This window comes from Pelophylax lessonae (genome assembly GCF_965119305.1).
Source record: "Pelophylax lessonae genome assembly, chromosome: 2".
NCBI lineage: Eukaryota > Metazoa > Chordata > Amphibia > Anura > Ranidae > Pelophylax > Pelophylax lessonae.
Window position 1 is genome coordinate 187967171 of NC_138769.1, and position 72089 is coordinate 188039259.

A 72089-nucleotide genomic window follows, 5' to 3' on the forward strand; every position below is an offset into this window, starting at 1 on the left:
TCGTGAGTACTGAGGATTGCCCCTGGGGGTCTGCCTATAGTCAGAGGGGACCACTCCGGAAGAGGTTCTAGGATCCAGTGTCAGCTAGCTGAGGAAAGGGGGTACCTAGGTTGAGGACCCTGAAGTTACCGAAGGGGTACAGAGTCGGTGAACCCCGAAGATTTCAAGGTTGAGGGGGGCACCTGCAGTTTGGGCCCTGGATTGTACAGAGTGTCAGTTGAGAGTTGCAGTCATACAGGAACCTACCACAAACTACCTCAAGCCAGTGCAAGGCTGGGGGGAAGTAGCCAGTGACTTGAAGAAGGAAGTACACGAGTACAAGCCCTCAGGTTTTTTTCAGCAGCAATACTTATAAGGATAGAGTATATGAGACTGTAATATTATCTAAAACATTCTTCTTTATTATCAATATAAAAGGTAAAAAAAATATATAATAAAATATCCCCGGAGGGGAAAGAGAGGTATATTATGAGCTCTGGTTACAGAAAAATGACATGAGTTACAAAAGTAACAATCGCACAAAATATCATCACATTGAGATGCAGGAACCCCGACGTGTTTCGACCTACATGGTAAGGTCTTCCTCAGGGGGTCTGTAAAGTCTGGAGAGAACATATTTAACAATTATAGTACATACATATAAAATCTGTATAATATCACATAGGTATATATAAACATGTGAAAATAGCTTTACCAGATTGGCGATGTCAAACAGGGACCAGAAATGATATTTATGGCTGAGAAGTCCTCTTGAAACATGTAGATATAGGTTCCCCCGCCAGGGGCAGCAGGGAAAATGCACGGGAGTCACATCTATAGCCCACCAAGATGGGGCAAGGACACCTGCCTGGAAAACCATAGCATACAATTTGTTGAAGAAAGAGACACTGTGTCCATATTTTGGCTGCAGGGGGAGAGGGAAAGAAAAAGAAACCACCCAAGACCAGCCACGTGACCTAAAGAGAAAGAAAAAAGGAGGAAAGAGAAAAGGAAGAAAGAGAAGCAAGGAAACGGGGAAACACCTAGAGGTGGAAAAAGAAAGGAAAGGGGGGGGGGAAGAAGGGGAGAAAGGAACACCGGGAGGGGAAAATAAGGGGGGGGAGAGGGAGAAGGGGAAGGGGGGAAAAAGTTGCAGCCATACAGGAACCTACCACAAACTACCTCAAGCCAGTGCAAGGCTGGGGGGAAGTAGCCAGTGACTTTGCAGTACCGCAGTGTCAGTAGTTCTATAATCCACAGTCCTGGATCTTCTGGACTCAGCACTTCTATCAAGTTACAGTGTGTTCTGAGAGTCAGTGAGCGTTGGCTAGAGTCGGCTGGCATCAAGGCAGCGCTAACAGACATTTTTCCTGGATAAAGTCCCAAGTGTATTTAGTTGAGCCTAAGGAGTATCCCACTCATTCCCTTCTCCCATCCCCTTATCTACAATAAAACCACAAAACAAAGATGCCGGAGTTGTCAATGTCTCAGTTCTCACACCCAGGGTCGCAGCTCACTTGGGCTGGAGAGATAACCGGTAACAATGGCAGACCCACATCAGGCCACAGGCGTGGAAACCTTGCTACATATTGTTTATTTTATTCTATTCTTTCTGTTCTTTTGTTTGCTATTTCATTCGAATTCAAATTTATTCTAACTGAAATTCAAATTTTAGAAGATGGTTATATTCTTTCTAGTCTTTTCTATTCCCTTATTTTCTATTTTATTTTATTTTTCTTTTATTTTTTATTCTACTTTGTTCTGTTTTGCTCTATTCTTTTCAAATTAACTATTCAAATTCAAATCAAAGTCATAACTATTTCAAATTTGTTTCAAATTTTGTCTGAAATTTTATTTTGGTATTTTGGATTTGTTTAAATTCATTATTATCGTAATTTGGAAATTTAGATATATCCAAATAAGAAAAAAGTTGTCATTATTTTGATTTGGAACGAAAAAACCCGCACATGTCTATTCACATTCATTATTAATAAAAAGCATAAAAAGAGGCTTAGGCCTTCATTTCTATGACCCCTTTAGAGAGATTATCCTTTACTTCCTGTCCCTGTTGTACCTGTAAAAGAAATATAGGTAGTCAGGAAGGAACAGACTTCAATTAAAATATTTTGAATAGTTCTAATCCTTACCCATCCCTGCTAAAAATGTATTTATTTATTTATTTTTTTCATTTTTTGTATGTGTCCCTATTGGAGAGATTTTAATCACTCTTGTCTTCCCAGAATATGATGGGAAATCTTGCAAATAGAGACAGAGGCAGCAATATAAACTTGGCAGAAGCAGTAACCTCTTACCATTCCTTACAAAATGAAATAAAAAGTTCTGTCTGAAATTGGGCTGTAGATGAAAAATAAACATAATAATATACACAATAAAAAACACAATCTGATTGCCTATGCACGGAAAGCAAAAGGCTTGAAGAAATTCAATCTTGTGGTATACATTTTGTTATAAGGAAGCAGAATGATTGCATTTTTTAATTTTGCTCGCTCTGTAGTTAGTTAGGTTGCTGAGCTTTTACAATAACCCTAATACTCAGGAGCAATGCTAGTTATAATTGACAGGCAAAAAGGTGAAAGTGATGGATAACAATGATCCTTGACCCGAAAACGATACACTAGCTAGGAAGTATAGTTAATTACTAATACCAAAACTTTAACAAATCACACTGGGGATAATTATTGATGACTGTACATTAAAAAAATATATGATTGATGAAAACTTTACAGCTGGTCTGGAATTAAATATTATATGTAGGTTGTTACTATGCAAATTAGCTAAAAGTTTTTTTGGTATTCACCATGCTTTTCACCAATTTTACAAAATAAGTGGGCTTTGGTTTTTCAGGGGTAATATGTTGACACTTACATCTCTTTTGTAGTTTTTGAATTCTTAGTATATGTTGATAGGGCCTTATTTTAGGTTTTGGGTGTTCAAAGCAGAGCATTTACTTGTTATCAGTTTGATCTATTAAAAGGAATACTGCACTGTTAAGCCCCGTACACAGGGTCAGAATATCATACAAAAAATACAGCTTTCAAAGCGATTGCACGATAATCTGATCATTAGTACACAGCTGTTGTTTGCAATTTTCCAAAGGGACAAACACGGGACAGGAAGGGACAAATGTTTCTCGTACGATACCAGATCGTACGATTTTTGTTTAATCGGTAGAGCTACAACACATTACATCACTGCCATGTTTTTATTCTCTTGTATTCTCTCATAAGAGAATTTTCTTTCTTTAGTAACCTATTCATTTTTGATATGGAGATTAGCATCCAAAAAAAAAAAAAAAAAAAAGGACCATCAAAGTGCATATAAAGATAGAGAAAATAGCATTTGCATGTTAAAGTCCAAATGTATTGGTGAAAAAGTCCACTTAAAACATCCAAGTATTGTTTATCCAAATCATTGTGGAAAGCAGCCACGAATATATCCATATGTAAGTCACCAAGATGTGATTATCCACCACCAAAGGAGGGTAAATGCGCTTACCAGAGACCGTTGACTCAGATACCAGTAGTACTGAGTCAAATGAGCTTATATGGACATATATCTCCAGTGGGATGATCCATGGGGCAGCTCCTGGAGTCTCACACCTTATCGCTATGGTGTGAGACTCCTGGAGCTGCTCCATGGATCATTCATCAGGAGATATATGTCTATATCAGGTCATTTGATTCATTACCACTCTAGAGCACTCTGCTGCATTCATCTTTACCTCTATCTGTTCCTGCTGCTGAAAAAATCCCCACAGCACAATGCTGCCACCATCATGCTTCACTGTAGGGATGGTATTGGCCAGGTGATGAGCAGTACCTGGTTTCCTCCAGACTTTATGCTTGCCATTCAGGCCAAACAGTTCAATCTTTTTTTCATCAGACCAGATAATTTTGTTTCTCATGGTCTGAGAGTCCTTCAGGTGCCTTTTGGCAAACTCCAGGCAGGCTGTCGTGCCTTTTAAGAGTGACTTCCGTATAGCCACTCTACCATAAAGGCTTGATTGGTGGAGTGCTGCAGAGATGGTTGTTCTTTTTTTTCCGAAACGTTCTGGTAGTTACAAACATCTTCCATTTACGGATGATGGAGGCCACTGCGCTCATTTGGACCCTCAATGCTCCAGAAATATTTCTGTACCCTTCCCCATATCTGTGCCTTGATACAATCCTGTCTCGGGGGTCTACAGACAATTCCTTGGACTTCATGGCTTGATTTTTGCTCTGATATCACTGTTAGCTATGGGAAATTATATAGACTGGTGTATGCCTTTCCAAATCATGTCCAGTCAACTGAATTGACCACAGGTGGACTCCAATCAACTTGTAGAAACATCTCAATGATGATCATTAGGAACAGGATGCACCTAAGCTCAATTTTAAGTGCCATGGCAAAGGCTGTGAATACTTTTGTATGTGATTTTTTTTCGGTTTTTACTTGTAATAAATTTGCAAAGATTTCAAACAAACTTCTTTCACGTTGTCATGGGGTACTGTTTTGGAACACCATTTTTCATTGGTACATGTTTCCCATTGCAGTGCCCAGCTTTCCATTTAATTTTTTGACAGGAGCTTAACTATAAGCTCCAATAATTGCCAGAATGAACAAGATTCACCCCAGAAGACTTAATTGGCCTATTGCAGTCTATGGGGGGGTGGGGTTTGGCATCCCACATGGTTGGAGCAGAGGCGACGATTGGCGGCCTTCTGGGTGTCATCGGAGTGCAGAGCAATGCGCCCCGACACTCCCCACTTCTACACTTCTAGTCCTGTGATTGGTCCAGACTCCAGCCTGGACCAATCATTCAGGACTCCCGTCTGACGTTGTCGTGGAGGCGGTGCGTGCATCAGTCACTCTGACTCACCTTCCCGGTTCCCGCCCGCCGTCAGAGCGAGGAGGAGCAGCGTGGTCTGCGGTGAGACGTCTTGAGTCAGCCAGGAGCAGTTAAGTGAAGCTGCTGCCTCGTTTGTGTCTCCTCTGCCGCCGGCCACCACTGAGCTCAGGTGTTTCATTGTCACCCTTCTCCTCCTCCTCCTCCTGCAGAGAGATGATCAGACAGCACGTGTCAGGTGAGGACAATGATCCTACCCAGTCTGTCCCCTGGCAGCCCTGTATAGGAGGAGGGGGGAGGATAGAAATCACGGAGGGCTCTGCTCTCTACATAACCATCAGCTGATCTCACCAAGTGATCTCCAGGGCAGGGCAGTGTCTGGGGGGGATGGGGGGGTCTTACCTATGGCTATGTAGCGTCGGTTCACCCCTGTCTTGGCCTCGATCTTATCCAGCAGGTCGGTACACAGTAGACTTAGCACAGCCCTCACTCTGCTCAGCTCCTACAGGCTCCATACAGCAGGCTCTACAAGGGGGGGGGGGGGGTTGTATATCACTCTCTTATCTACTCATTAGGACCAGCTCTGGACTTGGAGAACGGGGGATATAACACTCACTTGGGGGTATATAGGAAAATCAGTGACATGGGGGGCAATATTCAGGGGTGCAAAGTGCAGGGAACACAATCAAATCACAATGTCCTGTAATGTATTGCAGGCAGAGCAATTACAACTGAGAAGCTGCTGCAGGAGATTGCACTTTACCAGTGGCGGCCCGTGCATAGGGGGCACCAGGGCGCCGCCCCCCTACCCCTAAAAAAAAAGAAAGAAAAAAAAACCAAAACGAACAAATAAAGTTGTACAAAAAAAAAATTGGGTTCGCCGGCCTCACCTGAAGGAACTGGTGGCTAGGGGGGGGGGGGGGTGGGGTTACGTCCCAGAAGAGGCGCCGATTGGCTGCCTTCTGGGGGGTGGGGGGGTATCCTGGGCGCAAGTCTTTGCAATTGGACACCCCCACTTTCTGATATCCTGGCTGTGATTGGTCCAGTCTACAGCCTGGACCAATCATCATCCAGGATATCGCTGACGTCGCAATGGGGGCGGTGCCGGTGCGTGCGTCAGTCACTCTACGTCACCGCCGCTCAGAGAAAAGGAGAGGCCGCCCGCCGGTTCCCGCTCCGAGACGAGGGAGAAGGACCCGCCGCAGAAGAGGAGGAAGAAGCTGAGCCGCGCCGCCGCCAGGTAAGTTTGAAGGGAGCAGGCCGCCCGCCGGTTCCCGCCGCCGAGACGAGGGAGAAGGACCCGCCGCAGAAGAGGAAGAAGCTGAGCCGCCCCGCCGCCAGGTAAGTTTGAAGGGAGCACGCACGCTGGTCTCTGCATCGATTGGGGTACAATGCTGGCACTCTGCAATCATTGGGGGACAATGCTGGCACTCTGCAATCATTGGGGGACAATGCTGGCACTCTGCAATCATTGGAGTACAATGCTGTTGCTCTGCAATCATTGGGGTACAATGCTGGCACTCTGCAATCATTGGGGGACAATGCTGGCGCTCTGCAATCATTGGGGTACAATGCTGGCGCTCTGCAATCATTGGGGTACAATGCTGGCGCTCTGCAATCATTGGGGTACAATGCTGGCACTCTGCAACCATTGGGGGACAATGCTGTGGCGCTCTGCAATCATTGGGGGACAATGCTGTGGCGCTCTGCAACCATTGGGGGACAATGCTGTGGGCACTCTTCAATCATTGGGGGACAATGCTGTGGCGCTCTGCAATCATTGGGGGACAATGCTGTGGCGCCCTGCAATCATTGGGGACAATGCTGTGGCGCTCTGCAATTATTGGGGGACAATGCTGTGGCGCTCTGCAATCATTGGGGGACAATGCTGTGGTGCTCTGCAATCATTGGGGGACAATGCTGTGGCGCTCTGCAATCATTGGGGTACAATGCTGTGGCGCTCTGCAGTGATTGGGGACAATGCTGTGGCGCTCTGCAGTGATTGGGGACAATGCTGTGGCGCTCTGCAGTGATTGGGGACAATGCTGTGGCTCTCTGCATTGAAAAGGGCTCGCACGCTGAACTCTGCATTGATGGGGGCACGGAACAGTTGCATTGAAGGGGGCACGCACGCTGAACTCTGCACAGTGTTTATTGCATTGAAGGGGGCACAGCACAGTTGCATTGAAGGGGGCACAGCACAGTTGCATTGAAGGGGGCATGCACGCTGAACTCTGCATTGTGGGGGCACAGCACAGTGTTCATTGCCTTGAAGGGGGCACAGCACAGTTGCATTGAAGGGGGCATGCATGCTGAACTCTGCATTGTTGGGGCACAGCACAGAGTTCATTGCATTGAAGGGGGCACAGTGTTTATTGCATTGAAGGGGGCACAGCACAGTGTTTATTGCATTGAAGGGGGCACAGCACAGTGTTTATTGCATTGAAGGGGGCACAGCACAGTGTTCATTGCATTGTGGGGGCACAGCACAGTGTTCATTGCATTGAAGGGGGCACAGCACAGTGTTTATTGCATTGAAGGGGGCACAGCACATTGTTCATTGCATTGAAGGGGGCACAGCACAGTTGCATTGAAGGGGGCATGCACGCTGAACTCTGCATTGTGGGGGCACAGCACAGTGTTTATTGCATTGAAGGGGGCATAGCACAGTGTTCATTGCATTGAAGGGGGCACAGCACAATGTTCATTGCATTGAAGGGGGCACGCACGCTGAACTCTGCATTGAAGGGGGCATGTACACTGGTCTCTGCATTGAAAGGGGGCATGTACGCTGGTCACTGCATTGAAAGGGGGCATATACCATCTCCTGTACCATATCTGTGACATGCCTATACCATATCTGTGCCATGCCTATACCATCACCTGTGCCATGCCTGTACCATCACCTATGCCATGCCTATACCATCACCTGTGCCATGCCTGTACCATGACTTCAAAGTCACGCAATTTTTTACTGCGTTTTTTGACGCGAAGCAATACCTATTACATTTTTCTTTTTGCGCCCCCCCAAAAATTTTGAACACCAGCCGCCACTGCACTTTACATGTCTGATCTGTGTGCTCTCTTCATTATACATGTCTGATCTCTGTGCTCTCTCCTCATTATACATGTCTGATCTGTGTGTTCTCTCCTCATTATACATGTCTGATCTGTGTGCTCTCTCATTATACATGTCTGATCTGTGTGCTCTCTCCTCATTATACATGTCTGATCTGTGTGCTCTCTTCATTGCATCGAAGGGGGCACAATGATCTCTGCATTGAAGGGGGCACGCTGGTCTCTGCATTGAAAGGGGGCACACTGTTCACTCTGCATTGAAAGGGGGCACGCTGGTCACTGCATTGAAAGAGGGCACACTGGTCTCTGCATTGAAAGGGGGCACGCTGGTCACTGCATTAAAGGGGGCACACTATACCTTGATTACTGAAGGCCCCTTTCACACTTTTGTGGCCTCAAAGTCACGCAATTTTTTACAGTGTTGTTTGCCGCAAAGCAATGCCTATTAAATTTTTCTGTTTGTGCCCCCCCCTCCCCCCAAAAAAAAAATTTTGAGCACCAGCCGCCACTGCTACAGGTACAGATAATGGTATTGGCAGGTATGTAGAGTTGTCAACTCAATCAGAATGATTACAGCATTGGAGTCCCTGCTAAGTATACTGACTGTACAGTAGTGATGTAGGGGTCTTTGAAACCACAGAGTGCAGTGGGGAACACATCTGGACGTGTGTGAGATATACAGTAAAAGATTCCTCTGCCTCAACAGGTCCTCAAGAAAATGTAGATTAGAACATGTAACTGTTCTATCATTTATAGGCAGACCTTAAAAACAAACTTTTTGTGACTTTAAATATTAGATTTATCATTGTTTGAATCATACAATACAAACATTTTTGTACTTTTTATAGTTTACTGTTTGTTCATCTAGGCCACAAAGATAGTAGGATAACTATAACATTGACTTGACTGTTATTCAACACAAAAAGAAGCATCTCATTTACAATTTTTCCAGATTTTTATATCTAAACATTCTTTAATAGAAAATGTATGTAGTGTATTTTTAGTCTTTTTGCAAAGATAAACTTTTTTTAGCAACATGAAATGCTTAACATGAAATTCACATTGTATGGATTGTAAACATTTACCACCCCCCCCCCCCCCACTCCACCCCAACTCCACAGCTCCGGGCCAAACATAAAACATTTGGATTTGGTCATCGACTGATTAGTTACAATAGCAAATTTGTATTCTAATATGTTCTTTAAATGAAAGAAAACATAAACAGTCTGCTATGCAGATGGTTTCCAGTAAAAAGATCCTATAAAATATGTACAAAATGTCCATATGACATAGATTTCAATAGAATAGATTTCAAAGTAACATTTGCAGAGACATGGGGAAACTCCAATAAAGATGAACTACAGCCATTATTTTTTCTAATTTTGGACAGAGTGGTATAGGATTTAAGGCGATTCCTCCTCTCTTCCTATCCCAAAGACACAACAGGAAAGGAGAGAAAATCCCCCTAAAGTGAAGGAAAATCCTAAATTTGGCAACTGCGACTCTCTCCTCTACTTTATGTTTCCATTTATTTACTGTCTGTTTAGAGCAGATGCAGATAAGCAGTTAATGAGGGTACATGGATATTGAAGGAGTAAACTTTAAGGACAAACTTCATTTTTTTTACCATTCAGTTTATTTTGACCCTAGTGTTTTATTCACACTCTGCACCCCTGTGCTGCCCTCCACTTCCTCCTTGGTCAGTCGCTGTACAGCAACTATCTTGCTGAATAGCTCCCATCAAGGGGAAACATGAAGTTGGGCTTTAAAGTGATTGTAAAAGAAAATGTTTTATTTAAAAGAAAATAACAAACGTGTAATACTTACCTGCTCTGTGCATCGGTTTTGCACAGATCAGCCCCGATCCTCCGTCTCTCGCCTCCCCCTTGCCAAGTGCCCCCCATAGCAACCCGCTTGCTGTGGGGGGCACTCATGCATGCTCGCTCCTGAGCCAGCTCTCTGTGTCCATAAGACACAGAGAGCGCAGCTTAGCCCCCGTTCCAGCATCTCTGGATGTGATTGACAGCAGCAGGAGCCAATGGCTCTCAGCCAATCAGTAGGAGAGCATCGGGTTTCATGCACATCGCTGGAACTAGATCAAGTTTAGGTAAGTATTGGGGGGGGGGGGGCTGAGGGGGGGAGCTGCACACCAAAGGTTTAAATGCATGAAGAATAGAATGAAGGTAAAAAACCTTCAGCCGTTAAAACTTTAACTGCCAGCCTTTGCACTCTCAGATGGATAGACTATTTTTACATTTCTTCCCTTTTTTTTTAAAGACTCTCCAAACCATATATCTTCTTAAAGCGGAGTTCCAGGCTCCTTCAGAAAAAAATGAAAATACAAATAATTTACCTGCTGACTTTTAATATCAGGACACTTTTCTGTCTCCAAATCCATCGGTATCTTCACCTGAGCTGTCAGCTCTCGGGTGCTGTCGCTGCCATCTCAGCTAGGGGAAACCGGCAGTGAAGTTTTGCGGGTTCACAGCTGGTTCCCTACTGCACTTAGTAAATGGCCCAGCAGCGGAGGAAAGAGGAGGGGGGGTTGAACTTCCAGCTGAGTTTGCCGCGGCAAAGTCCACTGGAAGTGGGAGCGGGTACCTGTAAGGTGCCAAATGTGGGAAAGAGGAGGCAAACAAGCTGGGCTTTAAAGAATAAGACTGCTACAAAGAAAAGATACGCTGTTATATGTGTACAGCCGCAATGTCTGGCAGGCTGCTCTTCGCAGCTCTATGCAAACACCTGTGACTCTTGGGGACAGAAATACACAGAGTGGTCTGTTTATTTGTTTGTAAGCTGCCTGGAGCTGCATGCAGGCAGTTTATGTTAGTGTATAGGGGTGCATCAGCTGAATGAACATAGATCCTAATTTGACAGGTGTGTGGATGCAATACTCCAAATGCAGACAGCATGCATATGGGTCACTCACCCGCACCTAAACATCATCAAAATATGACCTGCAGCATAACAAAGGCCTCCTGCTCCAGTTGCATAAGCAAGCTGTTCATTCATATTGTATGGGCTAAAGCTCTCATATAAATGAGTTCTTAACCACTTGCTGACCACACTAGATGTTTAACCACATACCAACCACCCACGTAGGTCTACGTCGGCTGACTTTAAGTGGTTGTACCGGGGTGATGCCTCTAGCCAGAGGCATCCCTTGGTACCACTTTTTAGAGCCGGCGGTCGGCTTTCTGCCGGTAATGACCGATGTAGCTCAGGAGCCGCTCAATCGTTACCCCAGCGAGCGGGAGGGGACACCCCCCTCTCCCGCCGCCTTCCGCGGCTCTGCCCGGGTCTCCCGTCCCACCATGTAGCAGAATACATATTGGCCTAAATTTATGAAGAAATTCGATTTTTTAAATTTTGTTTTATAGCATATGTTTTATAGCGAAAAAGTTAACAATATTGTTGTTTTTTTTTTTAAATTGTTCGTCTTTTTTTTTTTTATAGCACGGAAAAAAAAACACACAGTGGTGATCAAATACCACCAAAAGAAAGCTATATTTGTGGGAAAAAATGACATAAACTTTTCTTTGGGTACAGGGTTGCATTACTGTGCAATTGTCAATTAAAATAACACAGGTCAGGTAGTTAACTATGTTTTCATTTTTTTACAGTTTTTTGAAAAATTTGTTTTTGCTTTTTCTTTTTTTTTTCTCATTTTTACAGGCCTGTAAGGAGGGGCTTTGGTGAAAAATCAGGGAGCTAACCAGAGCCCTGATGTTTTAACTTTTGAGACAGAGAAAGAGATTGATTAAACCTCACACTTTAAAAGATCTCTAACAGCAGCTGCATAAAATCAAAAGTATGTGTTCTAAAACAAGGTATACCTCAGTGCAGCGCTAAAAAAATTCTAAACCAGTGCAATATAGTACAACAATTTCATGTATATACAAATTCCTTTACATAAAATGCAATATTCATATGGACCTTTTACATTTTTCAAAACATCTAATGTGCATAAAATACATATATGTGCAAAAAATTTGCAAATTTAGGTGCATCAATCTGTGCCTTTAAACTGTGCAAACCATGCATATCCTAAACAAATAAATAAACTATGTTCAGTGTCCTATATAAAATCATTCACCTGCTTTTTTTTCTTTATGCTTTTGCTTCAATCAGCACGTGATCACCACCACCGGCACAAACCATTTACCCAGACCAACTTATAAATCGGGTCTAAAAGCACTCACAAGTGCTTTTAGTATTGGAGGGTTCCACCACTCCTCCACTCCAGGACTTTTATCCCTCTCCAGGTATCTCAGCTCTTCCTCCTCTGTCCACATTCTTATCCCTGAGGGTTCCACCACTTCTTCACTCCAGGACTTTTATCCCTCTCCAGGTATCTCAGCTCTTCCTCCTCTGTCCACATTCTTATCCCTGAGGGTTCCACCACTCCTCCACTCCAAAGGGGATTCCACCACTCTTTGATTTCAAGGATTTTACCACCAGGATCTTTCTTGTATCTCTTCACCTCTCCCACTGATACTCGACTCAGCTTTCACAGCCAGTGCTTACCGTTCTTTCTTCTCCCCGGTGTGCCAGCATTAGGACAATATACAGGAAACTTCCATATTGTAAACCGGTCACTCGCTTTATTTAAAACAAGCTAACACAATACACTCACATCTTACAGGGCTGTCCCCCAGCACCAAGTAAAAGCATTCAATCATATTCTGTCTCGGCTCCACCACCTAGCCTGGTGCGAGCTGTTGCTGTGTGCAGTGAGCTAACATGAGGTTATCACACACACGGCATTGGCTTGTCCTAACTATTTGTAGTACTATCCCTGCAGGAGCCGCTTGAAAATGTTTGATTCGATACTCTGCCTCTCAACCCCCAAGAACCATTTTAGCCCCTCTGGCACACCTAGCGATGCTGTTAATGTAATACCACAGTGAATGACACACAGACACAATGCAAAGTGAATTCAACAGTATCTTGTATTAATTGAGTAGAAAAAGAAAATGTACAGTATAAGAGCGTCAATCAGCCAAATCCAGAAAAAAAAAAAGGCCAGGACTTTGTTGAATTAATTCTTAGCAAAAACTTGTTGAGTACAAATAGCAATGACACATAAATATCAGTAGCACTCAAAATAACAGCGCAATAACAGACATTTATCAATATGATACTCAAAGGAACTTCAGATGATTATGCTACTGCTAAAGGGGAAGGACTAGGAGGGCCTGCCTACAGTAACTCTAATCCTAATAAAAGGTTGAGCGGAGTAATGTGTCCCCCTTAAGAGAAAAAGGTTAGTGTTCTGAATATTAAGCCTTGTGATTATCTTCGCTGGCAGTTGGAGCCTTAGGGAAGCAAAGAATCCTTGGGTATGGCAAAAGTGGTCAGCAATCAGTGAAGAGATACTTGGTCTGACTAATGACAGACAGGTCCTCTTGGCAATCCGAGTCTGTGATGTCTATATACAGTGTGCAAAACTGATGTGCAAGTGGCTGGCAATGGGACTTTGGGCATGTGCCCGCTCACCAATCCTGATGACCACAAACGATTATCCTGTAAGCAAAGCAAGTTGATCCTTTATCTCGCGATCAGGTCGAGATGGCTGTTCAGTTAGCTGGTTCAGCGGTCTGCCATGCACCTTTGCTGTCATCTATGATGCAAGGATACCCCTGGCGTGGCGGAGCAAAGTTTGTCCTGCTTGGGCTGGGAATTGCAGTGGCAGTGGGTGGCGTGGTAGGCCGCAATCCTCCAAGAATCACAGCAGCCTCTCTGGACACTCTCTGGATCTCTCCTTTCCCTCCTCTTGGTGTTCTGCCTAACTAGCCCCAGGCAGACAAGATGGTGTCCTTTCCTTTCCTTAATCCTGAGGGCAACTGGTCTGTGTAGCTCTGTCCCCATAGAATGGGGTCGTTTTGTAATGGAAACTATAGGTCCCATGATGCATTGCTGCAGCACTCCTTGAATGTCATTGGTTCCCTCCTCCTGCCAATAAGGAAGCAGGGGAGGGAGCAGAGTGAGCAGCTCTGTCTGTGTGTGTCTCTCCTCACTGCACAGTAAGAAGAGGAGGGGATGGGGGGGGGGGGGGTTCCTCTACAGAAGCTGGCAGGCTGTGTCTCTTCCTTTAGTGAAAGCCCTGGTCAGCTTGGTGCAGTCGGAGGAGATGCAGGGGCACTCGCTACATATTCTTTAACTCAAAGCTGAACATCAATATCTGGTGTAGGAAAATCAATGACCATCAGCCTACTGACCTTCAAAGTGTATATAAAACCAAATATTTTTGTTTGTCTTAGATCTAGTTAGTCTAAGGCTCGGTTCACACTGTCACGACCTGAAAGACACATGATTTATGCCGTGCGACTTTGCCAGGCGACTTCCTGGCGAATTTCTGGAGACTTGAGTACTACTTGATGCGACTTTATAGTGACTTTGAAGCAACTTTCCTCTGTTCACATATATGCAAATTTGATGAGCAAATTTAAAAAGAGTCCTGTGCATTTTCTGAGCATTGCAGTGCACATCTCATCCGTTTTGAACACCAATTTAATGAGAAAAAAACAGCATAGGGGTCCCCCCCAATCCTACAAGGCCCTTTTAGGTCTGGTACGGATTTTAGGGGAACCCCACACCAAAAAACAAAAAAACAAAAGGTGCCCCCCAAATCCATACCATACCAGACCCTTGGCTTTAGATTTTGATGGAAACCCCCCCACACTAAGATTAAAAAAAAATGGCAACATCCATACCTGACCCTTTATCTAAGCATGCAGGTTGGCAGGCGAAGAAAAGGGGTGGACCATACTAGGCTACATGGCCACAACATGGGGGGGTGCTTTGGGGCAGGGTTCAGATTCCGATAAGCCCACAAGCACCAGCCAGGGTTGTGGGGAAGAGGCCCTTGTTTCCAATAACATGGGGCAATGCGCTTTGGGGGGGGGGGGTAGAGCCCTGTTCCCCAAAGCACACCCCCCCATGTTAAATGCATGTGGCCTGGTATGGTTAGGGGGGTGCTTGCTCGTCACCCCCCTTTCCTGACCTGCCTGGCTGCATGCTCGAATAAAAGTCTGGTATGGATTTGGGAGGGGGGGGGGACTCCGCGTCATTTGTTAAAAAAAATTAAGTTGGGGTTCCCCTTACAATCCGTAACAGACCCCATCTGTGATTTTTTCACAATTTTTTATTGCCGGCAATTTTATTTTTACATTTAGCTGTCACCTGGGAACCCCGCTAACAGCTGATGAGTAATACATTAGAAAGGAAACGATGGCTGGCTTCCTGGCCCACTTCTTAACAACCAGCTATGCTGCTCCAAAAATTTGCATCTGAACCGTATCTAAAGCTGCTTTGAAAATTCGCAGTTAAAACAGAGGGGAAATTCGCACCAGACATATGTGAACCTAGCAGGAATACTTGGGTAATCTTCCTGTAATGTCTTATCCATATCATATCAATATAGTGGAATCGACTTCCATAGTCCTCAAGTCTCCAGCAAATCGCCAGGAAGTCCTCTGGCTTTCAGGTCTCAGCAGTGTGAACCGAGCCTTAGGAAGAGTCAAAAACCTCTGGTAACAATTCTGATTTTCATGGATATCCCATCAATATTTTGTGTCAGTGATGAGGCAGGGGCAAATCGACATCCATTTCTAATCCATCCCCACTCTATCTAAAACCAGAAAGAAAAGTTTTGCCATACATACACCATAGTGACTACATATTGTCGTGTATTTTTATCTAATGTACTACATATGTTTTGATACCAAATATCAGAAAGAGAATGGATGAATCAGCTAGTTTTACAATAGTTTTGAAGGCCTAATGGTTAGATTGAAAAAATAAAGTATTTTTGGACTGATATATAACACACCATAAATTCCAGATGTGGCTTGTGATATAATAATTTTTGGTATAGTCTTTGGCTTTATGCTTTGATGTAGCTCAAAAGAGGTGTAAAATGACATCATCCACTTTGTTGTTTCACTAAATAAAGGATCATCACTGATCTCTTATAAGTGATCATTAGTAACCATATACTATCCCTATGGATATACTGTATATATTATCCTTAGTCCGTATAACCTGTAAATGATTTATACATTTTCTGTTTTAATTTAAAAAGAGCATGTATTTGGCATGAATCTTCTGTTTTTTTGTTTTTTTCCTACATTTTTTACTTTACTGATGTTTTGATTTTTACTGGAAACACTATATTACTGTAGCATATGTGTATCATCTTGACTGCATATGTATATTTAAGAAAAAAAAGTTCAAGTTCTGGTAATAGCTTTGTTAAATAGGATGTGGAGGAAGAATAAGTGATAATGTTTACATTAAAATAAAAAAAAATTGTGTTACCCATTAATAGATCTAAAGGGTTTGATTCCCTATGAGTGAACTAAGGACATTAGTCAGAAGGAAACTATCAGACATTACCATTTATTATAAGTTTATTGAAACCAAGTGTGCAATTAATATCAGGATCTGACAAATGGCATTCTTTAATAAGCATAAGTGAACTCAATCACATGTTTATCACAAACAAATGTTCTAGGACTCGGAATCCATCTTATAGATTTGTGAAAATATACTTGTGGGAAATGTGGAGCTTGACAAATAAACTAAATATGATCAATTTGTCTTCTGGACTTTTAAACATAGAACAATAAATCTAGAAATATTCAGCAAGCTGTAAAAGCATGAAAAATATGTATTAGTATGCAGAACAGTCTAAAAAAGTCACAAAATTGTTAAAAGGCAATTTTTTACCATCATTAGCTAGTAAAGTAATTTAAATCAATTTAAGCACAGAAAATACATTTACAAATTCTGAATGTATTTAGCACATGTTGAATTCTTTTAGGGCCCATGCATAGCTATACATTGCAATAATCGCAATACATGGCAATGCACCCTCCACACCAGTTGTGGTTATATTCATGTCCATTTCCACTCAAATGTACTAAGGAAACATACCTCTGCCAGACCTGTGTTTGACTGAACTACAATGCACAATAGGACACGACTGTGCAATGTGATCTGTAATGTTGTCATTTGTGCATGTCCAACTTTAGGTCCCTTGTGGTACCTTGGCAGCCTGTTCAAATGAATGGGCTGCTTTAAGATAACACATGCTAATGCACAACATAATGCACACTAATGCACCGCAACAGACCTGATAGGTCTAAATGGATCTTAGTTGCTCAAGGCATCCACAACATAAAAAGAATAAATTATTCTGGCCAATGAGAATTATAGCATGTATAATGAACAGACACAGCCACTCCAAACCATTAATTTTTGGGAAAGAGTTGCTTGGCCAGATTGGATATTTTTGGCTAATTGCTGTTAAGCATCCCTAACTTGTAAAGTATTTATAACAGTAAAACACACACTATCATTTAACCCACTACTTCACCAACTCCTAGCACAGAACCTGTAAAATTAGCCAATAACTCTCTAAACCCCTTTTTAACATTTAACCCTTTTTTAATCCTAACACATATTCTATCCTTTAGGTGCTTTTGTACTGCGGTACATTTTTCAACAACTGATCTCCAATGTAAACAGTGAAATGTTTACACTGATGAGCCCCTGTTATTAGTGTCACGGAACCATGAACCAGACGTACAACAACAGATAAGTGAAAATAAGAAAGCTTTATTGAAAAACAAGCTGTAAAGCAAAAGTCTAAACGGATGGCGAAACTGATGCAGAGTCTTTTGCGAAGCCAGGGGTCAGGAACCAGCAGGGTAGTCAGACGAAGCCAGGATCAGGAACCAGCAGGGTAGTCAGACGAAGCCAGGATCAGGAACCAGCAGGGTAGTCAGACGAAGCCAGGAACAGGAATCAGAAGCAGCAGCAGTCTTGGAAGCATGTGAACACAGGAGGACCAAGCAGGGAACTGAAGCCACAGGCCTCCTATATATATGAGCTAGGCATCCAGCTCCTCCCAGTGGGAAGGAGGAGCCGCAGGTTGGGAGGCTACAAGAAACCCAGAAACCAAGATGGCCGCCAGCACATGTCAAACGAAGGAGAACAGCAAGAAGGTAAGACCATGACAGTACCTCCCCCTCAAGGGCCCCTCCTCCGCGGAGTAAAGAACGGTTTCTGAGGGAAGCGTGCGTGGAAGGCTCGGAGCAAGGCAGGAGCATGGACATCTGCGGAGGGAACCCAGGAACGCTCCTCTGGACCATAACCACGCCAATGAACCAAAAACTGCACCCGACCGCGGACCAGGCGTGAGTCCAGGATATTGCTCACCTCATACTCCTCACGATTGCCCACTCGGACCGGACGAGGCCGAGGAACCGAGGAAGTGAAACGATTACACACCAGTGGCTTCAACAGGGAGACATGAAACACGTTGGAGATCCGCATGCCAGGAGGAAGCGCAAGGGCATAGGCTACCGGGTTTACCCTGCGAAGCACTCGGAAGGGACCAACAAAGCGAGGCGCCAGCTTGGGAGTGGGCACTCGAAGGTTGAGGTTGCGGGTGGACAACCATACACGATCTCCGGCCTGGTAGGAAGGAGCAGGCGCTCGTCTGCGATCAGCCTGGAGTCTCTGGCGCTGCGCAGAGACCTCAAGGGACCTCTGGATCTGTACCCAAGAAGCACGTAGGACGGAAAGGTGATCCTCCACAGCCGGAATATCCTGGGGAGAGAATACCTCTGGTAACACGGCAGGTTGGAACCCATAGTTGGCCATGAAGGGGGACGTCCCAGAGGAAGAGTTCACCGCCGTGTTCCTGGCAAACTCAGCCCAAGGCAGGAGGTCAACCCAATTGTCTTGGTGATCGGAGACATAGCAACGAAGGAATTGCTCCAAGGCCTGATTGGATCGTTCTGCGGCCCCATTGGACTGAGGGTGGTAGGCCGAGGAGAAGGAGAGATGAATCCCCAACTGGGAGCAAAAGGCGTGCCAGAACCTGGACACAAACTGACTCCCCCGATCCGACACAATCTCCTTGGGCAAACCGTGCAACCGGAAGACCTCCCTGGCAAAAATCGTGGCCAACTCCTGTGCAGAGGGTAACTTCTTGAGAGGAACACAGTGGCACATTTTGGAAAACCGATCCACAATCATGAGAATGACCGTATGGCCTCGGGATGCAGGGAGGTCCACAATGAAATCCATCCCCAGGTGTGACCATGGGCGCTCCCCGGTGGCTAAAGGTTGCAGAAGGCCCAACGGAAGGTGCCGAGGAGACTTACTCTGGGCACAAACGGAGCATGCCGCTACATATACGGCGATGTCAGAACGTAGGGAAGGCCACCAGAACAGACGTGAAACAGCCCAGGACAGCTGATTCTTTCCAGGATGCCCCGCGGTCTTGGAGTTATGGTAGGTTCGCAACAACCGAGTGCGCAACTCCTCAGGCACAAAACATCTGCCGTTGGGTCTCCCAGAGGGAGCACCAGATTGAGCCGCCAAAATCTGCTCACCCAGGGGAGAGGTCAGGCTGGTGCGAATGGCGGCCAGGATCTGATTCGGAGGTATGACCGAAGTCGGAATCGACTCCTCCCTGGACAGGTCGGAGTACTGCCGTGATAAGGCATCCGCCCTGATGTTCTTGGAACCGGGTAGGTAGGAGACCACGTAATTAAAACGTGACAAGAACAGAGCCCATCTGGCCTGACGTGGTGTCAATCTCTTGGCCTCAGAGAGGTAGGTCAGATTCTTGTGGTCCGTCAGGATGAGGCCCGCAACCACCGAACCCTCGAGCAAGTGCCTCCATTCTTTAAGAGCCTGCACGATGGCCAATAACTCCCTGTCACCAATCTGGTAGTTGCACTCCGCGGAAGACAGTTTCCGGGAGTAAAACCCACAAGGAAGCAGAGGACCCTCTGGTGTTCTACGCTGAGACAGAAGGGCGCCTACTCCCGTCTCAGACGCATCCACCTCGAGGACAAAGGGCAACCCAGGGTTGGGATGCGACAGGATCGGAGCTGACACAAAGGCGGACTTTAGAGCCTCAAAAGCTCGGATGGCCTCGGGCGGCCAGACCTGGGAATTACTGCCCTTCCTGGTCAGATCCGTGAGAGGCTTGGCTAGCATGGAAAAGTCCCTGATGAACCTCCGATAATAATTGGCGAAGCCCAAAAAGCGCTGCAGGGAGCGAAGACCACTGGGCTGGGGCCACTGTAAGACAGCCGAAACCTTCTCAGGATCCATGGAGAACCCCTCAGCGGAAATGATGTAACCTAAGAAGGTTACCTGGGATCGGTGAAATTCGCATTTCTCAAGCTTACCGAACAGCTTGTTCTCTCGTAACCGTTGCAACACTCGTTTGACATCCAGAATGTGGGTCTCCATGGACTCAGAATATACCAAGATGTCATCCAAATAGACCACCACACACTGCTGCAACAGGTCACGGAAAACATCGTTGATGAATTCCTGAAAGACTGCGGGCGCATTGCACAGCCCAAAGGGCATAACCAAGGATTCATAATGACCGGTCCTGGTGTTAAACGCGGTCTTCCACTCATCGCCCGCCTTGATCCTTACGAGGTTATATGCCGCCCTCAGGTCGAGTTTGGTAAAGACCGTGGCCCCTTTAAGGCGATCGAACAGCTCGGAAATCAAGGGTATCGGGTAAGCGTTCTTGATCGTGATGCGATTGAGACCCCTGTAATCGATGCAAGGCCTCAACTCACCGCCCCTCTTTTTCACAAAGAAAAATCCAGCCCCTGCCGGGGACGAGGATTTGCGAATGTGTCCGCGTGAAAGCGCCTCCCTCACGTACTCCTCCATGGCCTCATTCTCCGCTACCGACAGTGGATAGACTTTGCCACGAGGAGGAACGGCACCAGATTGTAACTCGATGGCACAATCGTATGGGCGGTGCGGAGGTAGGCAACCGCGCGCACCTTATCGAATACATCCCGGTACTCCTCGTATTCAGGGGGCAACAGAGAGTCCGAGGAAGTACACAGCAACTTGACAGGCCCATGGATGCAACTAGCCCCACACTGCGGTGACCACGAGAGGATCTCGGCCGATCTCCAATCGAAAATCGGATTATGCTTCTGGAGCCAGGGGTACCCCAAGACCACCGAGTAGTGTGGAGACGAAATAACCTGGAAGCAGACCGACTCTCTGTGGACGGCACCAATGGCTAACCCCACTGGAAGGGTCTCATGAGTCACGTGTGGCGGCAGAAGGGGTCTGCCGCCTATCGCCTCAAGAGCCAGAGGAGAACCTCGAGCCTGCAGAGGAATGGAATTGGCGGCAGCGAACACACTATCAATGAACAAACCACCAGCACCAGAGTCCACCAACGCCTGGGTCGTCACCGAGCCCCCGACCCAGGAGAGGACAACAGTGATCAGTGGTTTGTCAACACGGGAAACCGGGGACGAGGAGACTCCACCCAAGATCTGCCCCCGACAGGATCTCAGGTGCGAGCGTTTCCCGGACGGTTCGGACATGCCAACCGAAAATGCCCACCGAGACCACAGTACATGCATCGGCCCTCGCGTCTCCGGAGTACCCTCTCCCCCTCGGACAGGCGAGCAAACCCCAGCTGCATGGGTTCACCCCCAGACAAGTCATCCCCAGGAGGCGTGGGAGGAGAGGGAGGCACGGGTGGGACAACAAAGGTAGGCGCCAATCTGTTAGGAGGCCTCCGCAGACTCTCCTTAAAGGAAGGTCTCTCCCTGAGTCTGGTGTCAATCAAAATCAGGAAAGAAATAAGAGACTCGAGCTCCACTGGTAGGTCCTTAGCTGCAACCTCATCCTTCAAGGCATCCGAGAGACCATGAGAGAAAGCAGCGACCAGAGCCTCATTATTCCAGCCCACCTCTGCTGCCAGGGTACGAAACTCAATGGCGTATTCAGCTACGGATCGTGAACCCTGTCTGATGGACATAAGGAGCTTCGCAGCAGAGGCAGCACGAGCCAGCACATCGAATACCTTCCGAAGAGAAGCAACAAAACCGGAAAACTCGGCAACCACCGGATTGTTGTTCTCCCATAAAGGGCTGGCCCAGGCCAAGGCCTTGTCCGAGAGCAGCGAGATTAAGAAGCCCACCTTTGATCTCTCAGTAGGAAAGGCATGTGGCAGCAACTCGAAATAAATGCCCACCTGGTTAAGGAAACCTCGGCACTGAGTTGGCTCTCCCCCAAAGCGCTGTGGAAGGGGGGCAGAACCGGACATACCCCGAAACACCGCAGGCGCAACAACAGGTGTCGGGGTAGACTCTGGCGCAACAACCGGAGCGGCAGTAGGAGCGGGCCCAGGAGCGACAACCGACCCATCGGCAACGGGAGCGAAATGAACCGTGCGTTCAAGCAGGGTTTGCAACGCCACGGCGAACTGACCCAACAGGTGATCCTGCTGATCAAGTCTGGCAACCAGCGAGGGTAGTGAGGATGGCCCTGTACCGTCAGAATTCATGGCCTGTGGTACCGTGCGTTCAAGCAGGGTTTGCAACGCCACGGCGAACCGACCCAACAGGTGATCCTGCTGATCAAGTCTGGCAACCAGCGTGGGTAGCGAGGATGGCCCTGTACCGTCAGAATTCATGGCTTGGTCCTAATGTCACGGAACCATGAACCAGACGTACAACAACAGATAAGTGAAAATAAGAAAGCTTTATTGAAAAACAAGCTGTAAAGCAAAAGTCCAAACGGATGGCGAAACTGATGCAGAGTCTTTTGCGAAGCCAGGGGTCAGGAACCAGCAGGGTAGTCAGACGAAGCCAGGATCAGGAACCAGCAGGGTAGTCAGACGAAGCCAGGATCAGGAACCAGCAGGGTAGTCAGACGAAGCCAGGAACAGGAATCAGAAGCAGCAGCAGTCTTGGAAGCATGTGAACACAGGAGGACCAAGCAGGGAACTGAAGCCACAGGCCTCCTATATATATGAGCTAGGCATCCAGCTCCTCCCAGTGGGAAGGAGGAGCCGCAGGGTGGGAGGCTACAAGAAACCCAGAAACCAAGATGGCCGCCAGCACATGTCAAACGAAGGAGAACAGCAAGAAGGTAAGACCATGACAATTAGATGTTAACAAATCTGCCCTGAGCAGCTTGTTACCTTGTGATCACTGTGATGACCAATCACACTGATCTCCAATGTAAACAGTGAAATGTTTACACTGATGAGCCCCTGTTATTAGATGTTAACAAATCTGCCTTGAGCAGCTTGGTACCTTGTGATCACTGTAATGACCAATCACACTAATCTCCAATGTAAACGGTGAACTGTTTACATCACTGAAATCCTGTTTATAGATGATAACAAAGCTGCCTTGAGCAGCTGGGTAACTTGTGATCACTGTGCTGACCAATCACACTGATCTCCAATGTAAACAGTGAACTGTTTAGATTGATGAGCCCCTGTTATTAGATGTTAACAAAGCTGCCTTGAGCAGCTCAGTAATGTGATCACTGTGCTGACCAATTACACTGATCTCCAATGTAAACAGTAAACTGTTTACACTGATACACCCTTGTTTTTAGATGTTAACAGGCAGCTTGGTACCTTGAGCAGCTCGGTAACTTGTGATCACTGAGATGGCCAATCATACTGATCTCCAATGTAAACAATTCACTGCTTACATTGATGAGCCCATGTTATTAGGTGTTAACAAAGCTGCCTTGAGCAGCTCAGTACCTTGTAATCACTGTGTTAAACTGTTTACACTGATGAGCCTTCCCCTTCCTTCTACAACAGATGAAGATGAGAGGAACTAATGGATAAATCGTTCATTCATTAGTTCCTTTTCAGTGGCTGAAACAGGTAATGAAGGTTATAGATAGTTTAAACCCCCTTCCTGTATTACCCAGCTTCATCCTATATCTGCAGTGACCTGTATGATAACTCCTTTACTTGCCTTATTCTGCACAATACCAAAGCAGAGTTCAAGCCGGGGGGGGGGGGGGGGGGGGGGGTTGAAAGTCAGCAGCTACAAATACAAATACAAGGTGTTACAAGGTCTCAGGTGTGAATGGGGAGCAGGTGTGTTAAATTTGGTGTTATCGCTCTCACTCTCTCATACTGGTCATTGGAAGTTCAACATGGCACCTCTTGGCAAAGAGCTCTCGGAGGATCTGAAAAAAAGAATTATTGCTCTACATAAAGATGACCTAGGCTATAAGAAGATTGCCAAGACCCTGAAACTAAGCTGCAGCACAGTGGCCAAGACCATACAGTGGTTTACCAGGACAGGTTCCACTCAGAACAGGCCTCCCTATGATAAACCAAAGAAGTTGAGTGCATGTGCTCAGCATCATATCCAGAGGTTGTCTTTGGGAAATTGCAACAATGCTGGTGGCACTCATACGTCTGAGGTTGAAAGGGTGGGGGTCAGCCTGTCAGTGCTCAGACCATACACCGCACACTGCATTAAATTGGTCTGTATGGCTGTCGTCCCAGAATGGAGACTCTTCTAAAGATGATGTAGAAGAAAGCACACAAGCAGTTTGCTAAAGACAAGCAAACTAAGGACAGGGATTACTGGAACCATGTCCTGTGGTCTGATGAGACCAAGATAAACTTATTTTGTTCAGATGGTGTCAAGCGTGTGTGGCAGCAACCAGGTGAGGAGTACAATGACAAGTGTGTTCTGCCTACACTCAAGCGTGGTAGTGGGAGTGTCATGGTCTGGGGCTGCATGAGTCCTGCTGGCACTGAGGAGCTACAGTTCATTGAGGGAACCATGAATACCAACATGTACTGTGACATACTGAAGCAGATCATAATCTCCTCCCTTCAGAGACAGGGCCACAGGGCAGTATTCCAACATGATAATGAACCTGAACCCACCTCCAAGACGACCACTGCCTTGCTAAAGAAGCTGAGGGTAAAGATGATGGAGTGGCCAAGCATGTCTCCAGACCTAAACCCTATTGAACTGTGGGGCATCCTCAAACGAAAGGTGAAGGAGCTCTATGATGTCGTCATGGAGGAGTGAAAAAGAGGAATCCAGTGGCAACCTGTGAAGCTCTGGTGAACTCCATGCCCAAGAGGGTTAAGGCAGTGCTGGAAAATAATGGTGGCCACACAAAATGTTAACACTTTGGGCCCAATTTGTACATTTTCACTTAGGGGTGTACTCACTTTTGTTGCCAGCAGTTTAGACATTAACCATTGTGTGTTGAGTTATTTTGAGGGGACAATAAATGTACACTGTTATCCAAGCTGTACACTCACTTCTTTATATTGTAGAAAAGTGTAATTTCTTCAGTGATGTCACATGACAAGATATAATACAATATTTACAAAAGTGTGAGGGATGTACTCACTTTTGTGAGATACTGTACTTGTCCAAGGAGCCCGTGATGTCGGCACCCGAAGCTGAGCAGTCCGTCCGCTCTGGGTGCAGGTGCCGGCATCCTTACTAAGGGAAACAGTAAGTGAAGCCTTGCGGCTTTACGGCCTGTTTCCTACTGTGCATGCGCGAGTCGCGCTGCACTTTCTGAATGGTCCTGCTGTCTTTTGGGACCTGTGTGTGTCTCCCAAAAGATAGCGGGGGAAGGAGGAGGGGCTGCAAATGATGTAGGTTGCCGTGGCGCCCTTACACAGAAGCGGGTAACTCTTTTTAAAAGGTATCTGCTCCCCCCAAAATGTGCCAAATGTGGCACCGAAGGGGGGGAAAGCAGATAAGTGGAGCTTCCACTTTTGGGTGAATCTCTGCTTTAACACCTTTATCTCCATATTACACTGCATGTGAGCAGTATATTAACCACTTCACCTCCTCCTCCTCCACCCTCTGTGTATATGCTGTACATTTAATCAATCTAGTGCACTATCACCATTATCAAACTCCATGGTAAAACTATCGCAATACTAGCATATTTCTTATTTAAAAAAAAAAAAATTGTGGCAAAAAATTAGATCACCTTGGGGTGTATACTTTCCAAAAAGAGGCCATTTTGGGAATGTTTGTACTGTCCTGGCATTAGTAAGGGAAAGCTTTTTCTCAAAATGTTCCCTTATATAGTAAAATGCAAAACCTAGTGGTTAATAAATACCATAAAAAGAAAGCCCTATCTGTTTCAAAGAGCAATATAAATGTAATTTGGGTACAGCATCGCATGACCGCGTAATTGTCAGTCACACTATGTCACCACTGAAAACCAAACAAAGGCCCTGGTAATGAATGGATATTACAGGCTAGTACTGATTGTACTGAAGTGGTTAAAATGTATCTCAAGCCTTTTTTTTTGCTATAGTATGTATTATAAACAATGCTCATTAACTAACACATGTTGGAGTACTGTGGAAACAAGTTTATGTTTGCAGCCACTGATTTATATTGTACAACATTTTCATTTTGACATGTGGAAGCATTATATATTTTATTTTTCAATATTTGTGGTAAAGTAATTGATCACATTTTTGTACATTGTGGTGAGTGCGGGATGGTCACAAATAGAAGAGTTTTGGATAAAGTGGTAAATATCTATCGGAATTGTATTATGGAGATTTATTTTGTCTGCCTATTTAGGTAAAATTTGGACTGCAACAGAGAATGATGGGAAAATTCCAAAATTTGAGTTGTCGCTAGAACAGAATAGAGTAGAAATCTTCCAATGGGGGCACATGTAATGGTGACAGCTGTCAAAGAAGGAATGTACTTGACTTTCTACTGTATTGTCTACAGGACAGGAAGGGAAATTAATTCTCCCCAAAGGGACCCGGGTGGCAAAGTCCCTCTTAACTATCCCCTTCTCTATCCACAATGAAAAAAAATGTGACCTCCTGAACCTCAACCATAAGCTTAACTCAGGCACTTAACCTTAATCCTCTGCTCGGGGATGAATGGGAAAAAGTCAAATGTTTTGTGATTATTTTGTTTACAGGTCCCTGTGAAATTGATAATATTGCAGTAAAGATAAATGGTAAAACATATCAGTATAAATCAAATTATATCAGTAAATCATGATGTCAGATCAAAGCTGCATGTGTTAATGCACTTGTGAATTCTAAATAACAAACACGCGAATGTGGTAACTCATGTCTTTCTCAAGATACGGAGCCTTACAACACCTAAAAAGCTTTTTTTATGAGCCCTTACACCACCCTACCAACACATGTTCTCACTGCCCATTTGGTCTTTAACAGTTTTTACTTCTAGCAGAGATGTAAATAGACCCGTGGGAACTATGTTATAGGGCACTTTTGAAGCATAACAATTATTGAAGGTATTTACAGGTCTGATTTTTAACAGTTTATGAAACTCCAGTGTATTTAACAGAGATCTTTTGAGTTACTTTTTAGTATAAGATGAACTCATTGTTGACAATGATCTTATCTGCAAAAAAAATGAAATATATAGCAATGTGTTGAAAATAAGGGAATGGAAAGGTATGTTCAAAAAGTAAATATTCAAAATAGCAAATATTACAATTTTAATTCTTTATTTTTCCTCCTTGTAACAGCTCTGTTTACCCTTCACCCCTTGTTTCCTTTTTTCTTTAATACGTAAAACATGTCATAATTTCACCATACAGTATAACCACTAAGATATAATGACGCTCCAATATTAAATTTGAAATTTAGGATTGGGTATTTTGATAGTTACATTGGTCCAGCAATATAAGTATGCATGTGTCATACCAGAAGATCCCTATGAAAGCTGAAAAACATTGTAGTAGGCACCAGGGCAGACATCAGAAAATGTGGGGCCCCTTACACAGCTTTAGGCCTGGGTCCCCCAGTCCCGGCCCCTAACATTCCCCTGCCTCTGATGATGTCATTTTCTTTGACGACACGCGTCAGGCGACCCGGGAACGATTAGCACGCTACCCTATACCGCGGAAATTCATTATGATACATGCTCCTTTACATTTCGATATGTGTGAGTACCTTTCTTTATACCAATAAATGTTATCCTGTACAGTCTGCACTATTGTCCTCCCCTTTGTGTTGAGGTACTGGAGCTGGGATCAACTTGCAGCAAGCCCAGGCGATACTTCCTATATCAGGCTATCTATACCCTACTGGTGTCAGCATATCAGATCATTTTGAGTTGGAATCCTTGTAACATTTTGGTGGTCCATCTTGCTTCTCTTGGATTCTTACATCGCTCTGATTATATTGATTTCTGGTAAGCGCATATGAGTGCACATCACGATTGGGTGCTAGCTTTCCTTTACCTGCACAATTTGGATCTGGGATCTCGTCTTCTTTTTCCCTTTATGGACTTTATTTGGACTTTTATGGATGATTTCATTTGCCTTTAGTGTTTGGCGCTACTACATTTCTTTTTATTCCCCAGGGCCCACCCACTGACCTTCACAGCACAGGAACATTGTCAATCAATTTACTATTGTAAAGTCTAACAACTTGTTTCCAGACAAGTCTACAGTGAGAACTGAGCAGTCCTGCAGGTTACACGCAGTGCAGCTCTGCCATGCGGCTAAACTGCGACTGGCGTGGTGCCCAAATCAGCATTCGGTCTGCAGGGAGAAGCGGAGTGCAGATGATATCTAACTAAGTGAACTATGTGAGCTGCATCGGCTTGCTCCATGGCCACCCCGCTTTAGCAATTGCTAGTTACTACAGTAGTAGCAACTCAATCTCATTGGTTGGGGCCCGGGAGGCCGGGCCCCTCAGGATGCCCTGGCCCATTGTGACACCTGGGCTCCCTACATGTGTATGAGTTGTCCCCCACTGATGGTGGTCCTGGTAGGCACGATACTACAGTGATTGCCTCTGGCTTCCAGGTTCCATGCTCTCTGCTACTTAGTGAACATGGGAGGTTGCTTGCTCAGCGTAGGCACCATTTATGGAACACTTTGCATTTTCTCAATGAATGAGGTATAGAGGTGGTGCAGTGATGTCATGATCTCCACCTCATCCAATAAGAGAACGCTTTGCACCTTTCTGCACCAGATCTCCACCATTATACTCAATCTCCACCACTGCACACCTCTGCATCCTATTTTCATCATTCCCATCTCTGCACCCCTCACCACCTTTTCCCAACCTTGCAAGTCACCTTCATCGCTGTACACCTCTGTACCCTATTTCCACTATTGCCAGTTCCTGCATAACATCTAAACCTCTGAACCCCATCTGCATCACTGTGCATTTCTGCACCCCATCTCCACACCTCCAGCACTGCTTACCTATGATATAATCTCCTTATTTACAAAAGCTCCCTCTGTCTTTGCTGCTGTATTGCCTGAGCGTAAACAGTCTGTTGTTCGGCCAAAGCCTCTTGCTTTGCCACAAAACATACCAGACCTTGTTGCCCAGGACAATGGAGAACAGTAAGCAACAACATGACAGGAAGCAGCAGCTTTGGCATCCGGGAAACCATGCGGGAGATGTGGAGCACATGTCGCAGGTGATAGCACCGCTCATGGTCTTCACAAAGAGACACGGTGCAGAACACGGCATAGTAGGTCAGTAACGGGGGGAGGTCAGCTGCAGAAAGAACACAGGGTGGTGAGTTTGGTCCTCTTTTTTAGACACAACCTGCGGAGTTCAGTTTCTCTTTCAAGCATAGTCCTTAGAGACTTCAGCTGCCTTCTGTGTAATAACAACATCTAAACCTTTCCAGTTTAAACCAAGCCTTCTATAGAGTGACCACATGTCTGTTCTCATCATCTCCTGGCCTGTCTATGAGATGTCATAGTGTAACTCAAGCTCATAATTACCATGTTTCTCTCTCACCAGTACCTTTGCCTTAAACAATCTGTGTCAGTATGTGGACTGAAAGGTTTGCATAGTGAAATCAAAATCTTCTCAAGAGGATCTGCTGATGTCTTGAAAATCCAAATCCAGGACTGTACCCATTGACAGAGACGATCCACTATTATTTTATGAAAACTATCATAGCTGAATATGTAAGTGCTATCTCACAGACCAATAATAGACAACAGCACACTGACGTTTGATGGGTACTCAAATGGGTATCAAGCTTCTTAACCTATGCAGTAAACCCCATTTAAATGCCATTTATGTAGAAACAATAGAGAAACAGTAGAATTCTGTATGTCAGTGAGAAAATATCATTGGAAGAAAGTATTGTAAAAGAGTTCCTATAATTTACGCTAGCATATTTACTTGAACTACAATCAATGTTCATGAGAGAAGTATTTACTTGGAAAGTCCCAAATGTTAAATTAAAAGGGAAAATAGCAGCTACTGTATATTTGAGCTTTCAGTGTTTGAAACTGCATACTGCAATCAGATAATTCAAGTATTGAAGATTTTCTGTACTTAACCAAGAAGCTGGGGGACAGTACTATCCTTGCAGTGATTAGTGGCATAGGAAGTTCAAACCCTTGTATTATTTTGTCAGCTGGTGAGGACTGAATGCTATCGATTGTTCATGAAAAGATGGGATTGTGGTAAGCTCCCCTGCTATGAATGAAAACATTCTGAGTTCGTCTAGCATGTCTTTTTATATACTGATTTGGGTTTATGAGATCAAGGTTAAATGTAATTAAAGTAAATGTGTTAAATGAATGGATATTTTAAAAGACAGGAAGCCATATATTAAAATGCACAGACTTATCCTCAGTGATCTGTCAGCTGCTTTAGGAAAGATTTTAGGAATATAAGATGAGTAGTAGGAGATGCTATATTTAAAACAATAATATATTGTAGGGCTTACTCCTTTTTAACAGACCAGTTGTTGCTACATCAAATCTGTCTTTCTTTTCTCATCAATATGGGGTTGGCTTGCTAAAGAGATATTATTACACTGGCTGTTGGAGCAAACTTGGGATACTTTTAAAATCAAATCACATTGAAAGGAAATTATTATTATTTTTTTTTAATCTTTATTTATTTATTTTCATTCTTTTCCTACATAAAAACAGATGACACAGGTTACAAAAAAGACAAAACATAGAACTCTATTAATACAACCAAATAAGCTGGGCGTGGAGGGCAAACACAAAAAGGTCCCTACCAACAAGGCACCTATTGGCACTTTACCATTGCAAGTACTGGCTCAGCTCTACTCGGCCCTGCTTGGCCCGGTTTGCTTTTCCACTGCTGGTACCGCATGGTACGGTGTTGGAACGGTTCGGTACGGTACGGCAGTGGTCCTCAACTCCGGTCCACGGGGCCCACTAACAGGTCAGGTTTGCAAGATAACTAAATTACATCACAGGTGATCTCATTTGCTGCTCAGTGATTGCAGTATTCTAGTCTGCATCTCCCCAAGGTAATACTTAAAATCTGGCCTGTTAGTGGGCCCCGAGGACCGGAGTTGAGGACCACTGCGGTACGGTATGGTTTGCTTTTCCACTAAAGTAGTACTAAAGTTAAGTGGGTGGGATAACAACGATTCTCTGACCAATCAGTGGCTAGTAGTGACTGCATGCAAAGGATTGTGGGATATGGTACCGGTATGGTACCTCTTGGAACCACAATCAAGGTGGTACTGTTTTTGAGAGCCGTACCATTCGGTTCCATGCAGTGGAAAAGCGCCGCCGTACCGTACCGAACCGTTCCTACACCGTACCATGCGGTACCAGCAGTGGAAAAGCACAAAAGCGAGCCGAACCGTTCGGTTCCATGCAGTGGAAAAGCGCCATTAAGACACTAACCAATTTAATCACATTAGGAAAACAGTGCATAGGATAGCCATTAAACATAAGCCCAAGTACTAAACATATAAAGAAAAATACAATGGCCATCCTAAGGTGACATCCATCTTAATATAGATCGGTTCATCTGAGTTAGACAAACCATCCAGATAAAAAAGTAGTACTTGAGAATACACATAGAAGAAAAAAAAAAACAACAACCCCAAAAATAAATCGAATAATAAAACGTCATAGAACGTCACCAGCAGGGAACGGCAGAGTAGGGCTTACTCCTTTTTAACAGACCAGTTGTTGCTACATCAAATCTGTCTTTCTTTTCTCATCAATATGGGGTTGGCTTGCTAAAGAGATATTATTACACTTGCTGTTGGAGCAAACTTGGGATACTTTTAAAATCAAATCACATTGAAAGAAAATTCTTTTATTCCTATACTCACTAGGTAATTGAAATAAATGCATCAACATTGGAGCAGCATAATAACTTCACTTTTGGTGGATGACTATGTATTCATTTTGAACAATTTATTCCAGTTATTTAATGTGTGCTTTAAATTTTTCAATGTATTTTTAGAATAAAAAATAATATTTCAAAGTCTGCAGTTTCTTGCTTTTGTGGATTATACTTAGAGCACATAAGCTGACTTTAGCAAGCTCATTGGATATTTTTAACATTGTAGTTCTCCTTTAATGTCCCTATATTACCTTTGCGGTCTACTCTCAAAATCAAATGTTAAGTATAAGTCGTTTTCTAGACTAGGTTCATACTTATAAATCTGCATCTTCATGCAATTTTCATTCAGTTTTATGCTTTTTTGGTGCGTTCTCATTGAAGTCTGTGGGGCCAAAAATGTGCATAGTCCCACCATAAAACTGGAGACTAAGCAATTTTTTGCTTGTTCTACTCGCACTCAGTTACTACTTGAAGAAATTACCTCATTGGTGCTTTCTAGGTTTCATTCATACCCCAAATTAAACTTTGAAGTGAAGCCCCACCCAAAAGGGGAAGTTCCATATGTCTGCCTCCCCCCACCTCTCTGGTGCCACATTTGGCACCTTTCGGGGGAGGGGGTACCTGGTTTTGACCACGACCGTGGCGGGATCACCCAGAAGATCGGCCCCCCTTCTCCTTCCCCTGGCACCCGGCCATTCACAAAGTGCAACGCGCTTCGCGCATGCTCAGTAAGGAACCGGCTGTGTAGCTGCAAGGCTTCATTGTCGGTTTCCCTTACATACAATGGAAAAATCGGCAGGGGTGAAGATACTGCTGGATTCCTGAGCAGGTAACTGTCCTAATATTAAATGTTAGAAGGTATAGTATTTGTAGCTGTTGACTTTTAATTTTTCTGAAGGAGCCTGGACCTCCTCTTTAACTGAATCTAAGTTTTTGTGACTTTATGGCTAAGCCATGTTAAAGTATTACTAAACCCACAAGAGTAAAATCAGTCTGTATTTGCAGTAAAGCATGCTTGGTATACTCACGGTGGAACTTAAGGGGTTAATCCTCTGCATTTGGTTAAAAAGCTGTTTGATCCTGTCTTCTCTGATACTTCTCTTCTCTCACAGTCCCCAAACCATCTCCTGATGGAAAAGAGCCTTGGGGGCAAGCTACACATCCTCAGTTTGGCGTGTATTGCTAGAGAGGTTTTTTTTTCTTGGGAGAGTGCATGTGATCAGCACAGAGCCAATCAGCACAGTCCAGACAGAGGGTCACGGGTCCTGCAGCTGCATAGGGCATTAAGGGGAGAATGAAAACTCCTCCTACAAGCTTTAACCAGTGCTCTGCTGGACAGTGATAGAAGTCTCAAGACTGCTCTAACTGCTGATGAGAAAAGGTATTTAGCAGTTTATATTTACTAATACTATTGCATTTCCATGTACTGTTTACTGCGGGAGACCAGATATAGTGAATGCAGGTTTAGTAACACTTTAACTGCCATTTCACTTTTCAACAGGACAATCTTGTTGACTAGTGAGATGCTCCCAGACCGAGCTGGTTGAGCGGCGCCTCATGCCTTTCTCACTGACACCTCTGGATGAGTTAATCCAGATGTCAGACCCTCTTTCCTGAGCACCAGTGGGGAACCACGCCATATTATACGCTTGCTTGGAGTGGCGCTGAAAGTTTTGACTATCCTGTTGACTTACACATAGGAGGCTTGGCTAATACCAGGTTTCAAAAAATTACTGCACTTGGACAGGACTTTTACTTTTAAAAGTGTACCATACAGTACAGTACAAGTTCACTTAACCACTTCTGGACCGGAAGGATTTGCCCCCTTAATGACCAGGCCATTTTTTGCTATTCAGTACTGCATTATTTTAACTGACAATTGCGCTGTCATGCAACGCTGTACCCAAATAAAATTGATGTCCTTTTTTCCCCCACAAATAGAGCTTTCTTTTGGTGATATTTGATCACCTCTGCAATTTTTATTTTTTGCGCTATAAACAAAAAAGTGCAATTGTGAAAGAAAAAAACCTGTATTTTTCACATTCTGCTATATAACATTCCTAATTAAAAAAAATGTACAAATCTAATTTTTTCATCATTTTAAGCCAATTTGTGTTCTGCTACATATTTTTGGTAAAAATAAATCCCAACAGCGTATTTTGATTAGTTTGCGCAAAAGTTATCGCGTCTACAATCTAAGGGAAAGATTTATGTAATTTTTATTTATTTTTTTACAAGTAATGGCAGCGCTCTATGATTTTTAGTGGGACTGCGACTTTGTGGCGGACAGATTGGACCCCTAACTGACATTTTTGACTCTTTTGGGGGGACCAGTGAAATTACTACAGTAATCAGTGCTAAAAATGTGCACTGTTACTGTAATAATGACACTGGCAGGGTAGTGGTTAACCCAGGGGCAATCAAAGGTTTAAGTGTGAGCCTAGGGTAGTGTTTTCTAACTGTATGGGGGGAGGGACTTGTGGAATCAACACAGAGACCTGTGATCTTATATAGGAGGATCACAGGCGCTCTGTGTTCATTCTGGAGAGAACAACGGTCTGCTGTGTTTTCAACAGCAGGCCGTCGTTCTCTCTCCATTGGGAGCGATCGCAGGTGACCAGCGGCAATCGTGGCTGCCGCCGGCCCCATGAATCAGCTTCCCTGCTGCCTAATGGGAGCGAATTGATGTACCTGTACGTTGGTTCGTGCAGCTGAGCCAGCCTGCTGCAGTATATCTGCGGCGGGCGGTCGGAAAGCGGTTGAGCTGGCCACAGATGGGTAGAATTTGGAACATAAATTCTTAGGAAAAGAATATACTAAGACAGATCGTTTGTTTTTCTAATCATTAGTCGGGTCAAATCAATGTTTTTTTTTTACCGCAGTGATAAGAAAATTGAAAGGAGGGGGATAGAAAATTTTTCATAAACAAACAAATTTCAAATAGTGTATTTTCAAACAAACCTCTGAGTCCCGGTTCACACTAGGGCGACCTGTGAGGCGACCTGGTCGCCTCACAGGTCGCCTCCCATAGGGAAGCTGCGGACCCGTTCTAATAGGAGCGACACAAGTCGCTCCGACCTAGAAAAGGGGTCCGGAGATTCTTTGGGGCGACCAGGAGGCGACCGCCATAGACTTCAATGTTATGAAGTCCGTGGCGGCCGCTCCGAGGTCGCGGCGCGCTGCTCGCACCACGATCTCGGAGGTCGCCCCGGGAAGTAGCGTCGCGTGTATGTGAACCGGCGCTAAGACTATCACATTGCAGGTGCATTTATACAGAGACTTGAATACACACAGGTGGATTCTATTTATCATCATTAGTCATTTAGGTCAACATTGGATCATTCGGAGATCCTCACTGAACTTCTGGAGAGAGTTTGCTGCACTGAAAGTAAAGGGGCTGAATAATTTTGCACTCTCTTTTTTATTTGTTAAAAAAGTTTGAAATATCCAATAAATTTCGTTCCACTTCATGATTGTGTCCCACTTGTTGTTGATTCTTAAAAAAAAAAAAAAGAAAAAAATTACAGTTTTATATCTTTATGTTTGAAGCCTGAAATGTGGCAAAAGGTTGAAAAGTTCAAGGGGGGCGAATACTTTCGCAATGCACTGTATGTAGACTTTTTGGTAAAGTCCATTTATTCCAAAATCAAATGTTAAAAGTAGATACAATCTTTCAAACAATATAGGAATATTCAAATGTTCTGAAAGTTTTTCGTACAAATTTTCCTAAGGCTTTTCCTATGATTTTTCTTCTAAAATTCTATCCATCTATGACAAGCTTGAGCGACTTTCTTAGCAACTTGCATATTGTGGGAACAATTGTTGTACCTTGGGGCTAGTGGATACATCCTGTGTGTCTTAATTACTCTTCCATTACCATAATAAGGTATTTAAACATACTAATAAAGGAAAAGAAAGTGACAAGATATCCTGTGCTATAAGTGTAAGACAAAACAAATCAAGTGAAAAGAAAACACAGATGAACTTAGACTGAAAGATCAGTGACCGGCTGGATTCTATTGGTCATTTGATACCAACTTGCTGGTCAAGTTGATGGACATCTCAACAGCTGGGTCTAGATTTTAAAGGAGTTCCTTGGCATTGCATTAAAATCGTATTAAGTATGACATTTTGTAAAGCTGTGTTTTGATGGTTTGAATCAGTGCATCAGTTGTTTAAAATAGAATTATACATAGAATATATAAAGAATATAAGATTCTATATTTTAGTGATGCACAAAAAAAATAAATTTTTGATGCAAGATGGTGTATTTACAGATTTCTTTTTATATTTGCTGGAGCTACACATGGACTTTGTGACTAAAACACTGAAACTGGACTTGGAAGTGTAAAAAGAAGTATTTTTTGCTGATCCCAGGGCAGGTTTTAAACTGTAGTCAAAGAAAAAAAATGTGTTGCCTTAATTTTGGATAGAGTGGGAAATGGTTAACCCCTGTAAGCGTTTTACTTCTATCTGGGCTCCATTATAGAGATTTATCCTCACTTTCTGTCCTACTGACATTTTACCAGAAAGAAAGTGAGGGTAACACTCCATTAGCAACACAGACATTAATAACAATGCTTCTTTTAAGTAGTGAAAATCTAGAACCCCTGTCAGTTTTTTCCATAAAGACATGGAGGAGCAAGTTTGGGGTGGAGGAGCTTGGCTGGCCTGCACAGGGTCCTGACCTCCACCTGATAGAACACCTTTGGGGTGAATTAGAGCAGAGACTGCGAGCCAGGCCTTCTCGTCCCACATCAGTGCCTGACCTCACAAATGCACTTCTGGAAGAATGGTCAACAATTTCCATAGACACTCCTAAACCTTGTGGGCAGCCTTCCCAGAGGAGTTGAAGTTGTTAAAGCTGCAAAAGGTGGGGCAACTCAATATTGAACCCTATGAACTAAGACTGGGATGCAGTTTATCACTTGCTGACCAGCCTCCGTTATACGGCGGCAGGTCGGCAGGTTCCCACGAATCGCCATACCTGTACAGCGGTCTGCAGGAGCAATCCAGCAGGGAAGAGAGAACGGCGGTCTGCTGTTGTAAACACACACCGTTGTTCTCTCTGGAATCAATGCAGAGCTCCTGTGCTCCTCCTATTTAGGAACACAGGTCTCTGTATTGATTTTACAAGCCCACTCCCAATACAGTTAGAAAACAACCCCTAGACTCACACCTAACCCTTTGATTGCCCCTGGGTTAACCCACGAACAAAGTACCTGTATGTCACTTCGCGGGGCCGCGAGTGGGGGCGCGTACACACATTCACCACAGGGGAAGCTGATCTGGGGGTCCGGTGGCCGAGATTGCCGCTGGGCAACTGCAATTGCTCCCCATGGAGACGAAACGACGGTCTGCCGTGTTTTCGCTGTTCTGTCAGCAATGAACACATAACTCCTGTGTTCCTCTTATTTAGGAACACTGGTCCCTGTGTTCATTCCATAAGTCCATCCCCCACACAGATAGAAAACACCCCCTAGGGACCCATTTAATCCTTTGATTGCCCCTGGTGTTAACCCCTTCCCTGCCAGTGTCATTCTTACAGTAACTGTGCATATTTTTAGCACTGATTACTGTAGTAATCTCACTGGTGCCCCCAAAAGTGTCAAAAATGTCAGTTAGGGGTCCGATCTGTCTGCCGCAATGTCGCAGACCTGCTAAATACCGCTGATCGCTGTCATTACTAGTAAAAAATATATAAATAAAAATTACAAATCTTTCCCCTAGTTTGTAGATGCGATAACTTTTGCACAAAATATGCTTATTGGGAATTTTTTAACAAAAATATGTAGCAGAATACAAATTGGCCCTAAAATTATGAAAACATTTGATTTTTTTAATTGTTTTGTGGGGGGGGGGGGGGATTTTATATAGCAGAAAGTGAAAAATATATATATATTTTTTTCAGAATTTTTACTATTTTTTTGTTTATAGCGCAAAAACAAAAAAAACGCAGAGGTGATCAAATACCACCAAAAGAAAGCTCTACTTGTGGGAAAAATTGATATAAATTTTATTTTGGTAAAGAGTCATATGACTGCGCAATTGTTCGTTAAAATAACGCAGTGCCGAATCACAAAAAATGGCCTGGTCATTAGGGGGGAAAATCTTCCGGTCCAGAAGTGGTTAAAGTTCATGTGTGTGTGTAAAGGTAGGTGCCCCAATACTTTTGACAATATAGTGTAGAAACAAGTAAGCCAAACAGGTTCTCAGATTATTGGATTTCTAACAAAGAGTATGGTTTGAACTGACGCACCACAGTGATGCTTGAAGGAAAATCTCAAAACATTAAAAGGATAGGCTATGCTCACTGTATACATGTATATTTCTAGGAACTGGATTGATCAGAATTTCTATGCCTCCGGCAGTGGCAAGATTAGGTGATACTTAAAGATGGCCGTTCTCCTGCACAGTTATAATGCTGAACCTTTTTCTTTTGTTAGGAATGAGAAATTAAGAAAAAAATATTAACATAGTGGAGAAATACCAAAAAAAAGAAAAAAAAAAGGAAAATGTCTTTGTAGAAAGGGCCCAGCTGCTGGGGCAGGTTCTTTAGGATGAAATTCACTTTTTCAGTAAAATGCAGTCAAGGGGCCCCAGTGTGTTAAAAAGTACCAGATGGCTTTAAATCTTATGCCTAGTTTAAATTCCCTACTAGTAGGTCATTAATTGCATCCCTAAAGCCTGCCTAAAAAAAGCTCACACTCTAACACAGGGGTCTCCAAACTTTCTAAAGAAAAGACTAGTTTACTGTCCTTCAGACTTTAGAGGGGCCGGACTATGCCCAGTGGGAGTAAACAATGCTAGATATTAGGGTATTAGGTATTAGGGGGAGAAATAGTTGGTGTCATTGGGAGTTATAGTGCCCCATCTTTGGTGGCAGTGGAAGGAATAGTGCCCCGTTGTTGGTGTCAGTGGGAGGAATAGTGGCCCATTGTTGGTGCCAACAGGAGGAATAGTGCCCCATTGTTGGTTAGCGGCAGGAATAATGCCTTAAGGGCTGGGTAAAGGCAAGCAAATGGCCACCACCAGCCCCAAGGCCACAGTTTGGGGACCTTTGCTCTAAGAGATAGCACCATCCTGCGCAGGGTTCAAGACACGCTTGTATATATCTGGGGGGGGGGGGGGGGGTTGTTAAAATTGAAGGACACTGTTTCTCAGTTAATTATGTTTTGAAACCAGCCTACTTCCTATACCTTACTCTGTTTTGCCACCCACAAAATCCATAGAGGAATTTCCTCTAAGCAAATGTTACAAAGTGCATTTAGCTCATATGCATGTTTCCGTCACATCGGTCAGGTTCACAGTGAAGAACAATGAATGGCTGCTGAAGCTGATGAAGAGAAAAGCAGTGCAGACTAAAATCTGCATTCTCAGTTAATGCTTCATACAATGCAGTTTTGCCTGTGTCATGTTTCAGTCCCTGGCAATACTATAGGTGAGTGTTGTGCAGGTAGGAAGAAAAAGTTAAAAAGTAACGGCAGGCGCAAATCGCGGCAACATCGCACAGCGTTTGGGTGCTATTGCAAATCACGGGCAACACACAGGCGTCCCGCGATTTGCAATGATTTCCGGATCGCGGGCAGAATTGCGGTGATTCTGCCTGCGATCGATACGCTGACATGTGAACGTAGCCTAAAGAAACAGACACTTACCAGCACAGGAGCCCAATGCTGTCTTCCCCTGGACTGGTTCATTGTTGGTTGGATTGGTCTTGCAGTCTCCTTGGGCAGGCCAAACTCATTTAATTAAAAACACAAAAGAAGAGAGTGCAAAGTCGCCCTAGTGTGTGCTTTAATATGGTAAAGTTAAAAACGCTACAATGGTCAAACTCACATTGTGCGAAGATAGATACAGCATAAGGATTCCACTGTGGCCGCACTCCTAAAAGCACCTCAAGATGCCGACAGGGGAAGGGGGAGCCGTTGATGTTCAACCTAGCTGCCCGGATCTTGGCAACACATCCAAAGCTATCCACCACCACACTTGACGTGCAGATCCTAATGCGCATGCATCTGGTCCAGGCAGATCTGCTCTCCGAGGACAATGAGCAGGATAGATGGGGGAAAGAGATTGTGGACATCATACAGTTGGCATGACAACGTGATTCGGAGGAGTGTGACCACAGTGGAATCCTTATGCTGCTTCACACAATGTGAGTTTGACCATTGTAGTGTTTTTTACTTTACCATATTAAAGCCGAGTTACACGAGGGCGGCTTTGCACTCTCTTCTTTTGTGTTTTTGTCTAGATGTGTTCCTGCCACCCAGAGGATCCATAGAGAGCAAATATATACAAGCGTGCAGTGCTAAAAGGAAGTGATAATGTGAAAAAAATCACTCAACATAACAAAAAAATAAATAAGATCACATATAAGTCAATATAAATTGTGAAAATTAGAATCCAGTGAATGAAGTGCGTGGTCACAATGGATGCTTGAATCCCAACACCAACAAGGAAACCAAAATATGCGCTCACCAGAATGGCTGGACCCAAAATACCTTATAGTAGGTGGGTCAGATGGACTCATAAGGTGATAGGTGAATTTCCAAATGAGTTCTGCAGCCACGGATGTTCAAGTTTGCCAGCGTAGAATGAATGAAGTAAAGTGAAACCTCTCATTCCCCATAGGACATGAAAAGGATAACCAAGGCAAACATAGTGTGAATCTGCTTAAAAAACTGTAAGAGTAAAATGAGGGATACACTTACAAACATCCAGGATCAACAGCATATGAAAGAGACACACAGATCAGGCAGTCTTTAGCATGGTCCTGGCTGTCTAAGGCAAACTGACGCGTTTCATCAAAAATGACTTTATCAAAGGTAAATGCCAACCAGAATGCTGAAAATAGATAATATATATATATATAGTAAATCTAATTAACAGAACCGTATCCCACCTGGATGATACTGGCAGACACCGCCATATTAGCCAAGATGGCGGTGGCGTGCGGTCCAAGCCTCGTTTCCGCACAAGCCAGATGATGCGTCGTCACTTCCGGGATAAACCAGTATGCGTCATTAGCCAGAACTGGCCGCGATATAGGTAAACAAAGTGAGGACTGCACATAGAAACACAGCAGTAGCAGGACGCGTCTGTTCTATAGCGGATATTAAAATAAAACAAGTCATAGATGATCAGACGGTCAATGTAAGATATCCAGATGACCTAAATAAAAACCTCCACTATACAAACTAAAACAAAGGCAAATATCGAAACATGCTTCAACAATTCCACATGCCATCTAATGGACTAATGAGGATATTACAGAGAACAGCCCATGTAAGGAACACTGATAAAGTCAAGTGACGGTGACGATACGCGTAGGGCAGCTGATTACACTGTAATAGTTGCCAGAGGGAGTCGGCCACTCATGTCTGTTACGCCGCTTGTGGCTTTTTAAAATGTAAGTTGCTATCGTCTTGTATTAAATAAAATGTTTAACTCTACTACACTATCGGAGCCTTCTCTCCCTTATATACACTTGTTCCAAGTTATCTACCTGGACCACGGACCTACGCCAGGAACTTAGGAGGATACACTGCCCCAGTGAGCATTCCCATGGATATCGAGGTGTAAAATGACACAGACCTGCCTAGGAGTCGGATTTTACTCTGTTACCTTACAGCAGTAAGGTAAGGAGCTTGTACAACCATACCCACCAGGAACTTTGCCCCTTTCAGCTATCAGAATGCTGCCGCCCTGGGAGGTCTTCCACTGGTGATAGATCACCGGAGGGTTCACTGATGTATATCTGTGTATCTTATCTTCAGACTGTGTCATCCATTTAAAACTGCACACTGCAATTTATTACCAGCCTGCTGGCTCACATCCCTGTTTAATTGTGACATTTATGTGCTACTATTTGCGGACATTGTATATTTATTTATTCTATACTTGCATTTTTGTCCACTGTAGATTGGCTTTTGGCTATATTGTTTTCTTTTATTTTTATTTTTGCTTTAATTACCATCAGAAGTCTTATTGCACTGTTTTTACCAGGTTATTTAATAAGTCGCTACTTTGGAATCCTATTTATAATTTGCCTTATATACTTATTTATATAAAGGTCACTGTGCACTTTTAAACACCTAATTTTAGCTCTTCCCCCTATCAACTGGAGATCAAGCATCTGTGCATTTAAGAGTTTTCCTCTCCATTTGATTATTTATTTCACGAAATATAATTTGGCTCACTCATCTTGTATCCAGTATTTAATTTAGACACCATTTTTCACCATTTATCTGAATAGCGCAGCACTACCCATTCTTCATCATACCGCCATATTAGACAGTAGGAATTTGTCTTTTCTGGTGTCTGCAGCTTTTCTTTCCTTTCTTTCTTTTTTAATTTGTATTGTTTAAAAATGATAGCGTGTGGGTACCCCTCTATTTTTTTAATTATATGATAATGCTGCACTGCACTGCTGACTGTATGTGAAAAAAAAAAAAATTAGAAATTTTTTTTTTAAATTTTTTAATATTCTAGAAGATTGTGACAAAAATTTACAACTACAAAAAAACTCACCATGTCTCTTACTAAATACCTTGAACGGTCTATTTTCCAAAAAAGGGTAATTTGGGGGGTATCTCTACAGCCCTGGCGTTTTCAGGCCTCAAGAAATGAGATAGGCTGTCAGTACATCAGGATTGATCCATTTTCAGATATATACGAAGAAACGTAGCAGAATACATTTTGACTTAAATTTATTAAGAACAATTATTTATTTGCAAAATGTTATAACAGAAACAAAGAAAAAGGCATTTAAAGAAAGAAAAAAGCAGTCTTTTTTTTTTTTATTTAGCAAAAAGTAAAAAACCCTGTGGCGATTAAATGCCACCAAAAGAAATCTCTAGTTGTGTGAACAAAATTATAAAAATTTAGTTTGGATACAGTGTTGCATGACGGCACAATTTTCATTCAAAATGCGACAGCGCTGAAAGCTGAAAACTGGACTGGGCAGGAGGGGGGGGGGGGTAAAAGTGCCCAGTATTAAAGTGGTTAAGCTTGCTTCAGAAGACAAGGCTGGGACAGTGAAAAAAACAGTCATCTACATACAAAAAATGGTTATAATTGAAATGGTCTGCTGTAATTCTTCAATGTACCCAGAGGCACATTGTGCTGCTGACCTTTAACCCTTTTATGCTTACTGGGTTTCTTTTACATGAAAAGCCGTATTTTCATAAAGAAATTAAAAAAAAAAGGCAAGGCTGGGACACCTGTAGAAATATTCACATGCTGTGAAATGGTGTCAGTCTTTATTATAAAACACTTATTTATCTTTAGGGACATTTGTAGAAAAAAGGAATGACTTAAAGGAATGACTGAAACAGTTAGGCAGTGTCCACATATTTACTTTTATATGTTTATTAAAGCATGTGCAATGTTCCCTAACCCATAGAAACCAGTGTTTACGTATTTGGGTTCAGTAAACTGAGATCTAATTGATAAAACCATTTAACTGCCTGAAATATTTATAGCTGGAGCTGCAATTTTAAATTTTGGAATTTAAAGAGATCCTGTTACTCTTACCAACTTAACCACTTACGCCCCGGAAGATTTTACCCCCTTCCTGACCAGGGCCTATTTTGCGATTCGGCACTGCGTGACTTTAACGGACAATTGCACGGTCGTGCGACGCTGTACCTAAACGAATTTGACGTCCTTTTTTTCCCACAAACAGAGCTTTCTTTTGGTGGTATTTGATCACCTGTGTGATTTTTACTTTTTGCGCTATAAACAAAAAAAAGCGTCAATTTTGCAAAAATAACAATATTTTTCACATTTTTTTAAATGAAATTTCCCAAAAAAATGTAAAAATCTATTTTTTTTACATTATAGGCCAATTTGTTTTATGCTACATATGTTTGGTAAAAAAAAATCGCAAAAAGCGTATTTTGATTGGTTTGCACAAAAGTTATTGCGTTTACTAACTAAGGGAAAGATTTTTGTCATTTTTGTTGTTTTTTTTAACGCGTAATGGCGGCGATCTGCGATTTCTTTTTGCAGTACTGCGACATTGCGGCAGACAGATCGGACCCTTGACTGACATTTTTGACACTTTTGGGGTTACCAGTGACATTACTACAGTAATCAGTGCTATACATATGCACTGTTACTGTAAAATGACACTGGCAGTGAAGGGGTTAACTTTTTTTGAGAGGGAGGGGTTATGTGTGTCCCTAGGGGCGTGATTCTAACTGTGATTGGCTGTGACTTGATGTGTAGGAACAGTGATCAACGGTCCTACATAGTAGAACCGTTTGATCACTATTCTTACACAGGGGAGAATGACAGGCGGCTTGTTTACATTAGCCACCTGCCTTTCTCCTGCTCTAACGGACGATCGCGAGTGACCGGCGGACATCGGTTCCGCCGGGCTCATGCGCAGGGGGGGGGGGTCCGTGACCGCGCGGGAGCAGGAGAGCGCCTCCGGCGGAGCGCGCTCGCTCCCTAGACCCTCCCAAGCTAGTGACGTAGCCCTACATCGCTTTGCCTGTGAGGGGATAACCGCCGCCGTAAATATCCGTGCGGCGGTCGGCAAGCGGTTAAAGTGTATGATGTAAATTCAACATTTCATATTCCGAATCCTGATATGTGCCTGCTGTACCATGTGCTTGTATGATAAAGTATCCTGTTCTCTTTGTATAGTTTCTTTTGTTTGAAATCCCAGGTGTACCTGTTAGTCCCCTTGCTTTCCTATTAAAAACTGACCACACTAAGCAGGAGACCACATCGTGGACAGTTCCCTAACTGTGCTGGGAACTCAGTGGGGTTGATTTACTAAAACTGGAGAGTGCAAAATCTGGTGCATCTGTGCATGGTAATCAATCAGCTTCTATCTTCAGCTTGTTCAATTAAGCTTTGACAATAAAACCTGGAAGTTGTCTTTCTATGTAGAACACAGTGAAATCATATATAATCAGCACAAATATAGCCTCAAATCAGTGCAACACTTCCTGAAGAAGCCCTATAGAGGGGCCTAATGAATACAGGTGGGAGGAGTCGTTTCCCAGGACGTTTGCACTTTTGTATCACTATGGGGAGCTGATGGTATTCACTTTTTTATGTGAGTGTTTTTATTCCCTGTGTTTAGTTTTTAATAAATTATTTTTAACAGAGAGCACTATGGTTTTTCATTTTGTTTTTATGGTCATTTATGGATGATCGAGTTCTTAGAAGTGAAATAACATGGCTCAAGGGCGTTCTCTACAGGAGTGTTCCAACATCATCTTCAAAAGACATTGTACCAGGCGATTTTGACTCTGTTACGAGATAATAACTGGGAGGTGAGCAGGCATTCTATATATAGGCGCTGATCACTGAACACACTGGTTTAACAATTTGAACTGTCACGTGGAGTTAATATATAGGTGGAAAAGATATGTACAGTTTGGACTGTTTTTTGCCACCGATGCGCACAGGGTTCCGCTGGGAAGCTTAGTGTGCTGTTGCTTCTCCTCCCCCTGCTCTTTTGCAGCTGAGAACAGAGGGAGCAGAGGAAATGTGATTACTTATAAAAAAGGAGGAAAAAAGGTATTTATAATTTTTTTTTTTATACTATACAAAAATGTTTTGCCTTACATTTCTTCTATAAACTGAATAGGTTGCTTTACGAGGTGATCATTTACAATCACTTTGAAGACTGCAAGTAGGGTTGAGCGGACACCTAGATGTCCGTGTTCGACGGGTTCGGCCGAACTTTAAAAAAAAGTCCGGGTCCGTGTCCCGGACTTTTACCGAACTTTTCCCGGACACCGAACCCCATTGAAGTCAATGGGGACCCGAACTTTAAGGCACTAAAATGGCTCTAAAACACCAATGGAAAGGGCTAGAGTGCTGCAAATGGCAGCAAAACGTAGTTAAGAGCATGGCAAGTGCTCTGCAAACAAATGTGGATAGGGAAATAACTTAAAACAACAAAAAAAAAAAACAGAAAAATAAAACAATGTTCTTCATCTCTGAAGGACGAGGCCCATATGGAGTAGGAGGGAGGTTGAGGTGGTGGTGGATGTGGCGGTGTCATAGGCGTGCGCACAGGGTGTGCCTGGTGTACCTGGGCACACCCTAATCACCTAGGGCACATAGCATTATCGCTCTGTTTGCCAGTGAGGAGATGGGAAAGATCTCCCTCGCACCTGCTCTGCTCTATTTCTCTTTGCCAGCAGGGAGAGTAATGTATCGGGGCCATGTACATGTAGGCAAACACATGCATGTGTATTTCAACTTTGGGGTGCACACCCTAATGCAATAGGCTGCGCACACCTATGGGCGGTGTAGGTGGAAGCGGCGGTGGAGGAGGACCAGGGCCGGATTAAGAGCATCATGGTCTTGGTGCTGAGGATTTTGAAGGGCCTTAAGGGCCGTGCCTTGGCATGCACCCAGAGGAGGAAGGGTGCAGCCATGCATGCCTAATTCAACATGGGATGCTGTCTCTGAAGCCCATAAACACATCCATGCATCGGCAACTGTCCCTCCTTGTCCGGCCTTCGCGCTGTGTGGGGAGGTTCTGAGGGTGCTGCCTGGGGAAGCGAGCATAGAAGCCAGACTTCTGTGTTTACAAGTGACAGAAGAGCGGTCACAGTGAATATGGCCAACCCGGGGCCTATATAAAAGGTAGGGGCCTGCATGGAGCTGCAGCTCCAATAGCCCCTATGTTAATCTGGCCCTGAGGAGGAGGACGAGGTAGCCAACACTGCTTCTTTTCACAAATTTTAAATGAGGGTACACCCCAAAAGAGTGAGAAAGAGCAAAAATGGAACAATGGCTGGGTAAGGTCGGTATCCATTGCTATTCTGCACAAGGTACGGAAAAGTCCCGTGGGATCCATGCCTGGTTCATTTTAATGAACGTGAGCTTGTCCACATTGTCTCTGGACAGGCGGCTGCGCTTGTCTGTTATAACACCCCCAGCCGTGCTAAATACCTGTTCAGATAATACACTGGCTGCAGGGCACGCCAGCACCTCCAAGGCGTAAAGGGCAAGCTCAGGCCATGTGCCCAATTTGGAGACCCAGAAGTTGAAGGGGGCAGACCCCTCATTCACTACATGTAGGTGTGTGCACACATACTGCTCCACCATGTTGGTAAAATGCTGCCTCCTGCTAAGACGTTCCATATGAGCTGCTGGTGCTGCTGTTTGTTGTGGCGTGCTGACAAAGCTTTTCCACATTTCGGCCATGCTAACCCTGCCTTCTGAGGTGCTGGCGGTGCCCTGGTTGAGTTGGCGACCTCCTCCTCCTCTGCCTTGTGCTTCCACTGTGGCCCCGCTGTCAAATGGGAATGCCAGCAGCATCGCGTCTACCAGCGTGCGCTTGTACTCGCGCATCTTGCGATCGCGCTCCAGTGAGTGAATTAAGGACGGTACGTTGTCCTTGTAATGGGGATCCAGCAGCGTGGCCACCCAGTAATCAGCACAAGTTAGAATGTGGGCAACTCGGCGGTCGTTGTGGAGACACTGCAGCATGTAATCGCTCATGTGTGCCAGGCTGCCCAGAGGCGACGAAAGGCTGTCCTCTGTAGGAGGTGTATCGTCCGTGTCCTCTGTATCCCCCCAGCCACGCACCAGTGATGGCCATGAGCTGGCCTGGGTGCCACCCTGCTGTGAACATGGTTCCATCTCCTCCTCCAGCTCCTCCTCATCCTCCTCATCCTCCAGAACTGTGCCCCTGCTGGACAATTGTGTCCCTGGCGTTTGTGTGTGCAGGAACCCACCCTCGGAGCCCCTTGCGAATGACTGCCCTGAAAGCCTTTGAAATGTTACCTCTTCATCCTCCTCCTCCTCCTCCTCATCCTGTGCCACATCCTCTTCCATCATCGCCCGAATTGTTTTTTCAAGGAGGCATAGAAGTGGGATAGTTAAGCTGAGAACGGCGTCATTGCCACTGGCCATGTTGGTGGAGTACTCAAAACAGCGCAACAAGGCACAATATATGCAAATGTCAAATATGCAAACTATGCCGCAATTTAATGTTTTTTACACCAAAAGGGTGTGTATTGAATAGCGGAATAGGATAAAAAACTGTGTATCTCACACGTACAAACACAGACTAGGCCCGATTAAATTTTTTCCTACCCTAAAGGGAGGATGAGGAAGAGGAGTATGGAACAGGCAGCACCCTCAAATCTTCAGAAGTATGAGATGAACCCCAAAAACTTGGAAAGGTGGATCTCACACGTACCGACACAGACTATTCCGCAATTAAATTGAGCCCCAAAGGTTTTTATTGAATAGCGGAATAGGAAATATGATCAAAAAAAAGTGTATGTTTTTCACACGTACAGAAGCACACTAGGCCCCAATTACTATTGTTTGTACACCTTAAAGGATGGATGAGGAAGAGGAGGAGGAGAAGTATAGAACAGGCAGCACCCTCAAAGCTTCAGAAGTATGAGATGAACCCCAAAAACTTGGAAAGGTGGATCTCACACGTACCGACACAGACTATTCCGCAATTTAATTGAGCCCCAAAGGTTTTTATTGAATAGCGGAATAGGAAATATGATCAAAAAAAAGTGTATGTTTTTCACACGTACAGAAGCACACTAGGCCCCAATTACTATTGTTTGTACACCTAAAAGGATGGATGAGGAGGAGGAGGAGGAGGAGGAGGAGTATAGAACAGGCAGCACCCTCAAAGCTTCAGAAGTATGAGATGAACCCCAAAAACTTGGAAAGGTGGATCTCACACGTACCGACACAGACTATTCCGCAATTTAATTGAGCCCCAAAGGTTTTTATTGAATAGCGGAATAGGAAATATGATCAAAAAAAAGTGTATGTTTTTCACACGTACAGAAGCACACTAGGCCCCAATTACTATTGTTTGTACACCTAAAAGGATGGATGAGGAAGAGGAGGAGGAGGAGTATAGAACAGGCAGCACCCTCAAAGCTTCAGAAGTATGAGATGAACCCCAAAAACTTGGAAAGGTGGATCTCACACGTACCGACACAGACTATTCCGCAATTTAATTGAGCCCCAAAGGTTTTTATTGAATAGCGGAATAGGAAATATGATAAAAAAAAAGTGTATGTTTTTCACACGTACAGAAGCACACTAGGCCCCAATTACTATTGTTTGTACACCTAAAAGGATGGATGAGGAGGAGGAGGAGGAGGAGGAGGAGTATAGAACAGGCAGCACCCTCAAAGCTTCAGAAGTATGAGATGAACCCCAAAAACTTGGAAAGATGGATCTCACACGTACAGACACAGACTATTCCGCAATTTAATTGAGCCCCAAAGGTTTTTATTGAATAGCGGAATAGGAAATATGATCAAAAAAAAGTGTATGTTTTTCACACGTACAGAAGCACACTAGGCCCCAATTACTATTGTTTGTACACCTAAAAGGATGGATGAGGAGGAGGAGGAGGAGGAGTATAGAACAGGCAGCACCCTCAAAGCTTCAGAAGTATGAGATGAACCCCAAAAACTTGGAAAGGTGGATCTCACACGTACCGACACAGACTATTCCGCAATTTAATTGAGCCCCAAAGGTTTTTATTGAATAGCGGAATAGGAAATATGATCAAAAAAAAGTGTATGTTTTTCACACGTACAGAAGCACACTAGGCCCCAATTACTATTGTTTGTACACCTAAAAGGATGGATGAGGAAGAGGAGGAGGAGGAGTATAGAACAGGCAGCACCCTCAAAGCTTCAGAAGTATGAGATGAACCCCAAAAACTTGGAAAGGTGGATCTCACACGTACCGACACAGACTATTCCGCAATTTAATTGAGCCCCAAAGGTTTTTATTGAATAACGGAATAGGAAATATGATCAAAAAAAGTGTATGTTTTTCACACGTACAGAAGCACACTAGGCCCCAATTACTATTGTTTGTACACCTAAAAGGATGGATGAGGAGGAGGAGGAGGAGTATAGAACAGGCAGCACCCTCAAAGCTTCAGAAGTATGAGATTGTCTTCACTGCACCCCACAAGGATTGTCTTCACTGCACCCCACAAAGATTGTGTTCACTGTACCCCACAAAGATTTTGTTCACTGCACCCCACAAAGATTGTGTTCACTGTACCCCACAAAGATTTTGTTCACTGCACTCCAAAAGGATTGTCTTCACTGCACCCCACAAAGATTGTGTTCACTGTACCCCACAAAGGTTTTGTTCACTGCACCCCACAAAGATTGTGTTCACTGTACCCCACAAAGGTTTTGTTCACTGCACCCCACAAAGATTGTGTTCACTGTACCCCACAAAGGTTTTGTTCACTGCACCCCACAAAGATTGTGTTCACTGTACCCCACAAAGGTTTTGTTCACTGCACCCCACAAAGATTGTGTTCACTGTACCCCACAAAGATTGTGTTCACTGCACTCCAAAAGGATTGTCTTCACTGCACCCCACAAAGATTGTGTTCACTGTACCCCACAAAGGTTTTGTTCACTGCACCCCACAAAGATTGTGTTCACTGTACCCCACAAAGGTTTTGTTCACTGCACCCCACAAAGATTGTGTTCACTGTACCCCCCAAAGATTTTGTTCACTGCACCCCACAAGGATTTTCTTCACTGCACCCCACAAGGATTGTCTTCATGTCTTCACTGCACCCCACAAAGATTGTGTTCACTGTACCCCACAAAGATTTTGTTCACTGCACCCCACAAAGATTGTGTTCACTGTACCCCACAAAGATTTTGTTCACTGCACTCCAAAAGGATTGTCTTCACTGCACCCCACAAAGATTGTGTTCACTGTACCCCACAAAGGTTTTGTTCACTGCACCCCACAAAGATTGTGTTCACTGTACCCCACAAAGGTTTTGTTCACTGCACCCCACAAAGATTGTGTTCACTGTACCCCACAAAGATTGTGTTCACTGTACCCCACAAAGGTTTTGTTCACTGCACCCCACAAAGATTGTGTTCACTGTACCCCACAAAGGTTGTGTTCACTGCACCCCACAAAGATTGTGTTCACTGTACCCCACAAAGGTTTTGTTCACTGCACCCCACAAAGATTGTGTTCACTGTACCCCACAAAGATTGTGTTCACTGCACTCCAAAAGGATTGTCTTCACTGCACCCCACAAAGATTGTGTTCACTGTACCCCACAAAGGTTTTGTTCACTGCACCCCACAAAGATTGTGTTCACTGTACCCCACAAAGGTTTTGTTCACTGCACCCCACAAAGATTGTGTTCACTGTACCCCCCAAAGATTTTGTTCACTGCACCCCACAAAGGTTTTGTTCACTGCACCCCACAAAGATTGTGTTCACTGTACCCCCCAAAAGATTGTGTTCACTGCACCCCACAAGGATTGTCTTCTCTGCACCCCACAAAGATTGTGTTCACTGTACCCCCCAAAGATTTTGTTCACTGCACCCCACAAGGATTGTCTTCACTGCACCCCACAAGGATTGTCTTCACTGCACCCCACAAAGATTGTGTTCACTGTACCCCCACAAAGGTTTTGTTCACTGCACCCCACAAAGATTGTGTTCACTGTACCCCCCAAAGATTTTGTTCACTGCACTCCAAAAGGATTGTGTTCACTGCACCCCAAAAAGATTGTGTTCACTGCAGCCCACACACAGAAAAATGGATGTGGATCACTGACACCTGCCTATCTCCTATCCCACACCACACAGCAATATCGATTGTAGTTTGTAGAACACACTTTCCCTAAAATTCAGCAGACTCTGTCCCTAACAGGATTGAGAAGAGATCGTAGATCAGGAGAACTAAGTGCAGACCCCACCCCACACAGCAATATCGATTGTAGTTTGTAGAACACACTGACCCTATAATTCAGCAGACTCTATCCCTAAAATGCCTACAACTCGCCCTGCCTAAACACTCCGACCTGTCCCTCAATTCTATCCGGACACAAATGGTTTTTTCCTGCCTATCTTTCCCTAATCAGCAGCCAGCACGTTGATGTGTGCTCTGTCCCTGATCTAAGCAGCATAATGACGCCGCTGCGGCTGCCTCGAACTTATAAAGACTTGGTCACATGCTTCAGACGGCCAATCACAGCTACTGAGACATTTGCAGGCATGGCTGGGATGGCTTAAGGCACACCAGTTAAACGATTGTTGATTGGCTGTTGAAAGCCCGCCATGAAAAGAGCGCCAAAGCATGCAAAACCCGGAAATAAAACGACCGAACACGGATTTTTACCCGAATATACAGTAAAGTGTCCGTGTTCGTGTTCGGGTAACAAAAATCCAATTATTCGGTACGAACACGAATAATACAGTCCGTGTTCGCTCAACACTAACTGCAAGTAAATGCACAGAAAAATCTTGGATTTTAATTGTGTACATGCAACATTTTTGGTTTAACCACTTTCGAACCGCCCACCGCAGTTATACGTCGCTACTTTGACGTTAAATACCGGGGTTATGTCTGCAGATAGCTGCCATTATTCTGGTATTTTTACACTGGGCGAGTGGTCCTCTTTTGCATAAAAGTGGTCCCAGCGGCGAATTCGCCATGGGATCACTTTTATGGGCAGCAGGAGAGGTGCCCCCACACCGCTTCCTGGGCGTTTTCTCCGCTTACCCGACCTGTCGCTTCCTCCCAATGGCCTTAACGTACAAGATGGAGTTATTTGGACTTAATGCTCCTGATTCATTAGCAGCTACAGGAAATGTAGTTTGAGCCAGGAGAGATGCCATTACTAATACAGACGCAGGAAACTAGAAGGCCAAGCATGCCTGCTGGCAGAAGGGACCAGATAAATAGGAAAGCCCGGGAATGCATGGCAAGTGGGAAGGTAGCCACCAGAGCATATACAGGGGAAGGTCCTGTTGTGAGAGACTTTCTGAGCTAAGGGTATTAATATAGAATTTGTGCAGCATTGGAACCAGAGCCTCTCGATTACAGGGAGTGGGGAGATCAGCTGCATCCCACTGGACTGAGCTAGAGTCAGTGTGTCGCTGCCTGTTGTGATCAAGTTCTGCTCAGAGGCCTACCGCCGGATTTGCCAGGGACCCAGCCCAACAGACTTAGACCTGCTGATTTCTGTAGCCGCCACTGGAGAGAGTCCCATCAGGGTTCACAACTGGACTGCAGAATCATTCATCTGCATGTTGCCAGAAGCCGCTAGGAAATCAACCACAGCTTTAAGCCCCCCCCCCCACATAAGACAGAAAGCCTGCTTATGTCAATACAGAGAAGCTGGAGAGTGTATTACAGTCCTTTCTAGTGATTTTTAAGTCGACTCTGTGCTAAGTTACAGGGAGAATGTTATTGTCACTTTCATCTTCATTGACACATCGCTGCATATTTACAGTTCTACTGGGCAGAATTTGTGACACATAGTCATCCATATATCTCCAAGTATTAACTCTTGCCTGGCCAGCCCTTTATCAGTTCTCTCAGGAGTTCATTGCCCCTATATTGACTCACCATTTGCAGAGACACCTCTCCTTTCTTCTCTTCTAAGTGCTCCAACATCTTCAAAGGGCCCCAACATAGCCAGCAGAAGACTTACTTTATAGATGCACCTACATTTTCTCTTATTAAACATTAGGCTACAGTCTATTTATATCTTTCAGACTTTAAGAAAGGCCTAGGCAATGCTTCCCCACCCGAAGTGACTCTTGGCAACTTAGCCACTATCTTTATTTGCTACCAACTCATTGTTGCCTTAGGCTGTTCATTTAGTGATGAAAGCTACAGTTTATGCTTGATTAGTTTGAAGGTAGCACTCTGACCTTATCAATTGAAGCTTTATAATAGTGTGAGCCTCAAAGGGTTTCTCGTTGGTATACTCTGATTACCTTGCCATTTTTGTCAATACACTTTGTTACATTACCACCAGTTTTTGAGTCTCATTTCAGGGTGAACCTAAGGCAGCCTTTCTCAACCTTTTCAACACAGAGGAACCCTTAAAATATTTTTCAGGTCTCGGGGGGAACCCCTGTTAAAAATGACTATACTTACAACTCATGATACAGTAGCGTGATGGTCAGTGGGATGAATTCTCCTTACACCTGTGGACATTGGGAAGAATTATCTTCTTCCAGATAGTTAAAAAGATCAATGGTGTCAGGGGAACTTATCTGAGAGGCAGAAATTTCTCATTGCTCAAGGAACCCCTAGCAACCTCTGGAGGAACCCTAGGGTTACACGGAACCCTGGTTGAGAACCACTGCCCTAAGGTTTTAACCAAAACTATCCACCTTGAACTGAGGTCTTTGCCAAGGTCAGGGTAGGAACAGAGGACCCAATTCTACCAGTGGCTCCTGGGGTGGTGCTACACACTCAAGTTTAGAAATATTTTGTAAAAATGGAAACATCCTTTCTAACATTGATTATTCAATAGTGTTTACATTTGTTACCTCACTCACAGAGGCACTTGTCATCGCAAAAGCCTACTTTAATATCACATCAGTGTTATTTAGGTGGGCTAAAAGTAGTCCTAGGTTATGCTGGACAAAAGGGAGGAAATAAGAGATGAAAGCCATTGCATATACACAAATTAGGCACATAAGGTTCCTCTTATCTGATTTTCTTACAGAGCTGATGAACAAAAAGTAAACACATCTGGTATGCCTGATGCTATGTTTCCAATACATTCTCAATGTTTAACAGCAAAGATTTTGTTGAAAACAGTCAAATGTCACAAAAGACTAAATTGGGATTGTTTTTCTTTGCTAATTGCTATAACCATGGTATAGATATAGCAATGTCATTTGTCTTCCCTCCTAAATTTTTCAGCTGGCAAATATATGTTTTTTTAAACTAAAAGAAACCTGTCAAAACTTGGAAAATATGCCAAATCTATCATATAAGTCTACTATATGTAAAAACCACACTCCAAAAACTGTCATAGATACGGAATGCTGGTATCCTGTGAAACAAGCATGACCAGAGATGTATGGACTTATACAGAGAACACCAGGCACAAGTATAGTATAAAAAATTGTGATTTATTAAAGATACAATAAATACACAATAGTAAATGCACCTGCAACATACCAAAACCCTATAAACCAAAAGCAGTGAATCTAATGAGAGAATGTGCTAACAATGAACAAGTACCTACACCAACTAAATAACTGCATACAGACTGTAGGATATGCCTGGAAAGCTTAGTTAGAGCCAGGGTCATGTACGGCAGATCAGGGAGAAGGAAGCAAGCCAGGACAGAGAGAGGGTACATGGGAACAGGAACAAGTGAGCAGGTGAGGATCAGGAACAGAGCACAGCTCCCAACTGTCCCTAATTTCAAGGGACTTTCCCTGTTTTGAAACAAATTCCCTCTGTCCCTCTTTCCTCCTCATTTGTCTCTCATTTTGGTCTGATCTATATAGTTGTATATAAAATGCACTATTTATCTTCCAAAAAGTGTTTCCCAGTGCTAAACCTTTTATCCAATTTCTAAATTGCTGCATTTGTAAATCTCAAAAGCCAGTATAAAGGAATAGTAGTGGTAAAAAAAGCACTTGTGGATTTACCTAATCATTTTTTTTGTATAATTCCCATTAAAGTGGGCATGGCAGGGGGTTTGTCTATGCCTACATGCTTTTGGTAATTGATGTCCCTCATTCCCATTTCAAAAGTTGGGAGGTATGACAGAGTTCACAGATCAGGGGCACATGGGCAGAAAAACAAGGCAAGGTAGAGTAGGACAGGAAGGACTAAATATCCTCCCAGCAAACAGCCTCAGGTGCTGACTATTTACTAAGAGCTGCTGGGAGACACCCAATGGTGGACACTGGAACTACAACCTACAGGTCTGGGGGCCACAGTGCCACCAGCAGGCAAACCCATTCTTGACAAAAACAATACCTAGATTCAGACAAACAAATAATTGGGTATGTTCAAAACATTGACATTTCCTGTAAAATCTAATCTGGATTGAATGGCACAACACACCAACCACTGCATTGTAATGCAGTCTGAATGCCCCCTAATATGATTGCTGGTTTGTTGACCAATTGGGATGCCAATGAAAAGAGAAGAAGCAGAGACACACCTGGCTTTAATGGAAAATGTGTCATGCGCAGTTGGTCTTGCGGTTCTGTGTCAGCTGCCACTTTATGCATTGACATACCTCCATAGATCTCAAACTACTTGGACAGTGTGGCCACCTGCTGAATCTCCAAAAACACATAGACGTTGAATCAAATGAAGTTTTACATCACAAATTGAATTTTAGAGGATGTTTTTCCTGTACTTTGAATTGCAAGAAGACAATAGGGGTGATTCAATAAAACATTGTCAACACTTTTCTGATGGCATGGTCCCTTAAAAGCCCTGCCCCTAATTTATGAAAGCCTTCCAACAGTTTTTTAAGAGTTCTGGAGGTAATTAAGAACAACTCTAAAATGGTGTACAGAGACAGGACAGTGTGGGGCTACTGTGTGATAAAGAAAAAAGCATATTTTCTCTGGCAAGCTGTCATAAATGTGACACATTTCTGCACAGGGCTCACAGGTTGCTAGGACACTGGCATCCCAGCAACCAATGATGCATCCCTGGCTCCATTCACAGTCAGGAGGTTCCTCGTTTGAGTACTGCATGTAAACAAAGGAACTGGGGATTCTGGCTAATGTCATTGACCAAATATAGCAATGGCCGAATATGGTTAATAACATCAACCAGCATCACCACCCCTTTGTTAATGTAGGTAATGGAACTAGAGGTAATTGAAACCAACTCTAAGCTGGCTTACCCAGTGTAAGGAAAGGCTTTTTTGTGCACAGACTAAAACATGTTCTTTTTCATGCTTGCAGAATTGGGCACTGGCTAATAAATATGCTCAAGCATGGACTCTCGTGCACGCACAAGCCATCTCGCATTCTTGTTTGCGATAGCGCACACGTGCACCTGTGACAGATGTTGGTGCCAAATAGCCTATTTAAACCCAGCCAGTGCTCAGGATCAGTGTTGTTTTGTCTTTCAGCCTTCCCTGCATCCTGTGTCCCTGTTATCCTATATCCTGATTCCTGACCCGGCTTGTCTGACCACTCTCTGAACTACATATGCACCGACCCCAGCTTGTCCTTGACCTTCGCTCCTGTCTGCTCCATTGGCTTCTACTGCACTGATTGGCTCCTGACTCTGTACCCAGACCACACTATTCCCTGCTCCTCTGTACCTGATCTCTTCTGCCTGTATATGACCCTGCTTCCTGACACATCTTGCTAATCCTGCTGTTCTTCAGTCTGCTACCAGTGCATGCCTCACCTGCCAGTACCAGCCTGTTTCAGTCTGCCATCCTCCAGCTGCCCACCAGCCTGTCTGCTGCACTGAAGTCTACTGACGACTTCTCCTGCCTGGGGTGGATACCGGCTCTGCTACTGGCAAGACCTTCAGGCACTCATGCCACTCTGCACTCCTGTGCCTTCTGTTCACACTATCAGGGGCCCAGAGTGAGAGGTGTAAGAGAGGCCTTCTCTATCATTTCAGGCTCTGCTACCAGATACATGATACAGAGACACGCCAGTGATCAGAGTAGGGCTGCTGTGTAGTAAAGAGGCTTACTCGTTGTTTGCATACCAGTGAATGCCGCCGTCCAATGAAGCATACCTGGCCAGATTCAGCTGCCAGCTGGGAGATTCCCCAGCAGACAGCTGAATTTAAACAAGGGGGCCAGGGATGCCAGTTGACATGATTAATCAAATATAGCAATGGCAATATTTGGTCAATCTAGAAGAAATGCAGGGCCAACAAACTAAATAATTTTATGCAGTGTAATGAAAATAAACATTTATTCAATCAAATGTCTGTAAAAATATTTACAAATGATAGGCGAAAGTTAAATCAACAATTCATAAAACTGAGGTCCGGTTCACACTTATGCGATGCGGGAAGGCTGCGAATCCGCAGCCTGTTCCCGCATCGCACACGCACCCCCGGCAGTTCACACTGCCATATGCGATATGCTGGGGGTGTCAATGTAATCTTAACGACACCCCCAGTTTGATCGCATATCGCAGTGCGATCTTGCAGTTCGCACAGGATCGGATCGCACAAGTGTGAACCGCTGTGCGATCCGATCCTGATGCGCCTGCCAAAAAGGGTCCTGTGAAGGAGCAGTGCGCTCCGACATTACATGCGAACCCCGCACTCGCATAAGTGTGAACCGGGGCTGAAGGTATGTTGTGACAGCTTATCGTGTCAGCTGTGCTAAAAAAATTATTTTTACTGCCACAGGTTTACTTTAATGTATTGTAGGGTAAAGTATAATTAATTCAGATTTTTAGCCGTTACTGCAGCTTTAGCTAAAAGTCCTTTTTATGTGATTTCTCTTAGTCTCTAGTTTTTATTTACAACTGATGTTTTAAGACATCAGCTACAAATGGAGTGTACTGTTACCAGTCAAGAAGGTTAAGAGGGTGTGCCAACTAAGTGTGGCATTAAAAGGTATAAATATATTTGAAAACGAAATATAAATATAAATATATTTGGCAACTCACTGAACACCCGTTGTTCTGTCTCAGCATCGATTGTACCTGTGACCTCCTTGTAGACCCAGTCTGAAAGTGTATGCAGCAGGTTGAATGATGGCTTTAACAGATAGTTTACTCAATGAATAAAGACTCCAGAGGTGTTCTCCAATGCTTCTTTATGCTTCAAGTTAGCAAAGGCATAAACATAGAGGCTTTTCCATAGGTAAATTTCCAATGAAGTTACACAGCTTCCACACTCTGCAGTCTCCTCATAACAACTAAACAAAATGGGAGTTACAGCAGGAAAATGGAGGTGGGAGCGACCAACTAGGCTCCCGTAGACGTCCTATGACGAAACGTACGTAGGGCGGAACCCAAAGTCACTTCCGGTCCGCAGCTCGCCTGTGCTTGGAACGCGGAAGCTTCCCCGGCGCTGACTGCAACTGTCTGACACGATCTGCTGCATCTATCTCCTAAGCGTGAGTTGCTACTAAGCCTTTTGAAATCCTCCCTTTACATACTACACTAAGAGGTCCGTTTTTCTTCCCTTTGCACCCAGATGGGATCCTTTGGTCCGTAAGGACTGTCTGAAAGCAGGTTTGAGAAATCTACCTACACCCTGCTTTGGCTTACACACACACCATTTGTGGCCTTAGGGTAAGTGTGACCTCTAGTGGTCAAATTGGAGGAATATAATACAGAAGGTATGCAGTAGCATTCTCACGGCTTTTTATTTTTTATTTATTAATTAATTTATTCAGCACTATCTTTCGATTGATTATTTATTGGAAATTATTTATCCTCACTAATTATCATTCTAAAATCTTGTACCTATTTATTATTTTTACCATACCTCACACACACCATTAATTTATTCATCTTTCGGCTGGAATCATTTATATTTAGCCAGTGATTGGAAATTTTTCACAGGCACAATATTTGTACGTGTTACACTTGCACTATTTTGCACGCACTAAGCACTTTCTCCTCTTTTTTCACTCGCATCTTTGCACATGCGTTAGGTAGCGCTGTTTCCAACCTTTTCACCCTCACATTATATTTCTGCCCCTAAGTTCCTTAGGGGTCGGTTGGTGGCTGCAACCTTTTACCTCACACACCTGGCAGTTCTTATCCATAGCGCTGGTTCTCCACCCCCTTTGAACCAACTAGCCAGAAACAGCAGGGGTGTAAGGAAGATACCAATAACATAGCATAACATAACATGTAATAAAAACTGCTAGACAGTTAAAGCTGCGTGGCAGCACACTCCCCGCCTGGTATCGTGAGATACCACTACACAATTATTTTCCATAAACATACAATTAACATTGCATACAGTAGAATGCTATGTAGCCCTCTCCTCTAAGCTAACTATGCTAGAGGTCTAAGTGACTCCTACACATAACACTGAATCAGAATTTTTGGAAGCAGGCATAATTAGGACTGTCTCAGTGACTGGTCTCAGGAACGTTTTTGGGCTCCCGTCCTTTACAATCCTGACTTCCACACTTCGGACCTTTCCATCATCACTAGCAATGGCCTTTGTAATAACTCCATCTGGCCACTGGATCCGGTGAGTTTGCTTATCTTTTAGAAGAATCAGGTCCCCTTCCTTTAAGTTAGGCTTCTGGGTATGCCACTTTTTACGTCCTTGGAGAAGTGTGAGGTATTCCCTCCTCCATCTGTCCCAGAAACAATCTGCAAGGTATTGAGCGTATCTCCATTGACGTTTATATGTGTCCTTTTCATCAAAGATGCTCTTTGGCGCTGGGATCTGTCCAATTTTCCGGCTCAATAATGCAGCTGGAGTTAAAACAGTTGGACATTCTGGGTCTGTGGATACAGCTGTCAGCGGTCTTGAGTTGATTATTGCTGCGACCTCAGCAAGGAATGTAATAAGTACTTCATGGGTAAGACGTGAAGAACTCACATCAAGCAACATAGAATCCAGTATGCGCCTTGCCATCCCAATCATACGTTCCCATGCTCCGCCCATGTGTGAAGCGTGTGGTGGGTTGAATTTCCACTTGTTTGCAGTGGCGGAGAAGGTGGACCTTGGAGGTGGCTCTGTCTGAGAAGCTCGCTCCCACAGGGGTTTGTTAATGCTCTGGGACGCTCTCTCGCTATAATTGAACTGGTTGGTCAGTTTTCTCTCCTTCTTGTTCCTGGATGGAATTTCCTCACCTTCTGTCCATTCTTCACTAGCCTGAGCGTCAGACTTCCCATCTGTATCTTTGTCTCCCGGCTCTGTGGAGTCGTTGGTCTGAGTCTCTTCAATGACTCCCAACTTTGCCATCTGTCGCCGCGCTTCATCAGAGTCTTCCCGTAACATGTTTCCATCCAGGGAGAAGCGTACGGCCAGCTGGTACAAGATGCTAATGGGTTTGTAGGCCCGTTCCTTAAAACTGTACCTCACAATGTTCTGGGGGGCATGAGGGTTGTTTGCAGTCAGGATACGAGTGAATTCCTCCTTAAGTTCAGCCTCGCTGAGTTCCAGCTGGTCCGGAGGCTTAACCAGAGTCTTGGCCTGCATCCATTCATCAGCTCCATCCCCCATATCTGTGGAATCATCTTCATCCTCCAAATTTCTTCTTGAGCAGATGTTGGAACTCAATGCTACAACTTCAGGCCGGATTTCCGGATCAGTATCTGGATCCTCCAGGTGAAAATCGATATCTTCTTCTGAGTTTGTAGAAGACTGGTCCATTTAAAACTTGGGTCCTGAAAACCAAATGGTTTGTGTGAGGACAACTGCTGGCACTAAAATCTTCTGCATGAATGCTAGAAAGTGCTCTTGCTTCTCAGGTTTGTTACGGAGAGTTTTCTTAAGTGCAGCAAATCTGGTTAAAGTTTGCTCTCGATTGTTAGGGAGAGTAAGCCTTGGTACTCGGAAGGGTAATGGAGCTACCCAAATGTTGGAATTGTCCTTGAAGAACTCTTCATCCATAATCTTAATGAGCTCCTTGTCTTCGACTGAAGGAGCAATCTTGTTGTCATCGCAAGTAGTCTGGTACACTGAATCACCAAAGTCCTTTTGAGGAGTGAGCTTGCAGTTAATACTTTGAAGTGCTTGATATGGAACTTCGTTTTTAAAATCAAGTCTTTCCTTCACATAATAGTGCGATGGACATTTCATCAATTGACAGGTAACATTAGTTTTGTAGGAAGCTACATCCAAGAGCTTGTGAGATTGGTCTAAGCAGACTTCTCCTATTATCACCCCTCCAAGATCGAGTTTCTGGGCCTGAGGAGCATCATCTGGACCGTTACATAACTCTCTTATTTTATGAACTCTAGGAATGTCTCTCTCTAGTAGAATCAAGATCTTAACATCCTTGTTAAGTGATGGAACGTTGTTAGCAATGTGACTCAAATGAGGGTGATGACGTGCAACCTCTGGTGTGGGGATTTCTTCTCTGTTGTTCGGTAGCTGATCACATTCGATGAGCGTTGGAAGAGGAAACTCTGTGTCCTCATATTCTGATGCGACTATGAAGCCATGGGCTCTTCTTCCAGAAGTATTGACCTTTCCTGCACATGTCTGCAAGGTATAGGACCAGGTCTCTCCTTGAATGTTGAATAGGTCAAAGAATTCTGTACTGGCCAATGAGCGATTGCTCTGATCATCGAGTATGGCATACATTTTTATGGAATTTTGTGGACATCCTTCAGGAAAAACCCTTACAAGACATATCTTGCTACAAGACTTGCTATGAAGCCCTTCTCCACATACCTCTGTACACCTTGTGGTTACGGGGTTGGCATATTGCTCAGTTCTCTCCCCGCCATCATCTGATGTAGTCCTGGGGTTGCTACCGGGTGAAGGTTTCCTTTTGAACAGGTCTGAATGAAGAGCGTCCACATGTTTGGTACTGTTTGAAGTTAAAGAGAGCTGTATCAAAGGGGGTATAGAGTTCATTCTGTAGTCTTCTGCTGTGCCCTTGTAATCTCTATGCACATAGGGTTGTGGTGGCACATGAGCTGCGTAGGTTGATTCACTTGATTTTGTGACGTGCGGTAATTGTGGAGGGTCTCTGTTATTAGGTGCGTCTAGTTGACCAGCTTGCTTTGGGGACACATTGCCTTCTGATCCACTTGCTGGATGATTATGAGAAGAATCTCCAACTGTAGGTGGGACTGTATTGTCGTGGTTCTGAGTTAGGACAAACTGTAGGGTCCTTTCAACAGGTTCTTGACAAGCAGGCAAGCTGGTACAAGCTGCTCCTTCTTCTTCCAATAGGGCTTGTTCCAAGACAGATAACTCTGCTAAAGCTACTTCCTTTTCTCTGTTCTTCTGAAGAATTTCTAGCTGAGCCTCTGTTTCTGCTTGTATCCTTGCTTGAATGCGTTTAGCTTCTGCTTTGAAGGCTGCTTCTTTTTCAGAGCAGGTGGCTTGAACCTGGGCTACTGCAACCTTTTGGCGAGCTTTGAGAATTTGGTCGCTCAGTATTGACCTTATAAAGCAGGACAGCAATGACTTGGAAGAAGATTTATGATATGAGCGGGCAGACCTAGAAGATTTTCCTGAGTGTCTGGAAGAAGCAGAGTTAAAGGATGTAGTTTCATGTAGCTATGCCAATCTACCTTCTATCTGTGCCTTTGCTTCAAGATATGTGCTATGCCTCTGCTGGTCATTAGAAGTAAAGTCCTTTAATTCCAATGCAGCTTCCTCTATTTTGGAATGTGACAATAGGGAATAGTACTTCTCAGAAAGTCTTTTATAATTCTCAAATGCCTTCTTAACCCTTGAGAGAGCAGTGTTCAATTGCTCAGAATTGTTGCTAGTTTCATTAGTGGCTGTTATACAACTTAAAGTCTTTTCCCATAATGCAGTCAGGTTACTAGATGTTTCTTCCTTACTTGCTTCATAAACCTCCTTTGCCTTCAAGGATGGATGAGGGGCTCTGACAGGACGAGCATAATGAAGTAAGGAGTCTGCTTTATCTTGACTAAATGCAGGTAACTCTGTGAGATCTCTGTCAGACATAATAAGTACTGTATTTTTGGTGTCTTGTTAGAAATCTGCCAGAGCTCAGCTCTGTAAGTAGTGACTTCTGTTAGTAAGCAGGCTGGCTGAGGTGCTGGGTATTTGATACAATAGCTAGCTATTGCTGGAACTAGTTCAAACTGGATAACTCAGCACAGAAGGCTGTAATAGTAATGAAGCATTCAGTAGGTGTCTGGTTTCATATGCAGAGTAATGCTTCTGGTGACACACAGGTGTGGTACTCACGTTTCTGAAGCTGGAGATTCATGGAAATTTACTTTCTGAAGCTGCAGAGATAACTGTGTGATGGATTATTGGAAATTTACTTTTCTTGAGCTGCAGAGATACCTGTGATGGATTCTTCATGGAAATTTACTTTTCTTAAGCTGCAGAGTGTAAGATTCTGGTACCTCCGGTACCCTTAATCACCACTTTCCTCTGTAATGCGTCCCACCTTTCTCTTCAGGTGGTACGCATATACCTTTAAGAATGATGATGTCACTGCTGAGCACCGCAGAGCGGCTATTTCAACCGCCGGCGGTCTCACTCACATTGTTCGTTCAACCTGCCTTGTTACCCACATGCTTTCAAGCCTGTCTCTCGATTGGAACCTCCAGCCATTCCCTTTACCTGGAGCAGACCGGAACCTCGCTACTGATCCCTGTATCTCGCTACCGGATCATTCCTCATCTACTGGACCTCTCTAAACTACTAACATTACAAGTGATAAGTACCCCGCAGGGGAACCCTCCATAACCTTATTGCACTATCTACCTATGCACATTAAGGACTGTTACTACCTATCTATACTATCCTATCATCTGCACTGTTACATAGATTGCTAGCTCTTCAGCCTACTACCATCTATCATCTGCACTGCTGCATAGATTGCTAGCTCTCCTGTCTACTACTATCTATCCTTGCACTGGGTTAGTCTATCCTGTATTTGTCATCTGCTGTCCTCACCACCTGTTAGCATACTCGATACTAACCTATCTGCATTCCTAATACCATCTTGAACTCTCCTATACAAAACCTATCAAGTGATTACCATCCTTGTCACTGTTCACACCTGTCCCTTCAGCACATCACCTTCATACTATCATATACATCCTATCACTCCAGGAACATCTCATTGAGTGTGTATATATCTGTATGTTGAAGCTGACAGGCCCACGGTGATGAGTCCTGGAGAGTTGGATCTGGTATTCAACACATCTCTACATGACTACTGAGTGGAGATTTTGCAGCTGCAAATCCAGCCTATAATAAAAACGCAGTAGCGTTACAGATTGAACGAACCTTAAAAATGGATTCAGCAGAATTACCCACTCAAGTGACACAATTAACACAACAAGTAAAAGCGTTAATACTTGCTCTGACTGATGTACAAGAAAAGAATCAGACTCTGACACAGCAGGTAACCCAGCTCTCACGGCTTACTGCTATTCAGCCTCCTGAACCTAAAATAAACCCTCCTCTAGTGTTTTCAGGTGATCGGAAAAAATTTTGTGAATTCAAAAACGCATGTCAATTGTTTTTTTTGTTAAAACCTCGTACATACCCCACTGATCAAATAAAAGTCTGTACCGTTATTTCATACCTGACGGGTGATCCACGGGCCTGGGCAGACTCTCTCTTTGAGAGTAATGATCAGATTCTCAACACCTATTCCTTATTCCTAGCGGAACTCGCTAGTTTATAGGATGACCCCAATAGGCAGAGTACTGCTGATATTCAGTTGAGGGCCTTAAAACAAGGAAGGAGACCTGTAGAAGACTTTGTATCTGAGTTCAAAAGATGGACCCTTGATTCAGGGTGGAATGACACATTTTTGCGAACTCAATTCAGACTCAGGTTATCGGAAGCTGTTAAAGACGAGCTCGCCCGAGCGGATTTACCTGGCACCTTGGAGGCCTTGATACAACTTAGTATCAACATCGACAGACGACTGCGAGAAAGAAGGGCTGAAAAGATGGGAATGCCATTGTCTAGTCCTTCTCAGATTTCGGCCGTTGACCCTACTCCCATGGATGTAGGAACCATACGCCCACCATTAACGACTACTGAACGAGCTAGAAGAACATCCAGAAATCTCTGCATGTACTGCGCATATTAAAAAAGAATAGTGCGCAAATGCAAAAGAAATAACTACCAAATCTGAAGACAATCCATAAATAAAAATGGGGGTTTGGTCCCACCATATCGCCATATCGTGCTCAAGCCCACTACTGCGTCAAAGTACCCCATTATCAGTGGGTCCTACACTATCCATGAAAAAGAGATGAATCCAGCCATTCTAACCCTTGGAGATAATACTCCTTGCTGGGAAGGATGTGCAAATGCACTACAGGGGACTCCTCCTATATCCAATTGATGGTGGACACTGATTGAGTACAGGTGTGTGTGGGGGGGTGGGGAGGGTTGCTCAACCCCGATAGTCTGGTCAGACCGAATACATAATAAACAGGCAAAAAATTTGGGGGAGCATACCCATGTATTTCTAAAGCTGCTGCAGCTATGAACCAAAAGACATGTATATTAAAAAAGAATAGTGCGCAAATGCAAAAGAAATAACTACCAAATCTGAAGACAATCCATAAATAAAAATGGGGGTTTGGTCCCACCATATGGCCATATCGTGCTCAAGCCCACTACTGCGTCAAAGTACCCCATTATCAGTGGGTCCTACACTATCCATGAAAAAGAGATGAATCCAGCCATTCTAACCCTTGGAGATAATACTCCTTGCTGGGAAGGATGTGCAAATGCACATCCTTCCCAGCAAGGAGTATTATCTCCAAGGGTTAGAATGGCTGGATTCATCTCTTTTTCATGTACTGCGCATCCTCGGATCATTTGATAAACACCTGTCCTCTTGTCCGCAAAAAAGAGGGTGAGTGTTCACATGTCTTGCTGGGAGGATTAACGACTTCCTTCTCTAACCCCTATCTTTTTGTTCATTTAATATTACAGTGGGACCAAACTAGGATCACCACCACGGCTATGGTCGACACTGGATCTTGTGGAAACTATATTGATACACGCTTTGTTACCTTAAATAAAATACCTATTATTTCAAAATCTAAGCCTGTTTCTGTTAGTTTCATTAATGGTATTCCACTGTCTTCTGGTCCAATCACCAACCAGACTCAGGCACTCCTTGCCACTACCAACGAATCACATGTGGAGACCATCACCTTTGACATACTATCCTCACCCCATTTTCCTATTATTTTGGGACTTCCCTGGTTACACACACACCAATCAATCATAGATTGGAAAAAATGGACTTTGGTTTTCCCTTCTCACTATTGTGAGAATACGTGTAACCTCCCATCTTATGGGAAGATTCTGTCTGTGGTGTCTGATGAAATTGCACCACTATGCTATCAGGATCTGTCCGAAGTGTTCCTTGAGAAAAATGCTCAAGTGTTGCCTCCCCATAGGGATTACGATTGCACTATCGATCTACTCCCTAACAGCAAATTGCCTTTCGGTAATGTTTATTCCCTTTCACAGGATGAACTTTCTCATCTCAAGGAATACTTGGATGAGAATTTGACAAAAGGGTTCATTAGACCCTCTACTTCTTCCACTGCTGCAGGACTTTTCTTTGTCCGCAATAAGGATTCCAGTCTCAGGCCTATTATCGATTATAGGCAATTAAACACGATTACGATAAAGGATCGCTATCCTTTGCCGCTCATCCCTGAACTTATTGAACAGGTGCGTGGGGCTACTTATTAGACCTGAAAGGGGCATACAACCTAATCCAAATCTGTGACGGGGATGAGTGGAAAAAAGCATTCAGAACCAGATACGGACTATTCGAATACCTTGTGATGCCATTCGGGCTATGTAATGCTCCCGCAGCTTTCCAAAGATTCATAAACGACATCTTTAGAGACTTACTTGATGTCTGTGTTGTAGTATACCTAGACGATATACTTATTTATTCTCGATCTATGCCTGAACACATAAAACATGTAAGACTTGTGTTGTCCAGACTCCTCTCACACAGACTATATGTGAAATTAAAAAAATGTCTATTTCATAAAGAAGAAATATTATTTCTAGGATACTTCATATCCAAAACTGGAATTAAGATGGATATGAGTAAGATATCCTGTATTCAAGACTGGCCTATACCAACAACTCGTAAGGCCCTACAGCGATTCCTTGGATTCTCGAACTTCTATAGGAAGTTCATCAAGAACTTTTCCGCTATTGTTAGACCTCTCACTCAACTGACAAGTATAAAAAAAACATTCAAATGGTCAGAAGAAACAAATCAAGCTTTCTGCTTGTTAAAATCAAGCTTTACTTCTGCTCCCATACTACGCCATCTAGACCCATCCCTCCAATATATTCTAGAGGTAGATGCGTCAAATATGGCAGTAGGAGCAGTTCTCTCCCAACGACCAACAAACACTTCATCACTTCACCCAGTTGCTTTCTTTTCAAAATCACTAAGCAGCCCAGAGGTGAATTACCCAGTGGGTGAAAAGGAGTTGCTTGCCATAAAACTGGCACTGGACAATTGGCGACATCTGCTCGAAGGTACCCAGTTACCAATACTCATATATACAGATCATAAAAACCTTCAATACCTCCAGACTAACAAGACTCTCTCCCACCGGCAGGTACGATGGTCATTATTCTTTTTAAGATTTAATTTCCTAATGACCTACACGCCTGCAGACAAAAATAAAAAAGCGGATGCGCTATCACGATTAAACGAAGATAACTGCGCCGAAATCCCTTCCATTCCCATAATACCCTATGGACGCATTATTGGTGTTGTCCGTTCCTTGAAGGAAGAGATTTTGCACAGTATAAGAATGGATTCACCTCCACCACAACTAAGTACTGATGCAGAAGGCTTCCTCTATTACAATGACAAACTCTACATACCCCCTACTATGAGCACCAAGATTTTGGAGTTATCGCATGATGTGCCCATGGCAGGACATATGGGTATAACGAAAACCTTTAATTTGCTCACCAGGCAGTTTTGGTGGCCTGATATGAAGACGTCTGTACAAAAATTTGTTTCTTCATGTGACATCTGTGCAAGGTCCAAAATTGACACTACAAAACCATCTGGACTACTTTGTAGTCTACCAATACCCCAGGTTCCATGGGAAGTTGTATCCTTAGATTTCATAGTAGAACTACCACCCTCTAAAGGATTTAATACCATCCTAGTGTCAGTGGACCACTTGACAAAGATGGCACATTTCATTGCTATCCGTAGACTACCTTCATCTAAACAAACAGCAGAACTACTGATGAAACATGTGTTTAAGTTGCATGGAATTCCAAAAACTCTTTTGTTCGACCGTGGTTCACAATTCATCTCTAAATTTTGGCAAGCACTTTGTCAAATTTTACGCATTGAGCGAAAGCTCACTTCTCCCTACCATCCTCAGACCAACGGACAGACTGAAAGAGTCAACCAGTGCATTGAGCAATATCTACGTTGCTACACATCATACTTGCAGGATGATTGGGTGGATCTCCTTCCTCTAGCAGAATTTGCTTACAACAACGCAACCCACAGTACCACGAAGCAAAGTCCGTTCTACTTGAACTATGGGTTTCATCCCACTTTTCTTCCACCTCGCATTCTGCCATCGAGTAACCCAGTAGCCTCGGATTACCTTACCCAAATAAAAGACTCTTTGGGCTTACTCAATACCACTATATCACACGCTCACAGTCAACAAAAAAAGTACTACGACCTTCGTAGAAGACCTTCTCCTCAGTATGCTATTGGGGACCTTGTTTGGCTATCGAAAAAGAACTTAAGATTAAAAATCCCCAGCAAGAAGCTTGGACCTTTATTTTTGGGACCCTTCCCAATTAAAAAACTTATCGGAAAAGCTGCAATACAGCTCACCCTACCAGCAGATCTCAAGATCCATCCCATCTTCCATGTGTCGCTACTGAAGCCCCATGTTCCTAACCAAGGAATAAGGCCTACCATCTTGCCTCCACCTCCAATACAAGTTGAAGGCGGAGAAGAGTATGAGATTAAGGAAATTTTTGATTCTCGCATCCATAGAGGAAGACTCCAGTATCTCATAAGATGGAAGAACTATGGACTCCAAGACGACACCTGGCTAGATACCTCTGATATTCATGCGCCTAGACTTATACGGAACTTTCACTCGAAACACCCAGAGAAACCTGTCCTATAGGCCTTCCGGAGCCGGCCTTAAGGGGGGGGTACTGTAAGATTCTGGTACCTCCGGTACCCTTAATCACCACTTTCCTCTGTAATGCATCCCACCTTTCTCTTCAGGTGGTACGCATATACCTTTAAGAACGATGATGTCACTGCTGAGCACCGCAGAGCGGCTATTTCAACCGCCGGCGGTCTCACTCACATTGTTCGTTCAACCTGCCTTGTTACCCACATGCTTTCAAGCCTGTCTCTCGATTGGAACCTCCAGCCATTCCCTTTACCTGGAGCAGACCGGAACCTCGCTACTGATCCCTGTATCTCGCTACCGGATCATTCCTCATCTACTGGACCTCTCTAAACTACTAACATTACAAGTGATAAGTACCCCGCAGGGGAACCCTCCATAACCTTATTGCACTATCTACCTATGCACATTAAGGACTGTTACTACCTATCTATACTATCCTATCATCTGCACTGTTACATAGATTGCTAGCTCTTCAGCCTACTACCATCTATCATCTGCACTGCTGCATAGATTGCTAGCTCTCCTGTCTACTACTATCTATCCTTGCACTGGGTTAGTCTATCCTGTATTTGTCATCTGCTGTCCTCACCACCTGTTAGCATACTCGATACTAACTTATCTGCATTCCTAATACCATCTTGAACTCTCCTATACAAAACCTATCAAGTGATTACCATCCTTGTCACTGTTCACACCTGTCCCTTCAGCACATCACCTTCATACTATCATATACATCCTATCACTCCAGGAACATCTCATTGAGTGTGTATATATCTGTATGTTGAAGCTGACAGGCCCACGGTGATGAGTCCTGGAGAGTTGGATCTGGTATTCAACACATCTCTACATGACTACTGAGTGGAGATTTTGCAGCTGCAAATCCAGCCTATAATAAAAACGCAGGAGCGTTACACAGAGATACCTGTGATGGATTCTTCATGGAAACTTACTTTCTGAAGCTGTATACACCATGGAAATTTACTGTCTCAGCATCGATTGTACCTGTGACCTCCTTGTAGACCCAGTCTGAAAGTGTGTGCAGCAGGTTGAATGATGGCTTTAACAGATAGTTTACTCAATGAATAAAGACTCCAGAGGTGTTCTCCAATGCTTCTTTATGCTTCAAGTTAGCAAAGGCATAAACATAGAGGCTTTTCCATAGGTAAATTTCCAATGAAGTTACACAGCTTCCACACTCTGCAGTCTCCTCATAACAACTAAACAAAATGGGAGTTACAGCAGGAAATGGAGGTGGGAGCAACCAACTAGCCAGAAACAGCAGGGGTGTAAGGAAGATACCAATAACATAGCATAACATAACATGTAATAACAACTGCTAGACAGTTAAAGCTGCGTGGCAGCACACCCGTAAATGCTTGCATATCACATCCAGGGTTTTTTTAAGCGGGAACACGTGGGAACGCAGTTCCGGCACCTCCAGTTTGAATACACGCAATGGCAAAGGGGTGCTGGGGTCAGTGGGGTGAGCTGAATGGCCTATTGATGCTGGCTGCTGGGGGATCTATTGTTTGCTGGGTTGAATCTTTTGTTGCTGGAGGGCATTTTGTTGGGGGGGGGGGGGGGGGGGCGACGACTATTGTTGCAGTGGAGGATTTATTTTTGCTTGGGGGAACTAATGTTGCTGGGGAGGATTTATGGGGGGGGGGGGTTGTTGCAGGGGAGGATTTATTGTTGCTGGGGGTCTATTGTTGCTGATTGCAGGGGATCTATTTTACTGTTTTTTCTATTGTTGCAGGGGAAGATTTATTGTTGCTGGGGGGATCTATTGTTGGGGGGGGGTCTATTGATTCTGATTCCACTGCTTTTCTAGTTATCATTAACAAATTCTATACAAATTACCTAGAACCACAACATGATACTTGGTTCTGTATTCTCTAAAAAGGGGGGGGGGAGGGTACTGGGAGGTGGGTAGAGGGTGGAACCAAAGGACAGCACTCGGAGGTGGGTGGGGGCCAGAGACAAGGGATGACTCAGAAGAGGGGAGTACCTGCACCTATTCTGTAAGAAAAAAAGCCCTGATCACATCCACATGGAACCCACATCCACATGACTGTGTCTCCTGCTATAACAAAGGCTGTGCTTTGGACCCTTCTTTGTGCACTGGTCCAAATCATTTGGTGGAGGCGGCATTAAGGTGTGGGGTTGTTTTTCAGGGGTTGGGCTTGGTCCCTTAGCTCCAGTGAAGAGACCCCTTCCTGTTCCAACATGACTGCACACCAGTGCAAAAAGCAAGCTCCATAAAGACATGAATGAGCAATTTTAGGGTGAAGGAGCTTGATTGGCTTGCACAGAGTCCTGACCTCAACCTCATAGAACACCTTTGGGATGAATTAGGACAGAGACTGAGCCAGGTCTTCTCGTCCACATCAGTGCCTGACCTCACAAATGCGCTTCTGCAAGAATGGTCAAACATTCCCATAGACACAATCCTAAACCTTGTGGACAGCCTTCCCAGAAGAGTTGAAGCTGTTATAGCTGCAAAGGGTGGGCCAACTCAATACTGAACCCTACAGACTAAGTCTGGGATGCCATTAAAGTTCATGTGGGTGTAAAGGTAGATGTCCCAATACTTTTGATAATATAGTTTATAAGTATACTTGGGTATCTTTCATCCAAAAATGTTTTTTTAAGGGG